The 72089-nt window shown below is 45.2% G+C and overlaps 1 protein-coding gene across 3 annotated transcripts; it reads left to right on the top strand.

The window, feature by feature from the left end:
- Positions 1 to 20603: 20603 nt before the first annotated feature.
- NAP1L1 (nucleosome assembly protein 1 like 1) lies at positions 20604 to 46743 on the top strand. Of its 3 annotated transcripts, XM_066591665.1 has the most exons (16): positions 20604 to 20760; positions 27997 to 28032; positions 29791 to 29879; positions 30780 to 30882; positions 34185 to 34326; positions 34403 to 34483; positions 35246 to 35374; positions 35460 to 35531; positions 37109 to 37248; positions 38316 to 38461; positions 41460 to 41479; positions 42287 to 42409; positions 43422 to 43454; positions 43724 to 43774; positions 43981 to 44013; positions 46070 to 46743. In XM_066591665.1, exons 2-15 carry the CDS (start codon positions 28016 to 28018, stop codon positions 43984 to 43986), a joined length of 1152 nt encoding a protein of 383 aa, XP_066447762.1. In that variant the 5' UTR covers positions 20604 to 20760; positions 27997 to 28015; the 3' UTR covers positions 43987 to 44013; positions 46070 to 46743. The 3 variants fall into 3 exon arrangements, with proteins under 3 accessions (XP_066447762.1, XP_066447761.1, XP_066447760.1); XM_066591664.1 differs by lacking the exon at positions 43981 to 44013 and having other exon boundaries at positions 35249 to 35374; XM_066591663.1 differs by lacking the exon at positions 43981 to 44013.
- Positions 46744 to 72089: the final 25346 nt, after the last annotated feature.

Here is a 72089-nt window from a genome sequence, read left to right as displayed (position 1 = left end):
TATGGCTCCCCACCAAGACTGTGTCACCGCTCCCCAGTCACGGCTGAGTCGGCGGGAGCACTGCAAAAGGATGGTGAGGGAGTACGTAGCGGATCGCACGACCATCCTTGGTGACGCCTCTGCCCCCTACAACTACTGGGTGTCGAAGCTGGACACGTGGCCTGAACTAGCCCTGTATGCCCTTGAGGTGCTTGCTTGTCCTGCGGCTAGCGTGTTGTCGGAGAGGGTGTTTAGTGCGGCTGGGGGAATCATCACAGATAAGCGTAGCCGCTTGTCAACCGACAGTGCCGACAGGCTAACACTCATCAAGATGAACAAAGGCTGGATTTCCCCAGACTTCTGTTCTCCACCAGCGGACAGCAGCGATACGTAAGCAATACGTAGGCTGCACCCGCGGATGGAAGCTACGTTCTCTCTCACCATCCAAAACGGGGACATTTCTGCTTCATCAATCTGTGTCTAATATTCCTCCTCCTCCTCCTCCTGCTCCACCTCCTGAAACCTCACGTAATCACGCTGAACGGGCAATTTTTCTTAGGGCCACAAGGCTCACTCAAATAATTTTTCAGAACAATTTTTATAAGTTTCAATGCGCTTAAAAGCATTGGAACTTTAACTTGAACCAATTTTTCGTTACACTGGGCTGCCTCCAGGCCTAGTTACCACTTAAGCCACATTAACCAAAGCGATTAATGGGTTTCACCTGCCCTCTTGGCTGGCCATGGCCAATTTTTGGGATGTACATTAGTACTGTTGATACAGCAATTTGTGTGGGCCCTCGCCTACAGTGTAATCAAATTAATTTTTAGCCCACCTGCATTACAGCTGACGTTACCTCAGCTGTGTTGGGCAATGCAATGGGATATTTTTGTGTACCGCCGGTGGGTTCCAGGGAGCCACCCATGCTGTAGGTGCACACTGAGTTTTTAATACATCTGTACACTTCTAAAGAACCCGTCTGACCGGGGCATGCAGTGTGGGCCGAAGCCCACCTGTATTACGCACGACATTACTACCTCAGCTGTGTTGGGCAATGCAATGGGATATTTCTATGTACCGCCGGTGGCTTCCTGGCACCCACCCAGGCAGTGGGTCCACAGGGAGTTAAACCTACATGTGTCCACTTGTAAAGAATCCCAGTCTGACTGGGGCATGCAGTGTGGGCCGAAGCACACCTGTATTACGCACGACATTACTACCTCAGCTGTGTTGGGCAATGCAATGGGATATTTCTATGTACCGCCGGTGGCTTCCTGGCACCCACCCAGGCAGTGGGTCCACAGGGAGTTAAACCTACATGTGTCCACTTGTAAAGAATCCCAGTCTGACTGGGGCATGCAGTGTGGGCCGAAGCCCACCTGTATTACGCACGACATTACTACCTCAGCTGTGTTGGGCAATGCAATGGGATATTTTTGTGTACCGCCGGTGGGTTCCAGGGAGCCACCCATGCTGTGGGTCGACAGGGACTTCACAATAGGGAGTTGTACCTGCCTGTGTCTATGAATTAAAAAGCCCGGTCTGACTGGGGCATGCAGACACCTTGACAGAATGAATAGTGTGTGGCACATAGGTTCCCCATTGCTATGCCCACGTGTGCAGCTCCAGATGGCGGTGGCACAGGATTCTATTTCTCATTGCTTCTGTACAGCATTGTGGGCTATCGCTCCGCCACTTTTAAAGAGGGTCGCTGCCTAGCCGTGCCAACCTCTGCAGTGTATGCCTGCGGTCCCTCGTCATGGCAGACGCAATTCTAAATAGACATGAGCGTGGTGTGGCATGAGGGCAGCTGAAGGCTGCGCAGGGACACTTTGGTGTGCGCTGTGGGGGGGAGGGGGTGCGGTTGGGCAGCATGTAACTCAGGAGAAGTGGCAGTGGAGTGTCATGCAGGCAGTGATTGTGCTTTGTTGGAGGTAGTGTGGTGCTTAGCAAAGGTATGCCATGCTAATGAGCGCTTTTCAGAAGTAAAAGTTGTTGGGAGGGGGGGGGGGCCCACTCTTGCCGCTATTGTGGCTTAATAGTGGGACCTGTGAACTTAGGATGCAGCCCAACATGTAGCCCCTCGCCTGCCCTATCCGTCACTGTGTCATTCCCATCACTTTCCTGAATTGCCCAGATTTTCACACATGAAAACCTTAGCGAGCATCGGCAAAATACAAAAATGTTCTGGTCGCCCATTGACTTCAATGGGGTTCGTTGTTCGAAACGAACCCTCGAGCATCACGGGAAGTTCGTTACGAATAACGAACACCCGAACATTTTGGTGTTCGCTCATCTCTAATAAGCATCTTTAAAGCGTCACTGTCATCTTACACATGTTTTACCTTTTAGGGAGTCCGTTTTCAAGACAGGTTCCCTTTAATTGGGTTATCTCAAGAAGCAAACTCTGCACATACAGATATAATAGAGGGTCTCCTCTTGGGACCTCCCTCTATGAACCAGAATTAGGAGCCACTCTATTTAAGCCATACCTCTTGGTGGACTCGAACCATCCTTGTATCACATGGATGGACATTCATCACTTCCCTGCAGGTAAATATAATCAAAAGCAACCAGAAGAATAATAAACTTAGAAATAGCCAATTTAAATAAATTTGCCAAAATCACAGTATATTCAGGCTCTGTGACTTTCTAATCAATCCAACTTCATAGAAGTATAAGGTCAGTTTAATAGCATAACTATACAGGCGTCAAACATTCATTAAAATTCAAAACATGCAACTCACGGACAGAATATTATATCTTTTGCGTAATCCGGGATCTGAATAAAGTTAAGTGTAGCGGTTTCAGGCATTAGGATGGAGCCTCAGGTGTAGTAGCCGCAGGTCTGGAGAGTAGTCAGGGAAAAGCCATTAGTCAGCAATGGGAGGTGCTTGCTCTGTAGGACTGTCAGTGCCCCGAGATCTGTTACCATGGCACACAGAGGCATAATACAGAACTCCAAGTCTTCTATAAAAATCTATTAGGCCTCTGTAATACTGACAGGCAATAATGCTTTGGAATACTATGTATTCCAAAGATTATGATAAACTATCACTGTTTCATGTCACCTAGGGATAACAAGAAAAAGGTCAATGAAGTTGAATAAAGCTTAAAAAAAAATCTAAACCAAAGAAAATAAAAAAACATTATTTCATCCTTTTTTCAATAAAAAATATATTAATTTTAAAAACTGTTTATCCTAAACAAAAACATCGAGACCTAGAAGGAGCTGTCGTTTTGTTGCAAAATACGGCATGCAGCTACATTTCAAGCAGATGTGCCAATGACTACAGTTGTGGTGTGATTAGATGAACAGTCTTGCAACCTGAGGTCCTAAAAATGTTTCCACCCTTGGCCAATAAAAAGGCTCCCAGAGGCCACTTATGTGTAGTGGACCTCTTTTTTTTGCTTGTGTAGAGCTTTTGACCACTAGACATGCATCTACAATGCAATCAAAGAGATTTTGCCTGGTTAACAGAGAGGGCGCATTATGAGAAGATGGATGGTCATATCGACGAATTTCCTGCCATGTGCACCGTTCTGACCAGACTGTTGGGACCAGTAGATGTGTGAGAGCATGCACACAAGGCCCTCGACAGAGCACCAGCAGAGAGGATCATCTGATCAGCATCAGCAACTCCAACTGTTCACCATACAGAAACAGGTGGCACCATCCTTACAGACTCCTGTGTCTGTCAAAACTATTTCCAGTCATTTGCCTGAAGGACATTTACTCGCATGGCGCCCATTATGTGTAGTGCATTTGATACCCACTAACCGTCGCCTCCTTTTGCAGTAGTGTTGTGAATGACAAAACTGGACTGCTATTGAGTGGAACAGGGTTGTGTTCTGTGGCAAATCCATGTTTAATTTGGGCACTAACAATGGCTGTGTTCTGAAGACCTAGAAGGGGGGGGGGGGGGGGGGGAAACGCCTCAATCCTGACTTTGCTGTGGAGCATCACACTGTCCCCACTGCTGGTGTGATGGTCTGAGGGAACCATCGCTTATGACAGTCAGTCACCCCTAGTAGTGATATGAGGGACAATGACAGCTCAGTGATATGTTCAGGACATCCTGCAGACACATATGTTGCCTCTCATGGCAGGGCTTCCAAGAGGAATTTTCCAGCAGTATAACGCTCTCCAATAGAATATGAATGGGACCATCTGGGATGCCAACTTTGACAGTCTATGAGTTTGCACAATCTAGAGGCTCAGTTGCAGCAAATGTGCCTCCATGTCCGCCAGTTTCACATCTCAAATCCAAGCTAGAGGCGGCCCGACAGGGTACTAGAGCCTCCCTTCAAGTGTTCAATTTTTTACAATAAATGATTGCCCTGAGGACCTGTGATGATGTCACCATCATGTGATCAGGGGCGAAGCAGGTAAGTAACTAACAAACCCACTCACTCATGCACGAACAGATAGGTCGTTGTTGGTAGTTTGATTACAGTCTATTTAAGGTACCTTCCCCACTGGAGGGTGCTTGAGTTAATAGTGTCCCAATTGGGCAGGCATGAGCAATTATTCAAAGACACCACGCAGCAATGTGCATTACAGGACTAAAGGCTCCTTCAGACGGACTCATGTGTAATGGCATACACTTTAGTGCAACTCATTTGCGCTGTGAACAAAGTAGATTTGCATGTGCATCAGTGAATAATACTGTACTTTTTGCACACACAGGGCCTGTTCCCATGCGAGCATGGCACCCCCGCCTTGATTTAAAAGGCTAGTCAGCCTAATGAGGTCCAGATATGTTTTTTTTTACTGACTTCTGCAGCGTATTCTGCATTGCGCTTGTATTGAATGCAGATTTGGGCACCTCCCATAGACTTCTATAGGGCCCTTGGTGCGCAAATGCCCTATTTTCTTACATGCACGCAAAAAAGGAAAATGAGAACTAACCCATTGAAATCAATGGATTCTATTTTCTGCATGTTGTGGGCGTATATTTTGCGCACACAAATATGTCCGTCTGAAGGGGCTCTGAGTGTACTAGTTCCTGCAGCAGATAACTACTCATTTCAAAATTGAGGATCCAGCAGCTTCTCTCCAAACTGCTGCTGAAGGCATAGTCAAAGCTGTCACTCTAACTACGTGTAATGTCTGCTTCAAACATGCTATAACGGTAAACCAAAAATAATCTTTCTGGCACTGTTCACATCACAGTACCAGGAAAACAAGATTTAAGTGGTAATGAAAAACAAAGTAGAACTTTCCCTATAGGGCTCTAGCAGGCGACAGTCCCTACCTGATAGTGAATGACCCGTCCTGATAAGGACGCACACTGACCAGTGTTCCTGGGGCACTCACTAACCCTGCAAACTATAACTAAAGATAAGCACTGCACAAATAAACAAACTCTACCACAAAACAAACCATCGTACTTATCTTGCAGAGTTGCTGGATCCAGCAGCAAGAATTCTCGCCGCGGGACCCGAGCGCCTGCAGAGAGCAGCGCATACTTACCCACGCCCTGCAGCTCTGGATCTTTCATGTGCCGGCTGCCGGGCAGCCAGCGCATGCGCAGACCGGAGCCGGGTGAGCGAGTGACGTTTCTGTGTAGGACATGCCGCGGCTTGTTTGCCGCACAAGATTTCGGGTGGCCAAACCGCAGCCGTCTGCATAGGATTGCGTTTGTTAACGCAATCCTATGCAGGCTTCCAGCGGCAGAAATCCCACGGGAAATCCCGCCGCGGAATTTCCGCCTGTCTGCAAGCGGCCTTAGAGGAGGCAAATGAAAAGAAATCCAAAACAACCAGCAAAGTCAAACTCAAACTGACACAACACCCCACCTTAGAATACACGTCAAACACCAGACCCATAAGCTGAATCCGGCCCGCCACTTCATTTTATATGGCTTGCTGGCCATGCAGCAACATAACAGGCATTCTACTATCCCATCCTGCAGACCTGATCCAGTCGCAAGAGTGTAGTCTGTGACCACTGACCTTTTCCCCCTGGTGTCTGTGCATGCCGTCCTGTGCGCAATGCACACACCGAGGTGAGAGGTCAGCAGTCACAGATTCAGTACTGCAGGCTGGCTGAGTGCAATGTCTGTAGGGATGCTGCCTGGCCAGAGGCCAATAGAGGGGTCACGTATTACTACAGGGCCCATTATTGGGGACACTATGGGGGGCACTATGGCTATTATGGCCACTATTGGGAACACTATTAATGGGGCCACTGTTGGAGCACGATTATAACTGTAGCCACTATTGGGAGCACTATTACTACTGAGGTCACTATTGGGGACCCTATTACTACTAGGGCCACCATGGGGACTTTATTACTACTGGTGTCACTATTACTTTTGGAGCCACTATGGGGGGGGGCAGTATTACTACTGGGGCTGCTATGGGGGACCTTATTACTACTGATTACTAAGATAATCCTATTTAGTATCAACCTTTCAAAGACCTCTTCAGCCTCCAACCTCAGTGTTACCTGTGGAGCCTAAGGGTCCTTTTAGACAAGCTAATTCTAGTTTGAACAAGCGAGTGACGTCACCGTTGCTCTCATGCAGCCTGTTTGGATAGGGAAAGTGATCGCTGACTTGTTGAAATTAGAATCGTTCAGCCTTTCACATTCGCTGTGAAAGAGAATGTGAAGGATTGAATGATTATTGTTTAAACCGAATGATAAGCGAACCAGCCAGCGATGGTTTTTATGCCTGCATAAAATGAATGATGAGCGAAAAGCAAACAATTCTCCTCATTGTTCAGTCGTTGGCTTGCATTTAGACAGAACCATTATCGGTTACTTACGCTCGTTTGAACAATTTTTTTTAACGATAATCATTCGATGTAAAATCACCCTAAAAAGGTTGAGAGGACAAAAATATTTCCTGAAGATCAATAGTGGAGACATTTGGAGAACTCGTGATTATATTGTGGTGCCCAGGGGCACTGTATTTGCAAATGCCTTGTCAAACAGGAAAAATGTCAGTTTCTAGGGCCAGTTAGGGAGGAAGTTCTAGGCAATAAGGATCCATTTCTGAGGTTTCTTTTAACAGTTACCATGTTCTGCAGTAATGTTCACTTCTCAGATTGAGCCGACCTAGAATCTGGGTCTGCAGGGAATTTTATACGTCAAGACCTTGTATCTTGGTAAAATATCCTTATGGCTCAGCTAAAGTAGCCACTGACGATCACCTCTGTTAATTATCATCTCACAATACCCTGGCATTTTGTCAAATGTGCCTTTGGGATTCTTAGCAGTAAGTGGCGAGTTTTCCTGGGCACTATTCAGATGGAATCTGATGACGTGTGTTCAGTAATTAAAGTTGCTGTGGTGCTGCATAATTTTTTCCGGTCCAACATTGCGGTTTGGACTGCAGGAGATGATCAAATTGCAACTTCTTCCCAGGTTGTTGCAGTTGATGAGACTCCACAGGATAGGTCTGCATCAGCTGTACTCCGAGTCAAAGACATCTTCACAGACTACTTCCTGTCCCCTAAGGGAGAGTTCCCAATGCAGATGAACTCTGTACGAGGAGACAGATGATCTGGACTGTCCAAACCACGTCATTTTTCTTTTTAAACTGGCTTTCTGATTTTTTTTTTTTAGTTAGGGACGCGCTAGAGAATGAGGACCCTTGACATGGGTTGCGAGCTTATATATTCTGGCCAGAATATCCTGAGTTATTTATACTTAAAAAAAAATATTTCTTTTTTGCATAGTTTGATCAAAGTATTAACCAATACCTCATTATCTATTTGCTTTTCCATATAAATGTGTTAAATAAAATGTCTTGTTTTTTTCCTTGCGGTGCATTATATGGTTCTGTGTAATGGTGCTTTATGCCCCGTTTACACTCAACGACAGAGAATGATTAGCATTCAGATGATTAGCATTCAGTGGAAACACATTGGTTTGCCTGCTCTTTGCACGATGCCGGTGATACGGGACACGCTGTGATGAGGCTGCAGGATGTCCTGAACATATCACAGAGCTGTCATTGTGCCTCATTCCTCTACCAGGAGTTGTATGCGATGCTCCCCATTCTCCAGACCATTACACCAGCAGTGAGGGCAGTGTGCCTCCAGACACAAACAAAAAAAAATTTGTTTATGCATTATATTCAAAAAGCATGAGGTACTTACTAACTTCCTTTTTTCAATGGATAGAGGCAGTCGGTCACCCTGCCGGGTACATTTCTGGTATATTTGGTCTTTAGTGAATCTGTCCTTGTAGTTAGTTGCATTGCTGTCCTAAGTGACAAGCTTTCTTACCTGAGGGTAATTAATTTCACAATATTGACTGGAGACATCTTGCTTTTTTCTCAGTGCAAAACTGTGTGAAGGAGTTGTTGACAACTTTCTGTTTTTTCCCCCCTCTCCGTGGCAAAGCAACCTGCACCAAACAAACGCAGTGTTATGCGTGTAATTGCGTATTTACTGCGTTTTTAACTAACCCAATTCATTTCTATGAGTGATTTAGTGTGTGAAATACGCACTGAAATGCAGAAAATAGAACCTGCTGCGTACACTTTTATGCACGTGGTGCAAAAACGCTAGTGTGAGAGGCCCTATTGAAATGCATGGAACTTTAGTGCTGTGTATAATGCGCACACATAATATGCAGTAAAACGCTTGTATTTGTGTGGCTTCAGAAATTGGACTCTAGAAGCAGATGCAGCCTTTCAGCAGCTTAAGTGAGCACCATATCTCCATCAAACACATGCTGCAAAACCATTTTTATAAAGGTCGATGCATCCTCTGTCTGGGTTGCAGAGATTCGCTTTCAGAAGAGTTCCCAGGCAGAGGCGTGACCTGAAGCTCCTGGGCCCCAATGCAAAATCTGTAAGAGGGCTCCCAAATATAATGCTTTACTCATAGTACTGGGCTCCCTATATGGAGAAGGGTGGCCTTATGGGCCCCCTAAGGCTCCTGGGCCCGGGTGCAACCGCCTCACCTGCATCCCCTATAGTTACGCCACTGGTCCCAGGGATAAGTACCTGACGTTTTTTTTTTCCAGAGTCTTTTTTCCTGCTAAGAAAATTGGGAACAGAGAACTTCTGGCAATATAGTTGTCATTTAAAGAGTGGAGGAATATGCTTGAAGGAGCTGTTTATCCTGCCACAATTTACTCTCATCACCAGAACGTAACTTATCCAAAGGGCTTAACTATATGGGTGTTTTAGTCCTGCTATGCGCCCGTGAAAATCACAGTTTCAATTGTTTTGTTTTCACTAGCGGGATTCACGTGCGTTAATACTATTTGCAAGAAAAGATAGGACTTGCCCTATCTTTCTCGCATGTAGTTAATACTATGTGTGAGAAAGATAGGGCAGGGCCTATTCTCCCATTTTTTTTCCTTCAAACTCGAGCGGAATAGTGGAGATTTTGAATAGTGAAGAAAAAAAAACCTGGTTCATGTGCTAATACGCTCCATAGCAGTGAACATATTAACCTGATATACCAGCGGTCCACCATCAGGGCGGCTGGCTTTTTCATTATTTATTTTCTATTTTATTTATTTAGATACTGAGATAGCCTCTTAGCTAAGGATTATCAGCTTCCTGCTGCTACTATTTAGCTAGTTAGGTTGAGGTAGTCACCATAATTGTCAGCTCTTTTCAAACAAAACTTCTTAGAGTACTAAGGATCTGTGCGGTATGGGACGTTGGTTGGCTCTATCAATGCAAAGCTGACAAACAGGTGCAAGTCGTATTGGGGTGAAATATTGGACCATTGCTGTAGCCTGATATCTTGTCTTATTACCATTTTGGGGGAAGGCTGCAAATCTTGGTTAGACTCCAGGCTATCATTAGGAACTTGTTGATGGTATTAATATTGAGAGTACTTGCTCCTAGAAAGATTTTTCATATTTCTGTGGGATATATGTGTTACGGAACTCTGACCCCCGAGCGCCAGGTGGGGTGCCCTGAACTTACCACACCCCACTGTCCCTGCCTACTTGCCTCGACCTGGCTAACCCCAGGCGGACAACTGGACGGCGGTCCCTACCCTGGCTAGGGACCTGGCGACTGCACTAGATGTACCTAACTAACGGGGGACAGAGTACCGACAAGAAAAGGCAGATGGAGTGACCAAACAGAAAATACTGAGCACCAGGCAAGCTGGAAAAGGAAGCTGATGAGCAAACTAGGGAACTGACTGAGACGAACTGCAGACAGGACTGACTAGGAGCTGACAGAACCAATAACTGGCAGTGAGCTCAGGTCACTGCCAGCCTTATGACTACAAGACTCCACCCAGGGGCGGAGAGAGGGAGGAGCCAACTCCCCCACTACTGCACAACAGAGGGGGAGGAGTGCGGCCGACACCCTACGGGCGGACATGCCCACGCCACCGCACACCGGCCGCCCCACGTCGACGGGGGAGCCCTGACGTCAGAGCTCCAGGACACCAGAGCCGAAGCCAGAGCGGCGCGCGCTGACCGCGGGACCCCGCGCCGCCCTGCATGGTAACATTACCCCCCCTCTGACGGGGGACCTCCGGGCACCCGGAAACCCGACCAGGCTTATCCGGAAAACGACGGTGAAAATGCCGTACCAACACGGGAGCGTGAACTTCCCGTGCAGCCACCCAGGAATGGTCTTCAGGACCAAAACCCTTCCAAGCCACCAGATATTGCAAGGTCCCCCATCGCCGACGAGAATCCAGGATTTCCTGAACCTCATACTTGACCTCGCCCCGCACCAGGGTGGGAGGCGAGGACCAGAGGTAGGCCTCACCGAAGGGACAAAGGGTTTCAACAAGAACTTGTGGAAAACCCTATGCACTTTCCACGTGGCTGGCAACTTAAGTTCGTAAGCGAGCGGGTTAATTACACGCGTGATGGTAAAAGGACCTACAAAGCGTGGCGCAAGCTTTAAGGACGGGACCTTCAATCTTAGGTTCCTGGATGACAGATACACCTTCTGACCCACCCTGTAAGGTTCAGAAACTGAGAGACTTCTCCCACTGCGCAACTGCATGCGAGACCCCACTACCTCCAGAATCTTTTGTACTTCCTTCCATACCCCCTGCAGCACATCAGTGGCGACATCAGCTGCAGGACAGGCAGACGGGGTAGGAAGCGAAGTAAGGAAACGGGGATGCTGGCCATAAACGCACAAAACGGAGAAACCCCAGTGGAAGAACTGGTACGGTTGTTCAGCACAAACTCAGCCAACGTCAGAAATTCAACCCACCGATGAGCCTTCTCGCTTGCGAACAGCCTTAAATATTGCACCAAATCCTGGTTCTTCCGCTCAGTTTGACCATTAGTCTGCGGGTGGAATGCTGAAGAGAATGAAAGCGAAGTCCCAAGGTTTCTGAAGAAGGCCCGCCAAAACTGCGCCACGAACTGAACCCCGCGATCGGAAACAATGTTCTCAGGAACTCCATGGAGGCGAACAATTTCTTTAACGAAGACCTGGGCAAATTCCATCGCCGAAGGAAGTTTCTCTAACACCACAAAATGGGCCATCTTAGAGAAACGGTCCACCACCACCAGAACGGTGGTGAACCCTTGTGACTCTGGCAAGTCAGTAACAAAATCTACCGAAAGGTGCGACCAGGGGCGCGACGGCACAGGCAACGGTCTCAGAGGACCCTCCGGACGCCGCCGGCGATTCTTGCCGCAAGCGCAAATAGAGCACCCCCTTACGAAGTCACGTATCTGACGAGACATGCCAGGCCACCAGTAGAGCCTGGAGCAGAGATCCAGAGTCCCTTGCACTCCCGGATGACCCGCGAAAACTGACGAGTGGGACTCTTCAATAACCGTGAGACGTAATGATTCTGGCACAAACCATCTGCACTCTGGAACCTCTGGTGAAGCGTCCTGCTGAGCACTTTGAAGGCGGGGAATGAGACCAGAGTCCACAGCCGCAACCACAACCCCAGGTTCCAGGATATTTTCGGGGGGCAGCGACTCACATTCTGGCGACCCAAAACTCTGCGAGAGAGCATCAGCCTTGACATTCTTAGCCCCTGGGAGATACGTCACTACGAGGTTAAATCTAGAAAAAAACAATGCCCACTTGGCCTGACGTGCAGTGAGTCGCTTAGCGTTGGCGAGGTATACTAGGTTCTTATGATCAATGTACACCGTGACGGGATGTCTAGCGCCCTCACATGGTGACGCCACTCTTCTAAGGACCATTTGATTGCCAATAGCTCTCGATTGCCTATATCGTAATTACGCTCTGCCGAACTGAACTTTCGTGAGAAGAATGCACATGGACTGTAGCCAGCCCTCCCGCTAACCACCTGGAACAACACAGAGCCCGCCCCCACCTCAGATGCATCAACCTCCACGAAGAAGGGGCGTAGCGGGTTAGGTTGGACGAGCAGCGGGGCGGTCGAGAACGCCCTTTTATGACGATTGAACGCCTCCAGGGCCTCAGGTGACCATCTTACCAAGTCAGCCCCCTTCCTGGTAAGGTCGGTCAACGGTTGAGCGATGACCGAGTAGTTTCTAATGAACTTGCGATAGAAATTCTCAAAACCTAAGAACCGTTGGAGTGCTTTCAGATTACCTGGTCAGACCCACTGGGAGATAGCTGCCACCTTATCCGACTCCATTTGCACGGAAGTCGGAGAAATTACATACCCCAGAAAGGACACTTGTTGAGTGCCAAACAGACATTTTTCCAATTTGACAAACAACTGGTACTCATGTAACCGGGTTAGTACCAACCTAAGGTGCTGCACTTGAGAGTCCCAGTCAGGAGAATATACCAGGATGTCGTCGAGGTAGATGACTAAAAACACCCCCAGGACGTTGTGAAAGACCGCATTCATAAACCCCTGGAAGACAGCAGGGGCATTACAAAGGCCAAAGGGCATCACAAGACATTCAAAGTGTCCCAATGGGGTATTGAAAGCCGTCTTCCACTCATCCCCCTCGCAGATACGGATCAAATTATAAGCCCCTCTTAAAACTAGTTTAGAAAACCAGTGGGCTCCCACCACCTGATTCAGGAGGTCAGGAATCAGAGGCAGAGAGCACTGGTTCTTGACTGTGATCTGATTTAGGGCCCGATAATCTACACAAGGCCTCAATGTCCCATCCTTCTTCTCGACAAAGAAGAGACCCGCCCCAGCAGGGAAACGGGATGGCCTAATATGATGTTTGGCCAGGGACTCCGTAATATAGACCTTGAGAGCTTCGTGCTCCTGCCTAGATAAGTTAAAAATGGCTCCCTTAGGGATGGGCTTATCTGGAATAAGGTCTATCCCACAATCCCACTCTCTGTGAGGAGGCAGGGTCTCTGACAGGCTTTTAGAAAACACCGGAAGTCAGACAAGTATTCTGGAATGAGCGCGGTATCTACTGAGCAGAGAGGAAGGGGAGCAAGATGGCTATGGCAGGATGGTCCCCAGTGAGTCAGTTCCCAGGTGGTCCAATTGAATTGGGGGTTGTGCAACGCCAACCACGGCATCCCTAGTACCATGTCTACCGACATTCTCTCCATCACCAGGAATGATAGTTCTTCCGAGTGGAGAATCCCCACCGTGAACTGTAACACTGGGGTCCTCCATCGTACCAGACCCGTAGCGAGAGGGGTAGCATCAATACAAGTAAAACGAATTGCCATCTTCAGCGCCACCAATTCAGCCATCAGGGGTCTAACGAAACACAGGCTTATCAGGTTAGCGGCTGCTCCGGAATCCATAAACGCCTGCCCTGGTCGGGAAACATTCCGGAATCTAACCTGACAAGGTACCAGAAGCTTAGGAAGTACCTGAAGTCCTAGACGATCCTCCCTACAATCCCCTAGGACTCGGAGTTTTCCGCCGGTTTAGACTGCGAGCGCTGAAGCCTCAGGGGGTAGGTTATCACCCGATGTCCAGCTTTCCTGCAGTAGAGGCAGAGATGATGCAACAATCGAATCCGGCGTCGCTCTTTGGGGTCCAGCGGGTCCACCTCCATTGGCTCGGGAACAGAGACTGGTAAGGAAGAAGTGGGAACAGGACAAACGACCTCCCTGACTCTACGGGTCTGTCTATCTTGCTTCCTAGACCTGAGCCTCCTATCTGCCTTCACCGCTAGCTCCATAGCCTCCTTTAAGGACCCGGGAATGGGATGGGAAATCAACAGGTCTTTTACCGCGTCCGAGAGGCCCTGCAGGAAATCGTCTTTCAGAGCGCTATCGTTCCATGCGGTATCACCTGCATAGCGTCTGAAGTTGGAGTAATAATCTTCCACACAAAGCGGCCCCTGCTGCAACGCCAACAGCCGAGAAACCGCCAACCCCGCTTGGTCCGGTTCATCAAAGATACCCCCGAGTTCCTGAAAAAAGGAGTCCACAGACTGCAGGCAGGGGGAACCCTTGGGAATGGAAAAAGCGCCGCAGCAGGGACATTATAAGCCTGACCCTCTGGGCCTCCAACCCGGAAGAATGGGGGCGCATCCGAAAAAACAAGCGGCAAGCTTGTTGGAAAACAAAAAATTTGTTCCTCTCCCCAGAAAACACCTCGGGAAGAGGGCACTTGGGGTCTGGACTGGTTGAGGCGTCCGGATGCTGCGACAACCCCCGCTGCTCCTAGGCTGTCATACGAGCGGATAAATCCTGGACCACCGACACCAGGGCTTGCAGCTGGTTCGCGAGGGAGCAGATCGCCTCCATAGAAAACAGTTTTAAGTGCCAGTTATTATGTTACGGCACACTGACCCCCGAGCGCCAGGTGGGGTGCCCTGAACTTACCATACCCCACTGTCCCTGCCTACTTGCCTCGACCTGGCTAACCCCAGGCGGACAACTGGACGGCGGTCCCTACCCTGGCTAGGGACCTGGCGACTGCACTAGGTGTACCTAACTAACGGGGGACAGAGTACCAACAAGAAAAGGCAGATGGAGTGACCAAACAGAAAATACTGAGCACTAGGCAAGCTGGAAAAGGAAGCTGACGAGCAAACTAGGGAACTGACTGAGACGAACTGCAGACAGGACTGACTAGGAGCTGACAGAACCAATAACTGGCAGTGAGCTCAGGTCACTGCCCGCCTTATGACTACAAGACTCCGCCCAGGGGCGGAGAGAGGGAGGAGCCAACTCCCCCACTACTGCACAAGAGAGGTGGAGGAGTGCAGCCGACACCCTATGGGCGGACACGCCCACGCCGCTGCACACCACCGGCCGCCCCACGTCGCCGGGGGAGCCCTGACGTCAGAGCTCCAGGACGCCGAAGCCGGAGCGGGCGCACTGACCGCGGGACCCCGCGCCGCCCTGCACGGTAACAATATGTGTTCTAAACTGATGAGATTTGGGCAGTTCATTTTGCCTCTCCATCTGACATACTGACTAAACCCTCTACATCAGATTAAGTCAAATCACCTTTGAGGTTTATTGGGGCCCATGATGATCTGTGGCCTTCAGAGGAAAGTGTAGGACCATTCTATACACTCCATCTTTATCATTTACAAGCTATGGTTAAGAGTAATTCTGCCATATCGTCCTCAATTGATTAATCTTACCCCACAAAATATATAACACTTTATAATAGAGGTATATTAAATATCTAGAAAGTGTTGCCTTTTTTAGTACTAAGAATCAATTTAAACATAGAAATCTAGATGGATATTTCCCACTAACCAACAGATGAGTGGTTATCTCACCATTATATGAATGTATTAAATCTATTTTGTGTTTTTTGTGTTCAGGTGTCTGTCTTGTTACCCTATACATACCGTACATTTTGTTATTTGTACAGTGCCAACTTATTCCGCAGCACTTTCAAGTAATTTCTTTACATAGTTTTTAATATCCTTTTTTAATATACTTGATTATTGGTTTTAATTAGTCTAGTCTGTGAAGGGTATATGATTTGTAAACTACTTCTGTCCCAGTGAAAAAAGCCAACAAGAACATAAGTGCAGACAACCTATCACATTCATTTGATAACACTGATCTCTGCATAGAACCTTGCCACATAATTGATTCTGCTCAAATCAACACTGTGGCCACAGTATTTCTGCCAGGTATTCTTCCTGGGAAGACCTTTGTCCTATCTGCTACGCGCCATAGAATCCTGTCTTGTGGTCATGACTGCAGATTGGCCAGATTGACTCTAGCTCTGGTTGTTGTTTCGCCTTGCAGCGTCTTCAGGGGAAACATGTCGGGGTGGCTATCGATTAGATTTTAATAGGGTTTTGGTGGTGCTGATTTACTCATCTCTACATAGGCTTTTGGAAGTTGGCCATCCAGGCCCATGTGTTAGTGTGCATATGCACGATTACACACATGATACTAACTGATGACTGCTGGTCACATCTCATTTGCTACCACCATTTGCCCCTTTATTTGAAATATTATTCGATGTTGTCTCTGTATTTAGATTATATTTTAGGGGATATTACCTATGGATATTTTTTGCCTTTGGCAATTAGAATTGTATTAGTATGACCCGGACTATTCCTAGGGCAATTTCATAATATATTCATGACTCCAGATTCGAAATCCATAGGTGAATGTCATCTCTCATCACTTTTGGTGTTTTTTCTTGCCCAAATACGTATGGGATTTTGTGGCAGTCTGTCAGACCTGTGCTAGAGACAAGACCTCTCATTAGTGACCAGCTGGACTTTTGCTGTACTATCAGTTTTGAAGTCCCCATGGCAACATATATATATGGACTTCATCACTGAGCCCCCCAGTTCTTCTAATTGCATCATGAGCTGGGTAGCAATTTTCAAAAATGGTGCAGTTTCTTCCTTTTCCTGTTTTTTCTCTTAGCTGTTTGTCTGGCTCATTTTTTCGTGGAACATATCCTTCGACTATCATGCCCTCCCTTTGCACATTGTCTCTAAGTATGGTGTATAGTTCCCCTTTCGTTTTTGGAGGGTGCTTTGTGGAATTCTGGGAGTTAAATTGTATTTCTCTTCTGCTTACCTTCCCCAATCCAATGGGCGGGTAGAAATAGTGAACCAGTCACTTGAGATCTACTTACATTATTTTGTGTCCACTCAACAGGCTGACTGGGCTTCAATTCTGCCCTGGGTAGAGTTCTGTTCTAACAACCTTGCCAGTGAATCTATAGGATTCTCTCCATTCTTCTGGACATTATGTAGGGGTTCCTTTTTATATGGCAACAGCTTCAAAGGTACCAGCACCAACACTACACACCAGGAGCTTCTAAAGATCTGGCAGAAGGTCATGAAGGTTTGAAAACTTCTAATACTTGTTCCTAGCTTCTCTCCTGGAGACCGTGTTGGGTTGTTCTCTAAGAATTTGAAGATGCCCTGTTTCAAGTCTACACCCAGATATCTGGATTTGTTTCACGTTTTGAAGCAGTTGAATTTGGTGGCTTACAAACTACATCTGCTTTCCTCATGGTGAACGTCCCAATTCCTTCATGTCTCACTACTGAAATCACAAAGTCCTAGCCTTTTGTCTTGACTCCTGCAGATGCAGTTCCAGAGAAGGCATTAAAAATAAAAGCAATTCTGGATGCCATGAGGAAAAAAAGAAAACTGCTTTTGGCCGGCTGCACCTGAACGGGTCAGATTCTGGTTGCGGGATCCCTCAGCGGAATCCGACCCTGTGCCCGGCCGGTGTCCACATGTACTTGCTTCTAACTTTTTACTGTACTGCAGATGGTCTGCACGGCTGGCCGTCAGCCCTGCGCAGTACAGTTTGTTTTTTTAAATCCCTGCTTTTCCCGTGCCGTCGCTAAGCAGTGACACGGGTACCCACAACCTTTCCGCAATGTCATTGAGGAAGGGGCAGACGGCTTCTATTGAGTTCAATGGAAACTATCCGTATGAAGCCTGCACAAAAACAGAGCATGCTGCGATTCTTTCTCTGCGAGTGGAAAATTGCAACTGATTTCTACTCAAGTGTAGGAAAAAGCGCTTTTCTATAGCATGCTATGGGCGGTATTTGCTGTGGAGTCATATACCCACTCCGGGTTCCGCAATGCAAATCCGGACATGTGCAGCCGGCCTTATCTTATAGACTGAAACAGTGATGGCCCAGAAGAAAGATCTTGAGAGCCTGCTGAGTATATTGATGCTCTGATTCTTCGGAAGCAATTTCATTTGCAGCCTAGCTCAAAGAAGAGAGGAGATACTGCTATGGCCGCTGACCATGGCTGATGGCGTCTCTTACCTCCTCCTGCCTTTGGTCATGGCCAGCACCGTGTCCCTTGTGTTACTTGCAGCCAATGTCACATCCTTCCCGCTATCACCATTGCTTGAAAGATTCACACGCACATGGCCTACCTCTTATACACCCAGCATGCACACCCAGCTTTCTAGGACAATCTGGATAGCTTCCAGTCCATTTAAGGCCCCCTTCCCCCACTGGAGGGTGTTGGAGCAAAGGTGCAAAAAGTGTTTCTGTCGGATCTCCTGATTTTTACCACTGCCTGTCCTCGGCTTTCCTGGTTTCTCCTCTATGTAATTAACTTAGCTTACAGACTACAATTCTTCTGCCTACCATGACCCTTGGCCTGTTTCTCGACTACGCAAGAAATCTGCCTCTTCTGATCTCAGCTCTGTTTCTCGACTACATATCTGTTTTCACCCTCTGATACCACATTAATCAAGAGTTTCGTCAGTCCTGACCTTGGTTCTGCTCTTCCACTATGTCTATAATGTCACGTTATGGTATTCCTGACCAAGTTGTGTCAGCTGACTATTTCTGCGGTAGTGGTCTCGGGTTCAGTAGAACCTTCCACCGTGGAATTCCGCACCATGAATTCACCCATCCTCACCCGCGGCATGCTCTATTTGCCACAGGTGTACACGTGGACGGCTTCCATTGCAGTCAATGGAAGCCGTCTGTTCACGCTATCTTCCGCTGTAACACAGTGGAAGATAGCGTGAAAACGCTTCCCCGCCCACCGCGTCATATGATGCGGCCGGCGCGTCATGTGACACGGCCGGCAGCGTCATGTGACGCGGTGGGCGTGTCACACGACGCGGCGGAGGTGGGCAGGGAAGCGTCATGCGGGAGCGAGGACGCCAGATCCGCAGGTAAGTATTGGGTCTCCTGGGGGGCGCCGTGACGGGCTCCGCCGCGGAATTTCGCGGCGGAGCCTGTCATGGCCGTGTGCAGCCGGCCTTCAAGGGTGATAATTGGGGATCTTCACGTGCAACCCTCAAATCTGACCGTAAGTCAATTCAGTTTAGAGGCACAGCACATCCATGTCCGCTGCTGGAACAATACGTATCTGACCAGGAGAGAAGCAGGAAGTGGAAGAGTAACACGCCGCTACCACTGATTTCAATGGCAGTGAAGCCGCGGCTCCCACTTCCTGCACTGATGACAATGTCCAGCCTTCCGCACTGGGCACTGGACAAATTTTGCGTGCGCAATTCGCAGAGAATAGAACACATTGATTTCAATGGTTTTGCTCACATTTCTGTATTTTGTACACACTTTTTGGTTGCACAAAAAAAATGAACATGTTCTATTTTTCTGCATATTTGCACACCAGAAGTCATAGGGTGAGCACAAATGTGCCCAATACGCAAGGAGATGAAACACTGTGGAATTCCGCTTGAAAAAGAATACATAAGAACTAATTTTAATCGGTGCGTTTGTTTCCCTTGCGGGGGCAAAAAGTACAGTAAAGTCCACCCGCAGGGCATGTTCATCTGCGTGCGGCAAACAAAGACGCACTTATGGAAATGGCTGATTAGTTTCAGATGTGTTTATTTTCGCAGCGGAATTGCGCAGGGCTTCACACTCTCCCTGCGTATTGCACGCACATTCGCGCACCCTTATTGACTTCTATCAGGAACTTTGATTCGCAAATACGCAAAAAAAAATGCGTGCTCTTTTTTTGTGTGTGTGACTGAAATGCATGTGCTAATTACAGAAATGTGAAGGAGCCTATTGCAATGAATGGCTTCTATTCTCTATGCACATACAAATGTGCGTGCAAATACGCCCATGTGAAGCCGGCCTTAGGCCACTCTTACACGTGTGATTTTACTTTCAGCCACGTTCCTGCCTCCGACACAGTGGGATTTAGCGCACCCTACCATTATGATGGGTAATGAGGTGCGCTTAACACGGCAAAATAGAGCAGACAACCCTCGGAAATTGTGACATCAGGAAAGGCCGCGTTTGAGCGCATGTCTGCAAGGCCCCCTTGAAGAGAATGGGAGCGTTATACCGCGGCATGCGAAGCGCTGCAGTAATCACGTGTGAGAGTGGCCTTAGGGTGCATTCATACAGGAGCATGCATACTTCGGTACGTGAGTACATAGTGTATTAGCAGTCCATAATACGCTGTTGTACGTGAAGTGCCGCACTGTACCGCGTATTACACACGCCTACAATGTAATTCACATCCACTGGTGGAAGCCTGGCCTACAGCGGGTGATATTCCCCTGATGTGGTGAAGGGACACGTCTAGGACTGTAGGACAATATGTGTGACAGTGGCAGGCTGCTGTGAGGAGCCCCCGTACATTATAGCGGAGGTGACCCAGAAGACTGCTGGACCCTCCTCATCACAGGGTTACAGTGAGCCGCCATATTGGCAGCGCACTGATGGAGCGTCTACATCGCCCACGTTCATGAGGGGCTCACTAAGCTCCGGCACACAAGGGGTGCCGCCTCAGTGACAGCAGCACACGCCGGACACGCCCGCCAGAAAGGAGCGCGAACCGAGGCGGCCGGCGCACGTTACCATGGAGACAGAGGGGGGGAGTACGTGCTGACGCCTCCCGTTGTATATGAGCGCGGGCGGCGGGATCTCTGCTCCTCTTATTATTTTGCCGCCATCCTAGAGGGGCGCTCCCTCCTCCTTCTCCTGTCTGTACACTGCGCGGCGGCAGCGGACTTTTCGCTCTGTCACCCCGGTAAGAGACAGCGTTTGTAGCGGGGCTCCTGAGGGAGAGCGGCGCTAGCAGACGGCACACTCTGGGGTTTGGGGCTCGGTTGCCGCGTGGACAGACACTGGGTGCGCCGTCCTGTGTCACTGCGCTGCGTAGTCTGCGAGTTCCCGGATGCATGGGCGATGTCATGGCAGCGAAGGCAGGCCGCCGGTGCCGCTAGGCCGGTACAGCCCGTGTGAGGCCGCGCCCGATGCCGGGACCTGTGGGCTATAATGGCCGGCTAGTAACAGGGCGTCCACGGTGCCGCTGGACGGCGTCCCAGAGCGGCCTGCCTGGGATGATGTCGCACACCCCACCGCAGCGGCTCCACGTGTAGCTGGCGGCGGCGGTTGCCCTATGCGGCAGCGTGCGGTCCTCTTCCTGCCGGAACCAGCAGTGGAGCTCCACCACGTGGTGCCAGCGGCCTGCTGGTGCCGGAGGCCGCCGATGCCAGTGCTGCCTCCCCGACAGCTCCTTGTATTGTCCTCTGTCTGGCCTACATGTGGGCCGGCAGTGGCGGCACATGGAGCTGCAGCGGCACTCCCAGAGGACGGGCAGCACGGAATACTACAGAGATGCCTAGAAGGTTACATGGTTAGTTTTGGTCAGTGGGCATCTACTGGGGAGCTCGCACCCTTGCCAGTCACTGTGGACCTCCTATGGCATGGGAGAGGAGCATGGCTGCATCCTTCTTAGCCATCACCAGTAGCATCGTGTAGGAAAGGCTCACTAGTCTACAAGGGTATAGGGAATACATTGGGGGCTCACATTAAAATTAGTGGGGTTTCCAGGGAAATGCTACTGGCAATGTAGCTTTAAGATGGCTCATCAGGAAGTATTCTGGCACCCGCACTCAGTGGCCAAAAACTGGCTACGAAGTGGAAGTCTATCACTTTGATCCCTGTATAGTGGCCAATGCTGGTAGCCACACGGCTCCCGTTAAAATCAATGAGCGCAGTGAAGGCCACTGCAGAGGTTGGAGAGATCTGTTTCCACTTGGCATGATTTTTGCCCAGCTGATCGGTAAGGGTCCTGGTTAGTGAACTGACTTATCCTGAGGATAGGTCACCTATTAAAAATTGCCTGGGACACTTTTAATGCCTGCTGACTAGACACTTTATTAGTACTGTTCAGCAATTAAAGGGGTGTTCTGGTAGTAAACTATAGATGAGCTATGCTCAAGATGGATCATCAATAGTTAGACTGAAGTTATAGCAGCACTTGCTGTCACTTCAGTCCCTACCAGGCACAGCGCTGTATCTTGTATAGTGGCTGTACTTGGTATTGCAGCTGAATTCCACTTACTCAAATGGGACTGAGCTACTCCCAGGCCATGTGACCAATGAACCAGACATCATGGACCTGAGAAGGTCCCCCCCAATCAGCTCATTGGTTGGAAAGCATCGGAGCTCCACCAGTCAACTGTTGAGGACCTATCCTTAAGAGAAGTAATCAAGTTTAGTCCTGAGAAATCCCATTAATGTAACCTTTTGTGTAACTTACTAATCTCTATTTTTGGTCGTCTTTGTTTTTGAAGCCACGCCAGCCTCCTGTACCAATCGAAGTGCTTCCTTCCATAAGTGTGCCGCCTATGAAGAGGTATATGGCTTGGGGATCGTTCTGTTAGGAACCTCCGTTGAACAGGATGTAATGGCATTCTGCGCTACTTTGTCCTGTAACATGCCGGAAATATGGCCAAAACCGAACAAACCAAGTGGAAAATCGCAATGGATGTCTGCTCATGGACAGCGGGCTGCGTTTTCCATAAACATCCTATGGAAAGCATTTCATGCGTGATTCGCGTGCAGATTATCTCCGTGGGCAGGTGGCCATAAGCAGTTCTGATAGTAACCAATTTGTTTAATGGAAACCCGTGAACAGAATTTAGGCCCTCAAAGTATAACCAAGCTGTTGCCCAAAATGACAGGCTCACAATGATTTTTTTGGCTGGTTTGGTGTAATGGCGGATAGTAGCTTTGAATGCTGTATTCAAACACGCATAAGTCTTGCAGAAGACTGGATTCTGCATGCGGTAGGCCCACAGCAGATTTTGGCTGGTGGTAACCCAGCGTACCTGCATAATCTGTGGTGTGGATGACCGCGGTGGCTCGCCATTGGTTATGCGCAGCACAATTTATTTTTTTTTTCCTAATGTTTGCGATGATTTGGGTACCTGCCACCCATATGTAATAGTTGCGTATGGGCTGTGGGTTGGACAGTCTACATTGACTTCAATGGATACCGTCCGCAGCCATATTGAGCATGCTGTGACTTTCTCAGCGTGTGGAATATGCAATTTATATCGGTGTGAGTGAAAATGCACGTGCCTTTGGCTGCATTTTTTTTCTGTTGATCCTCCGTGTCGATGCTGACCATGGAATCTGCCTGTGTGAGCTGGGCCCGCACTCCTGGACAGCTGTCACAAGAATGCACGGCAGTGACGTGAGGGTGCCAGCCACTGCTTCATCTGAGCTTGTGCTGAATGTGGTTTGTAATGATGTACCTGGCCTGTGGGACGTCAATCCAGGCAGGGGTGCACTAGAGGGGCATGATTGATATTTGGCTGTTTCCCAGTTGCAATAAAGCTGCTATTACTTGAACACTGTTAATGCTCATGTAATAGCGCTAATTGCAAGGCTGCCTGTGTGCTTGCAGTTTCAGCCTGGCAATTGTTGGGAAAACGCGAGAGCTAGCAGTACTAGTGCTTGAGTAATTGCAGCCATATTTATACAAGGGCTCGTTCACATCAGCGCCATTTTCTTTCTGCATTTGGGGAATGGAAACGTCAAGCCAAACGAAACTCGTTGACTAGAATGGGGTGTGTTTGGTGGTTTGCTGGATTTGACTGCACGAGATAACGCTGCATGCTGTACTACTTCATCCTGTTTAGTGGAAATCTGCGATGGTGGTTCCAAATGAAACCTCAGAAGTGGATGGTCATGAGCCCTGAGGTGTTTGCAGTGAGGATATCCAAATCTCTCAACACTGCTTAAAGGGAACTGGTCACATCCCCACCACACCGTAAACTAAAGGCCCATTTAGACGGGACGAATGTTGGGCAAACTATGCCCGACGCTCATCCCCGCAATACTTTCATGCTGCCGCACAGGAGCGAGTATTGCTGGCTCACAGCAGGGCGGCTGCAAGAAATTTCTCTCCCCCTCTACTCTCCATTGACATAGCGGCTGTTCAGTACTGAACTGCTGCTATCTATACTGAATGATCAGCGATCTGCTCATTGTCCATTTATGCAGTAGAGTGAGGTGTGAAATCCCCTGCAGCCGCCCCCACCTCCCTGCTGGCCGCTCTGTGAGCAAGCCAGCGATACTAGCTCCTGTGCAGCAGCATGTGAGTATATGCAGGGATGAGTGTCGGGCATCGTTTGCCCAACATTTGTTCTGTCTAAATGGGCCTTCAGCTATGGTGCTTTTGGGGAATGTGACGGGGGTTGGGTAATGGTCTTTATTTTTTTTTTTTGTTTAAATGCCTGCTTCCTCGATCAGCGGTATCCCGCTAGCACTACAAATCTGCCTCAGTAGGGCTATCCCATAATCTATAGCCAGGCGTGTGCACTGAGGAGTCGGATTTGCGTTGCTGCTCACTGACTTCAGAGGGGGACACTGCTGGATCTAGGGAGCTGGCAAATATAAAAAATAGATTGTAAGCTCACCTTATTCCATCGGGCTTTAAATCCACTGGTTCTTTGGAAGTGCACAGGTATCACCAGCGAGCTGCAAGTCCAGCAGCTGGAAACTGTCTCCATAACAAACAAGTAGGCTGGGTTTCTCAGTGCAAAAGATTTTTCTTCCTTTATTTTCTTATCACATAGTGGGACACACAGATAAAACTGCTAGATGCGTTTTGGCCGATAAATGGCCTCTCACAGCTTTAACAGCACGGCCTTTTACGCATGTAATAAGTTGTAAAGAGCGAATATGCGTGTAATGTGTATTTGTTGTGTAGGTTAAATTCCCATAGCCTATATTGGTGTGTAATATGCATCAAAATACTACATGCTGTAGCCTCATGTGGCCCATTGCAAATCAGTGCCTCTAAGTACTGCATGTTATGCACATGAACAATTTCCCCCATTAATACATGGGCCACATAGACCGTGCGAGTGAGCCCTTCCTGTCTTACAAAGTATTACTCACCACAGGTCAGTATGAATTGTAGACGTCCTACATGCAGATATGGTCTCCAATGTTTCCACAGTGTATATTGTACCCTGTGGCTGCACCCTTACATTTGGTAATATGTACTGCCAAATTGTGATCAGTCGGAGTTCAGGCCTGAATTGTTTCCCTAATTCCCAACTAAAGTCATTCAGACTTTGTTCTTAAAAGTTGGCATTGTTGTACTTCTATTATGCCAATACGTTAAGCAGATGCTGACTAATTGTCAGAAGCCGCTTCCCCTGTGTCACAGCTGGACTGCTGACTCTTGCATGATGCTACATGGTGCTCAATGAAATTCTGTTGGCACCTAGTCACTAACAGGTCCCAGTTGAGCAATGTCACTTTTTGGACCCCAAATGAGTGACATAATGGAAACAGTTTTTCGACGCTTCCCAGCATGGACCACAGACGTTCCTGTTCATTAATCCTACAGTGAGGGCTCATACACTTTAACATGAGGTAGCCACAATTACCCGTATACATATGCTGCAGTCTGACTACATTACTCAACTGTTAGGCCTCATGTCCACGGGATAATTCTGATTTAAGATCCACAGTGTGTTTCCCGCACGTGGATCCGCGCCCCATAGGGATGCATTTGACACCCGCAGGTAGTTAAATACCTGTGGATGTCATTTTCCCCTCAGGCGTGGATCCGCGTGCGGGGGAAAAAACGGCGACATGCTCCATTTTCGTGCAGGTCTCCCACAGGGTTCTATTGAAGCCTATGGAAGCCGTCTGGATCCGCAGAACTACAGTACCAGAATTAAAACTCACCTGTCCTGGACGCTGCGGGTCTCCCCTCCGCCGCGGGCGGCACTTTCTTCGGCCCGGCAGATGTGCCCGGCGTATGCACGCTGCCAGCGTGCCGAGCACATCTGCCGGGCCGAAGAAAGAAGATCCGGCCGCGACAGAGGGGAGACCCGCAGCGTCTAGGACAGGTGAGTTAATTATTTTCTGGCCTCATGTCCCCAGGAAAGGAGGGACCGGCTGCGTCTTCTGCATGGGGAATCCGCGGCGGGCCTGTTTTTTTTTTTCCTGTGGACATGAGGGGTTATGCGACACGGAGGCCACAGCATTATTCTCCAAGTGGACCTGCCGGTCCCACCGCAAAGGCGTAACTGATAAGGTATATGGTTATGTGCAAACTGTTGGGAAGTACTGGAAATATGCAGCTGTCACAATACAAGGATTATGGATGGGATTTTAAAAAACCCATCCACATGTGGAGAATATCTGCAGTGTAAACTGACCTGCGTATTTGAAACTCACATGTCAATTGATGCTGCAAGTCTTCAATCTTTCAGATGAAGGGGTAAAATCCACACCACTTGTAGACTTGCTATGAATTTTCTGCTGCTGCAAAAAAGTCACTGTTTGAAAATGCTTGTAAGTGCGTGGCTTAAGGCCGGCTGCACACGGACGTGACGGGCTCCGCCGCAGAATATTCCGTTGCGAAGCCCGTCACGGCGCCCCCCAGAGACCCCATACTTACCAGCGGAACCGATGTTCTGGGTCCCGCATGACGCTTTGGCGTGACGTGCCGCAGCGTCATGTGACACGCCGGCCACGTCACAAGACATGCCCCAAGTGTCACATGACGCGACGGCGGAGGCGCGCTTTCACGCTATCTTCCTCTGTGCTACAGTGGAAGATAGCGTGAACGGACTGCTTCCATTGACTGCAATGGAAGCCGGCCGCGCGTACACCCGCGGCAAATAGAGCATGCCGCGGGTGAGGATGGGAGATTTCGCGGTGCGGAATTCCGCACCTTGAGCATTGAGCTATTAGGTTCAATAGAACCTAATAGCTGCGGGCAACGCGGCGAAAATCCGTTCCTGGGAAGGAGGCCTTAAGAAGAAAATAAAAACTCAAACAAAATGTTTGGGTTTTTTTTTTGACTGACTGACCTACAATTTCTTTAAATGCAGTTTTTCAACTTAGTAGCTTTATCGTGCAACCATGCGGCGCATACTCAGGAGTCAGTCAAGTGAAGCATGTAAAATCACTCTTGCATATGCAGATATGAATTGCGCATTCTGCAAGAGGAAAAATCGCAAAATGCTCTATTTTACTGTGGGTTCCACATGGTTGTCAATGGAGGTCGTCCAACGCGCAGCCCATACACAATTAACCTTGTGTATGGGCCGCAGATACCCACGACATCGCTAAGTGATAGCTTGGGAAATGCATACATCCAAAAGAGAAACTGTACTGCGCATGACCAACAACAAGCTACTGCAGTCATGCGCGATACAGAAAATTCAGGTACGCGGGGTCAGCGGCTGGTTCCATAGCCACAATCTGCTGCGAGCCTCCTGCGTGTGGAATCTGGTCCGCCTGTGTGTAGCCGGCCTTAAACTGTACATTGGTTGTGTGGAATAATGTGTGGTCTTCAGCCCCATTTACACGGGACAACTATCGGGCAAACTATGCCACACTCATCCCCACATGTACGCCCATGCTGCTGCACAGGAGTGAGTATTGTTGGCTTGCAGCGGGGTGGCTGGAGGAGATTTCACTCCCTGCCCTTCTCCATTCACTTTAACAGCAGCTGTTCAGGACTGGCTGCTGTTTACACCATCGTTCGGGATTTTATGCTGCGTGAACGATGGATGATGAGCTGAACGATGATTGGTCAGTGTAAAACACAGTGTTCAGTACTCAACAGCCGCTGTTGAGGTGAATGGAGTGGTGGTGGGGGGGGGGGGGGTGCAGGGAAAGCTCCAGTCTCCCCACAGCCAACGATACTCTCCCCTGTGCAGCAGCATGGGAGCGACTACATGCTGGGATGAGTGTTTGGTTTTGGTTAGTGACTTTAAGGTTATCTGGTTTTTAAAAATACTGACCCCCTAATTCCCTGGTGGTCCTTCAGTCTTTGGCTGTGAGAAGTGCTGGCTGCTTGTAAATCAGTCAGTGGCTCTCGTGGTCGCGGTGCTAATTGCATCATGGCTTCGTTACTGAGTAGTGATGCAAGGGTTTAATGTTCGAAATATGGTAACTCTGTAATCTTGTAATAAAGCAGCTCTTGTTTTTATTTTAGGTGTTAACACTTGAGAAAAATGGCCAACATAGACAAGTGAGTATTTTCTTTACTGTGGCAGCTTGGTTTTTGGGTATGCTTGCATCTGAATCCACACATGGTCATGAAGTCCACTTTTTCACACTTGTGTTTTTTTTTTGGGTTTTTTTTTAATACAGCATTTTAGCAGGTGTTAGAAACGCCGCTAAGCGTTGTACTGAGCCTCCATTGATTTCAATGGAGCGTCTCAGATGAGTATTTTAGCACGGCATTTCTAATGCTGCCCTAAACAAATGCTGTCAGTTCTATTTTGGTGCATTGTGCTGCATCACCCATTACAATGATGGGGTGCGTTAAACTGTTGACCGCACTCTAAAATACCGTTTAAAAGCTCAGTGCTTTTACAAACTCCTGTGTGAGAGCAGCCTATAGGTTTCTTATGTTCTATGGCTAAGCAAGTGACAGCCTCTGTCCTTGCACCATTAAGGCTGGTTTCACATTTATACACGCAGTAGTTCCCATACTGTAGTCAGATCCATGTTGGTAAACCTCATGCAGGATAACTTGTAACCCATTAAGGACCAAGCAATAGTAAATATGCAGTGCAGGAGCTGGTCAGGTTCTTGGCTGTCAGACACAGCTGAGGACTCAAAAGAGAACGCTGAAGCCGTGTTTAATAAGCACTATGTAGAGAATGCAGGAAACCACAGTGCAGTTTCCTGCCTAGGACCCAGCGATCACGTGAACGCCGACAACCCCCAGCATGTCAGAGCAGTAGGGTCTTGGCATGCTCTGACAGACTATTGTCACTACAGGGGGATATTTTCCCTGTAACTGGGGCTCCTATGGATGCTTCAGTTACAGTGTAAAATGAAAGTGTGAATGTCCCCTGGAGGTAGTCTGACATCACAGGGGACTTAAAAGGTACAAAAATGTAAAATAAAATATGGATTAAAGAAAAACTGCTGATGCAACTTAAACCGTTGCCATATCTACCCTGTAATCTCAAAAGTATACAACCTGTATGCCAAAATGTCTAAAACCAGACTGCAAACCCATTTTTGTATTTTACTATAATGTAAATATAATTTATAAAAATTACCTATAAACTTGCTGGGTGTTTTGTGTTCTTCCCACTTTTTGTACACATTGCCCTATATAAGATAGGGCTATTTAATACTTTTTTTTTTTTTTTTGCGAGAAAAAAGAAAAATGCAGGCCTGCAAAAAATAAAGCCGGAGAACTCTAGTGTTTGGTCCTTTAGGACAATCACTCTGGCCTTTAATGAGTTAAAAAGAACCTGTTAGCTTGTACATGCTGTCCAGGCGTCATATTAAAAATGGAGGAGCTGAACAGACTGCTATACTGAATCTTAACTACAACACTACTCAATTTATAGTTTATTCATTGACTTCTACCCATTCTGATCTTGGCACCAAGTGGGTGGTCCTATCAGTTATTGACAGCTGTCAGTGTATGACTCTATGGCTGGTCACTGATGGGATTTCCCACTAGACCTTAAGACCAGAATGAGCAGAGATGATGAATAAAATAAGTTCTACTTTTCCCATAAAGCTATATACTACTCCTGCTTTATAATGTGGTGCCTCATTTTGGACACCAGGTTCCCTTTGAATCTTAGTGGGAACATGCCTTAATGCTGGCCTCGCCAGACACCTTGTGCTACAGAAAATTTATTTGCCACTCTTCCTCTGCCATGATTAATTACATTAATACTGAAATTCAGAGGTAGTGAGAAGTTGGTAATACACTTGTCAGCTGTAATCCTCATGGGTTGTTCATTTGGCTTTTCAGCAAAGACCAGCCGGAGTTCGATCAGCAAGAAATGGAAGATGTGGAAGAAGTTGAAGAAGAAGAAACAGGAGAGGATGCTAACAGCAAAGGTATCCATTAAACTTGACTAACTCATACTGTCACTTATGTGACTGGAGAGTACACATGCACTACCTGCTCATCCCAGGGGTTAGCACACATGACCAATAACTTACAAATCCTATTGATGGGTCTTAAGACATTGTGGTGGAAAATGCTTTTAAAGCATATCTTCAGGCGTCTTATCAAAACTGCATGTGTGCTAGAAGAGGAAGATGGAAGAATACCTCTACAGCGCCATCTATTGGATGGCAGCATTCCTTCAATTCAAAGTGACCTTATAATAAGTCCTCAATGATTGGGAATATTAAACCAAGCCAGAAACCATGCATAGACTGTTTTGGGGTGCTTGCCCCTCATCAGTGTGCAGTAGGTCTGGCTTAAGCTGTGAGAGGCCTATGACATGGGTCAGAAGCAGTGTTGTGTCTCCTTTAAGGAGGGCAACCAAAAAGTGTGTGGAGAACACCGATGGGATGGTGTAGTCTCTCTGCAAGGAGAGCACCCGGAAGGGATGTGGGGACACCTAAAAGATGAGTAAGGAGACTTCTAAGGCAATGCTCCTCTGGGAAATTGGTGCTCTCCTTAAAACTATCTAAATAGCTTGTATTGTAAATGCTGCAGATTTTTCACAGCTAATTCTGCAGCATTTCCAGCTCGCGTGTTTAAAAAGTTCCGCTTGACCTTCACATATGTTTGCTGCATAATTCGTCCTGTGTGATTAGTCAAGAATCTTGGTGGCTGTTTCTACTTCTGAAGGATGGTGGGCAGAAGGGTGTTTGCAAACTTTCCCTTAAAGCTAACTGCCTACTATAGGCAGCAGTATCTTAAATCATTTATTTTTCCCCAATCTTGCCAGTTGTTGGACATGGCTGTTTTGTTATAATTAACAATTTTTTTGCTTTGTATTTCAGCCAGGCAATTGACTGCACAAATGATGCAGAATCCTCAGATTCTAGCTGCTCTACAAGAAAGATTAGATGACCTAGTAGGTACTCCTACAGGATACATTGAAAGGTAAGCTGACATTATAAAAAAAAAAAAAACTTTCCCCTTTAGGTTTAATGACTGGAATTTGTGTTATTTGCTGCAGAAATGCCTACATGGGCTATTTGTTGGTCTAATGTCTACTGAGCTTGACAGTGAAAATTTGGTCTTTTTGGTAACGGTCTCAAACTAGATGACCAGTAGTGTCTTACTACAACAACCTTAGAGCATTGTTTGAGCTATAAAAAGGGTTTACAAGGAATGACACTGGTAATGAAATGGCATGTGCTGAAAAGGCCTAAATATGACACTCGCAAATCCAACTGAGAATACTTACTCTGTCAAATGAGCTTTAAGGGTTGTATGCGCTTGTCCTTTTGCTCGTTAAGTATTGCAGTACGCACCAGCTAATAGCTTAACATGTTGAATAGATAGGTGTGTTCTCTTTAAAGGGAGTCATGTTTGAACAAGCTGTCTGCTCTGCAAGTAGCATGTTATATAGGAGAAGCTGAGCAGATTGATAGACTGAATCTTAAAGGGGTTCTGAAACGAAAAATGTTTTTATGCTTGGAACAGCCATTGGAGACAGGGAACCCACGATTAATGGCTGTTAAAGCATAAAAACTAATACTTACCTTGTGTTCCGTTGTTGTTGTGCTGCTGTGGGGGTCCTCTCCCAGCAGGCAGTCTTCCTCCAACGAGCGGGATTGCGTGCAGGTGCAGAAGAGAGGTGCCCTCTGACAGGAGTCCGGACGGGCCGCCTCTCCACTGCGCATTCGCGGCACTCGGAGTTCAGCCAGGACAGACAGGCCGCCCATAGCAAGCACTGCTTGTGACGTGCTTGCTGTGGGTGGCCTGTCTGTTCACTTCGGAAGTGGCAGATGGAGCAGAGCAGGAAGTGGTCATTTTGACTGCTCCAGCTCTGCTTCAAGAAGCCACAGAAGAGGATGCTGGATGGAGGGGACATGCCTGGTGATCAGTCCTGGCAAGGGAAATAAAACATTTTTTTTGTCAGAACCCCTTTAATGCTACAGAAGTATATTACTTATGATTTATTTAACACCTATGCACTACACCCCTCACTCTTCTCCTCCCCACTTTCAAAATTTCTTTTTTACGGGGAGCTCTGCTTTTTATTACCATTTTGTGGTCTGACTTTTATTCATTGTTTTTTTTCTAATGGTTTTCACAATGCAGAATAAATATGAAATTTAATAAAATTTGATGTGGCGATACCAAACCTTAATATTTACCAACAAATTGGCATTAAAGTCTTTCATGCTTTAATTTTTCAATAATGGGCTTAATAGGACGACATCCATGGCAGGCTTTCAGAAGGCTGCTCAGGCTGCCAGCGATCTGGTCACTGGAGTGCAGTTCGGTTGACCAAGGGAGCACCCTTGCTCTGGTACACTTAAATGCCATAGTCAGCACTAACATTGTTTAACTTTTATATGTAGCAATCAACACAGGTTGTTGACTTGACTTTCTAATGTCAGGGGTTCCACCACTGACTGGTTCCATTCTGGCCTTCTTTCACTTGCATTGTGATAATCAGACTGTTTTACAAGGTTTCTGTTATATTTGGAAATTGGAATAGCTTACTAGGCTAAGGCCACTCCCACAAATGTGCTTTTTACTGTTGCGTTTTGAATGCCAAGGTACTCGTGGTATAACGCTCCGATTGTCTTCAATGGGGCCTTGCAGGCATACTCAGCGATCAAACTGTAGCGTTGGAAAACTGTAGCCTCTCACCACGTTTAGTGCACCTCCTCACCCATCACAATGACTGGGTGCGCTAAACACTGCTGTTGGATGCAGGAACCTGCGTCCGAAAGCGAGAATAAAATCACAACATTTGGCTGGCCACGTGTGAGTGGCCTAGCTTGTTCTGTGCTCTAAGCATAATGGAAACCTTGTAAAACGGAAGACAAGGTGGTGTCTGTATCACAATGCAATTTAAATGGTTCTGCTGCAGTGCTGTTTTCTCCACCTGTGCTGATGACCTCTGATGTCCTGGGCACGCTCCCTTAATGATTAATGGCCAGAATCGGAGTTCTTTCTGATCCCAACTGTTGTGGCGGAGTCTCTGACACTCAGCATATGGATCTGCTTTGATTCCTAAGCTTACATCATGACACCCAGCTTGGCACTGCATATGTGGTGCTTCTCTAAGGGGTTAAAGAGGTTGGTCAGATTGTTAGGAATTTCTTGGAATTAAAAGCTTATTTATGTCAGCTCATTCTGCAATCTCAGATCACAAAATGGCACTTCCAGTTTTTGGTTGCGTTTCTGTGGGTTTTTAAACTTTTTTACAGGAAAAGTGACATGGCATTTCTCATTTTTTTTCCTTTAATATGAACTTTATTTTACATGTGTTTATGGCTTCATATCAGGAGGCTTGCAGTCTAGGGGTGTTTTTTTTTTTTATTTGCCTGGCTCCTCCTTTCCTTCACTGTCAGGTACTATTCTGTGTATGCACTGAAAACAGATGAGGTTGCTGAATGCACTGAATGGTAGCTTCATGGGCTTTGACGGTAAAGGAACAGTGAGTTGAGTAGGTATTAAAATACCCATGAACTTTGTGCCCCTTATCCTGTGAGCATCCTAAACTAACTTTATGGTCTCATAGGACATGACTGATTCCCCCCAAAAGATATAATCTGATTACTGGTTTGCTACAATAATGTTGTGGAGTGTAGTGTTTGTTTTCCTTTTTTTGTCAGCTGTTCCACTAGACCCTGCCAGAGCCAAGATCTATTAGGATGGCTTGCATTGTGTGGTTTGAATTAATAGCCCATGCCCAGCCAGTAAGTTGTTATAAAAAAGTAAAGCACACTCCTGTCTCTGCCGTTTGGAAGCTGGGTGACTGCTACGGCGAATTGGAGGCTGCAACAGCGCCCTCTGAACTCCTGGCATCCAGAGCACCCTGATTCCAGGAGTTAAGGTTCACCTGACTTCCAGGAACATGTGTTTTCCTACCTATGCCAAACCAGTAAGGCATTAATTTGAAGCTAAACAACCTCTCTAATCAGGCCCGTATTGCCATGGCAACCTACAGATGCATCGCAGGGTGAGTGGCAGTGGAAGCCTCCTCCTAATCAAACTGCAGCAGATAAGGGGTTAAACAGCCAGGATCACAGGTGCTCCACTAAACTAGGCTGTTAACTGATAGGCTAAGCCATAGAATATATCAGCCAAATGTTTTTACAGCTGTCACAAAGTGGTTACGAAAAGTGCTCATATACATGCCGTGCCAAATCACACAAACCTTTGTATTTGCAGACGAGGATCCTAACGTTAAACTTTTTTTTTTTTTTTTTTTTTTTTAGTTTGCCTAAAATAGTTAAAAGAAGAGTGAATGCACTTAAAAACCTTCAAGTGAAATGTGCACAAATTGAAGCTAAATTCTATGAAGAGGTCCATGCGCTGGAGCGGAAATATGCTGATCTATATCAGCCACTCTTTGACAAGGTAACGAGGGTTTTTTTTTTGTTTTTTTTAAATAAACTTGAACGTAAATTTTAACCTGCGCTTTGTCTTTCAATAGAGAAGCGAAATCATAAATGCTATTTATGAACCTACAGAAGAGGAGTGTGAATGGAAAGTAGATGAAGAGGAAGAAATTTCAGTGAGTAAATCAATTGCCAGGATACACAAATTGTCTAAACAAAAGTACTGTAACTTTACCTAGGGGAAAGACATGCCAGTGACTTATAACTGGTGTTACTTGTATAGTAGTCCACCTAGTAGTGCACACTGGTATATGTACCAATTGTGGTCTAACCAGAGGCCTGAGACTTTCTGGTAGAGATTTGGTTCCCTTCACTTGAAAGGAACTGACTAGCACTAAGCCATAATCTTGGGCAGAGCAACTAAAATATAAGATTTTCTTGATGAACAAAGGCTATGTTGGCACTCAACAGAGCAATGTATTGTAACTCTGCATTTGGATGCAACGATTATTGTTCAAACAACCGGAAGTGGCTCGTTCGGTTTAAACGTTAATCGTTCAGACCCTGTATACGCTTGTATCGGGACTGAATGGTTCTTGTTTTAATGAGCCAAGAATCGTTTTGCCTGTTTTAAACAGGCTGCACGAGAGCGAACAAGCTAGTGGTGACGTCTCTCGTTCAATTGGGAATAGTCATCTAAAAGGACCCTTAGATTGGTTTTTGGCCTATCCTAAGGATAGGCAGTCAATACAAAAATCCCAGAGACCCCTTCTAACTTGCACTAGTGTATAGATGGCTTGTAATGAACATGTTCCAGTTTTTACTAGAGAAAAAACAAACATGCATCCAAGCATGCCACAAAATGGTACAGATTACAGATGAAACAGACAAAAGGAGAAATGGCATTTGGTTGTTTTACCATATAAACTTTGCTCTAGGAGGACATGAAAGAGAAAGCGAAGGTAGAAGATGAGAAGAAAGATGAAGAAAAGGAAGACCCTAAAGGAATCCCAGAGTTTTGGTTAACTGTATTTAAAAATGTTGATCTCCTTAGTGACATGGTTCAGGTATGGTTATCAAATATAAATACAATTTGGCTGTTAAGGTGACATTTTATGGAGGTTACATTTTCCCCGTGTCTTTATATTACAGGAGCATGATGAGCCAATCTTGAAACACTTAAAAGACATAAAAGTAAAATTTTCAGATGCTGGTCAACCAATGGTAAACTTTTTTAAGTGTTCAAATTATCCCTCCTTGAGCTGGTATTATGTCAACTTTTACTAATAAGGCTTTGTTCCATATCAGGGTGGAGTTCTGTTTTCTCAGCCTATTAAAGTAAAGGTCCATCCAAACTGGTTCACTAGGTCTAAAGTCTCATTTACACACAGATGATTGCTTAAAATTCATCAGAAACTAAGTTTTGAGCGGTCATTTTGCATTCGCCACTAATGGGCTAATCAGTGGCTATCACTCAAAAGCCATCGTCGGGACAAATTTTGAGCGATAATCATTGTGTGAATGGGGCTTTAGTGTAACAGTTAACATTAGAAAATGTAAAAACAACCTTCTCCTTAATCTCCCCCTTTATGCTGATATATTTGTTTGAAATGCATAAAAACAAGAGTAAGATCTTGCATGACCCAGGTGTTCAGACATGTTAAATACTTGATGTAATTATACTGGGGGATGTGGGGCACATGGTGGCTTCACACAGCGCATGACTGTTGCCAGCAGTCTGTAACAGAAAACCCATGGCAAATATGCAGTAGTTGAATCTGCACTGCAAATGGTGTGAGTTTACTTGTGGATCTCCCATGAAGTGTTGACCCTTATTTTAAGGTTTGAAATCCACAGCATAAACAGCCTGCAGATTTAGAATCAGATTTAGTATCCAGCCGTTCGCATTAGCCCTTAGAAAGCGATTTCCCCATGGCTTGTACAGTAAATGCTGTGGAAATTCCACAGAACTTGCACACTGAAGCAGCTATAAGATTGCTCTTAAGCATTAGTGCCTGCCACTAGCACATGCAATAACTTTCAGACTGTATTTGCAAATGCCGCACATCAATTAGTGCTATTACATATTGGGGGGGGGGGGGGGGGGTTAACGGCACTCTTGAAAGAACACCCAGCCTTATTTATAACATTTAAAGAGCTAGAATTTGACTAAATTTATTTGGCTCCTAAGTTTTTCAGCCTGCGGGTAATAGATACTAGGAGAGGTGTTCCCTCCCTCCTAAAGCACTGGGCTGGCTGTAAGAAATCACACTGGAACCAGACGGTCCTTCCTGTTCACCTTGCACAGTAGAACAAAGATCAATTCAACCCTACACCTTGGTTAAGCTTTCTCCCCTCAGTCGATCAGCAGAAGTAAATGGAGTAGTGGCACGCATGAGTGCCATCACTCCATTAGGAGGATTCGGGGGGGGGGGGGGGGGGGGGGAGGCAGGGGGTGGTATCTTGTGATCCTTGGCCATCCCATTGGTCAGACCATCAATGATACAGTAATAAAGGGGGTTAGTCCCCAAAAGGAATTTAACTTCTGCGTTCTCTGCAGCATTTCTACCTGACTGTTTCAAGAACTTGCAGAAAATGGTGCAGACTGACAGTGGATGCCAATGTTTGGTTTAGTATTATATAGAATTTAAGGAACATCACTTTGTATAGTAATGGTTAGAGTAGATTCTAGAGCTAGAAAATACAGTGAATCTTAAGACTTGCCAATTATGATTAACAAATATACTGTAATTGACTGCTTGGTCTGACTTTTTTTTTCTTTTTTATTAAACCTTTTGCAGAGTTTCACTTTAGAATTCCATTTTGAGCCAAATGAGTTCTTTACAAACGAAGTTTTGACAAAGACATACAAAATGAGATCAGAGCCTGATGAGTCTGATCCATTTTCTTTTGACGGACCAGAAATCATGGGCTGTACAGGGTAAGTGACTTTGGTTTCTCCCCCTTTCCTTTCAAGTTTTACAATCTAAGAGTGGGCTCCATTTTCTATAGTAGTTAGATTAACCTCAGCACAGAACTATAGTGTAGTAATACTTTGATTACAATAAAGAGAATCTCTGCAGAGTCATCTGATTGGTCAAGTCCCCGATCACCTACTGATGACTTATCCTGAGGATAGGTCATCAATAATAATTTCCCTGCCTTTAAATCTTGGGTCTAGTCAAAAAAGTGCAGTTTTTTTTTTGTTTTCATGGTTTTCATTCTGGCAAACTATTGAAACACAAATCTTAATCTAGAAGTTTTATTGTGATCAGTAAGCACTTTATTAAAGGAAGTCTTGCAAAAATATGCCCATTAAAGCACTGCTAACAGTAGGATGGTGCTATGCAGACAAGCAAGACCAACCTCCTTTTAGCTCTGAAAGTGTAGGTGGGCAAGGGACATCCTCCACTATATATGAATTGGCTGCTATCAATCCGATAGGTGGTCTTGTAGCTCATACTGTAAGTTGCCCAATGCTTGTTTTTTTGCAGCCTCTCCCTTGCCTTATGATTGTTTACAGCTTCAACCAGTAGGCACCATGGAGGAACAAGCAGCACAGCATGAAATTGTGACTGCCCATCTGACAGATTGCAGCTAATTTGCATACAACTTGTAGCATCTGTAAATGCCACTATCCATGGCTGCTTGCACTTTCAGGGCGAAGTGAGGTTAAGACTGATTCCATAAAGCAATAATAGCAGGCACTATGCAAACATGTTTTCGTAAGACTTTCATTTAACTGTTGGCATCAAACTTTTTTGTAATTCAGTAGAATTGTGTTCAGTATGCAAGATTCACCAATTTGCTTAAGTTGTAAGGGAGGCATAAATGGCCCAGGAAAGGAATTGAAAAAGATCTTGTCGATAGTTAAAACTCATATTGCCCACATCTTGCAGTAGAAAAATTTCTCATTTAATCTTTACACTGGGGTGTTGTGGAAGTAATTGATATATCCTATTGAATGAATTTTACTGAATTTTGCTTCAAAATGCATTTTTAACATAGGTGCCAGATTGACTGGAAAAAGGGTAAAAATGTAACTTTAAAAACTATTAAGAAGAAACAAAAACACAAGGGCCGTGGAACTGTAAGGACTGTCACAAAAACTGTTCCCAATGACTCATTCTTCAACTTCTTCAGTCCCCCTGAAGGTAAGTTGGCTGCAAGTTGTACAGTTAATAGTACATCCACACAGGTGTCTGCAGTGGTTTCTTACAGATTTCATGCTCATTTGGGAAGGGTGAAAAGCCACAGCATTAATTGGGGCATGCAAATCACTTTTTTCCAATGTGGATGAGTCTTGTTTAAATCTCCTCCAACTTGCTACTGTAAATGCTATACACTTTCTGCATTGGATCAGGTAACTAGTTGCAAGACATGGTGGTCTTTCATCCACATCACAATTTATAGGCAAAGACCAATAAAATCAGATGTTTTATTAATACTGAAATTCATCTGACTTCAATCTAAACTAATAAATTCTATTTGCACAGCTCATGTCTTTCATTGAGGAAACTCCCACTCATCTCAATTAAAATGCCTTTTGCAAATTAGATGTGGAAGTGTTGAATGCATGAAGCTAGAAAAGCTACAAAATTACTAGAGGCCTATGGACTTGTTCACATGTGCACTAAAGTAGTTCTCTTGCTCGATTATGGTGGGGGAAGAGGGTTATAAATCCTGCCTCCAGGAAGCGCTGGCTGATTGGTTCTTGAGCGCTGCAGCTTAGCCAACCAATGCAGTGCTCGATGAACCAACCATAGCCATTCAATGCACTGTTTGCACCTGGTGAAACCTCAAGATGTGATTGTGAAGCGCCAGTTGGTTTTCATGCCAGCTTAGACCTCTGTCTCTGGTAGGGTCCAGTAGAAGAGCTGTCAAAAGCATACACTGCACCGTATACTAGTGATTAAATGATTGCAGTCTCATGTCTTCTTGAGGGTCAAAGTGTCAGTCTTATTTTTCTGTAAAAATAAAAATCATTTAACTTGTCCCTCAAACAACCAGTACAGCTATGTTGCTAAACCCTATATTGGCTCTTAGAATGGTTGCAAAACAAATATGTTGTCACTGAGGCATTAGCAGGCTGTGCTCTTGCTTCCTTTTTTTCTTCCCCCTAGGTCCTTCTGTTCGTGTATTGATGGATCTAGGTTAAATGACTGAATTGCTGTAACTGGATTTCATCTGGACTAAAAGTAACAGTGCTGTCAGCTACTAGATCTTGTATTCAATCATAACGCATTAGTTTCCAAGTAAAAAATTCTGCATGGCATACTATGTGGGATTAACGGTCTTGCATGACTGTACTGACCCAATTTTAAACTGAATAGTTGCAGACTTTGCACTTCCACCTTTCATACTGTATTCAAATAAAACGTGCTTCATGGTTTGGCTTGAGGGACCAGAATCCATCTTTTGATATGTCAGCAATAAGGGCTACAAGTAGTGCTGTAAAATAGGAGACCTTGCTGGTTATTTCTTGCATATGCACCAATTGGACAGTTTGCATCTGTCATGTGTGCACCCTGTTTAATACAGCTTTAAAGCCAAAGTCTGCAGGAACAAGTAAAAAGGAATTTTAGTTTCACTTTCTTTTCCTTTAAATTATTTTTACTTTTTAAGAACTTTCAAGTAACATCTTGTGAGCAAAACTGCATACACAACACCTGAAGTGCAACACTCTAAGGCCTCCCTCACACAGGCGTTCAGCAAAGCGCTGCAATATTAGTTTCACTTTCTGCTGCAGCTCCCTGCGGCTGACAGCTGGGTTTAGCATACCTCATTGAGGTGCGCTTAACGCTGAAAAATAAAACTGACTCCGATTGAAAATCGCAACCAATGACTACAATGGAAGCTATCCCTGCAGGATCTGCAGAAAAATAGAGCATTCTGCGGGTTCCCCCCCCCCCCCCCCCCCCCCCCCCCCACGTGTGGTACCTACGGATGCCCTATGATAGACTATGGCCATATTGAACTGCAGATCATTCATGTGGGTGACCCATGCGGATTCTGTAATTCAACTATGCCCGTGGATATGAGGCCTTACTGTTGATGGCCTAGCCTTCGGCTAGGCAATCATCGAGGGTTGCAACTAGACCACCCTTTTAAGGGGGTGGTGTTACACTGGCTAAAAAACTGCAAGTGCATTTTTAAATACTAAGTCTGAAGTGGATCCAGGAGGAAGGAATAGAAGTCTGTCCTTTAGAGCCAGTTCACATGGGAGTAAGCGTGTTTCGGTCGTGAATATGCCACATGTCTGACTGGAAGTCGCTTGTGTCCATGTTTTTTGCCCACTCTGGTGTGTGTGCGCGTGGAAATGCACAGCATTTTTGTGCACACAAATACGGTATGCAGAAAATCGCTTTTGCAGCAAATAAATCTGTTATCTACATATTTATGCATGCCCATTGATTTCAATGGGCTCTTGCTGTGCGCAAATGCACCCTGGGATGGGTCATGCCATGTTGAAAAATACACACATCTGAATGAGCCTATTAAAATCCAATGGGTTCTACTCATTCCATGTTTTATGCATAATCTGCACATATATGCTCATGTGAACGAGCCCTTAAAAGATTTTTACTTTTTAAATCCATTACTGGCTTTGGCTCAAAACTGCATCAAACAGTTTAAAAAGATGATGAAAAATTTGCTGTGTGAAGCTGCCCTAAAGAGATAGCGTTTCTGACCCCCGTCCCAAGCCTTTTACTAGCGAAGCCAGACTCCCAGCAAATACCCTGAAACCGCTGTCTGTACATAGTCTGGCTTTGCTTTTAATTCCCAGTCATTGTTACAAGTCTTGTATAAAGAGTTTAACTTTGGCTTGAAGGAATGCTGCCTTCCAATATGTGGCACTGTGCAGGTATTGGTCCATCTCCCTTATTTGCACATTTCCCAGGGGAGCATAAATGGCCTTTTGAGTCTCCTCACTAACTCAGTCTAGGTGCTCTTCCTAAGGAGAAAAGGGCATTGTACAAAACTAGAAAATACTGCTGTCCCCATTCACCTGCAGAGCTGCAATACCAAAACATAAGTTGTAGAGGGGATGGTGTTTCCTTTGGAAGAAGACGGCAATGTATTTCCTTAAGGAAAGTGGAATGATGGATATATTTTTCTAATACAATTTTTATTTTTTTTTTTCTTCCTTAGTACCAGAAAATGGAGAATTGGTAAGTCGTGCTGTTAACAGTAATTCTGTTTTCAATAAACTCTTAGGCTTCTACCCCCATTGCAGATAAGCTGTGGGTTTTCATTGGGGATCTGTTGCAGAGTACAGTATAAAGATGTGCTGACCTAGATGCATATTTAACAATCCAATGCACATGCAACTAATCTGTGCAAACCTGATAGAATGCTGTAAGCTATTCAAACATGCAGCATGTCCTATCTGGTGCAGATTTTTTCCTTGACCAGATCTGCTGCACAGGATCTGCAAGAACTAGTGAGATTAGAAAGGTTTATGAATAAAATATTTAACAATTCTTAACTGTTAAAGGAAATGTGTCATGAGAAAATGACACCATTAATCAAGGTTTTGTTAAATGTGCAATTCTGTCATGGTCCAATATTTAAAAAAAAGTATGTGTATGTGTAGCCTTTTTTTCATTGACATTAAGTAACAAATGAACTTTCCTTCAAGAAAGATCTTTTATGGCTGAAAGATATTTGTTAAAATGACAAATTTCATATTTGGCAGACCATATAACAATGGATTTACTAATGTTTAGTACAATGCAGCTATTTTAGAGGTCTAGCCATGGAGTTGGTTTATGTAAACATTAGGGTAGATTAATGGAAACACTATAAATGGTAAAACTAGTTGCTGTGGGCAACAATCACAGCAAGTGTTTCATTTTTCACGAGCAGAATATGAAATAAAAGCTGTGACTGGTTGCTGTGGGCAACGCATAGGCTTATGAAAGTGCCTAAAAGTAACCAAATGGCTTAATTTGTTTCCTTTTTTGCAATTTCTGTAGGATGATGATGCAGAAGCAATTCTTACTGCAGATTTTGAGATTGGACACTTCTTGCGTGAGCGTATAATACCTCGATCTGTTCTTTACTTCACTGGTGAAGCTATTGAAGATGATGACGATGATGTAAGTTCTTTTGTTTTGTGTAACCTCTCCTTAAAACTAGGTTTCCAAACAAAAAATCCTTAGGCTGGGTTCACACAGGGCTGATTTGCGGCGGGTTCTCCGATGCGGTTTTGCTGCAGAACTGCTTCTGCGGCAAAACCGCTTCAAAGGTTAATTTTGGCTTGCGGATATTCGTGCGGAAAAATCCACAAGCTGTTTTTTCCGCAGCGCTTTTTTTACTTTTTGCCGCGGTTTTTGCTACGTCCATAGAGGTCTATGGACAAAGCGCTGCGGAAAAGACCGTAGAATGAACATGCTGCATCTTTTAAAACCATGCCGCAGTTGCATTTCCGCACTGCGGCTGTGCAAAAAAAATCCGTCCTGTGAGAACAGTTTTTGGGAAAATCTCATTTGTGCTGCATTGCACTACAAACGCAGCGGTTTTGCCGCAGTACGGATATGCAACAGCAAACCGCGGCAAATCAGCCCTGTGTGAACCCAGCCTTAGTCAGCATTGCTCTTGTAGGATCTTTGAAAAAGTAATATGGGACCTGTGCCTAGGAATTCTAGTGCTCAACAAACAGCATGTTGAAATAATACTAATGAAATATGCAGCCCTCGGTGATGTGAAAACTGGCTTTTAAACCATAAACAAAAGAGCTTCATGAGTGTGAAGTGCAGAGTTCAACGGCAGCCATTCTGTATGACCCTAAACTTCCTCCATGAAACCACTTAGCTTTGCCCTTAATTTATTTTATGGATTATAGGTAAATTGTTATCTGGGGTGCTGCATTTAAAAAAATTTTTTTTTTTTTATGGCATTTAAAATTTTGTGAAACAATGTGGGTTTTATGCCTGCATAAGATTATCTTAGGGATGCGTTCACACACTGCTGACTCGTGGATTTAGTTTCAGATTTTGTTGCTAAACTCCACAAAAGAATTGCATTGAATGGGTGAAATATGTTGAAGTGTGAACACACCATAATTGACATCTTTGAAATCTTAAATCTAAACCTAAATTTGTCTTTCAGTATGATGAAGAAGGTGAAGAAGCAGATGATGAGGTAAGTGAGAATTTAATTTCTAAAACATGAGTGACATACTGCATTGCTGTTGCATAACCCCCCTCCCTCCTATTTGGCATTCCAGATTTGTGAACAGTGTTAGTTTAGCTAATGTTAAACTTGAAGTCTTGACCTGAAGTATTAAACTAAGTTTGAGGTTTATAGTTCAGTGTCTTAAGACTTTTTTCAAAGTGCAGTTTGTATCTTTTAGGCTCCCCCCTCCTCTTGATATAAAGTTCGGTCTTTCATTGCAACTAATTTTCTTGCAGGAAGGAGAAGAGGAGGCGGATGAAGAAAATGATCCAGATTATGAACCGAAGGTGAGGGTGCTGCATGTTTTTGTTTAATGTCAATGTAAAGTTTCTGAAACTTCTGCATCTTGGTATTTGGAATGTGCGTGGTATACTGACTGGCTAAACAGACATAAGCCTTATATAGATTTCTAAAATATCTTGCTGACATCCAGGAGCCTACGTTAAAAGAAGAAAATCCCCTTGTGTCTACCCTTGACATTTTTCTTCACTAGGTTTAAATGATGCCAGTAGAATGCTTACCCCGGGTATGTAACTCATTGACATGGAGTATTTTAATACACTAATGGTCTGTTTTTGATTCACTTGGGCACACACTAATCTGTTAAACTGCACATCTGTAGATTAGATATTCACATTACACAAAGTGAGAACCGAAATTTAAAAACATATGCTCTACAGTGTGTAGTTTTACTATCTGCATGGCTTTTTGTAACAAGTAAACCATGTGTGTGTTAAAGCTAAGAATTCTAAAGCATTGCTTCAGTTGCCCCCCCCCCCCCTTTTTTTTGGCCTAAACGAACGAGCATAGTTGCTAAATGTAATGGATTGCAGCCAGGGAAAGGCGCAGCAGCATATATACTCCTGCCAAACGTGCATGCACTGCTGTGCCTCAACTGGTAGACTTCTCACAAGTCAGGCCTGCTTCAGTTTTTAGAAGCATTTTTCCAGAGAACAGCTGATTTAAATAAAGATTTTGCAGAAGTGCATTTAGTAATACACAATTGATCAGCCCTATTTTAACTTGGAAACATGTGAAATCTAACTGGAAACTACTTCCTGCCATAAGAGAATCCATCACAAAACAGACTTCAGCATATAACTGCCTCTTGATTCTGAGATCCTGGTCCTTGAACAGCTTTCTGTAGATCCTGGGAAAGAATGTATGAAGTATTTGGAGATGTGAAGTACCAATTTTCCTCGCTTCTCTGCAATCTAGATCACATTTCTACACTACAGCAAAAAGTGGTCCCACTGTTACTTTCAGATCATGCAAAATAAACTTCAGTTAAAATTAACTAGAGATTATATAATTGCCATGGTTCACCATGCTGTTCTGATTCCTTCTGTGAATATCCACGTGTGCTAGTACTGCGTTTCCCTGAAAGTAAGACCTCCTCTGAAAAGACCTAGTTAAGGTTTTGTTGAAGTGCTAAATATAAGGCCTCCCCCAAAAGTAAAACCTAGCTCTGTCCCTGCTGTGCAAGTCTGCTGTGATGAGCTCCCTCTGGTGGTTGGAAGCTGCAATACCATCCTTGCTGTACAAGTGGTCCAGGAACTGCTGTGGGTGATCGTTACGGTCTTCAAACAGTGAGTGGGAGGCAGGTACTTTACAGCCCTTATTTTTTGTGGCCCTGTGAGTCAGGCAAGGCGATAAGTACTCATTTAAGGACAGTGCTATTGCTAGGCAGGAGATTTTGGGCCAATGATTCTGAAAGAAATAGTCACAGGAAACTCACCAGGAAATTCAGGGTTTGGATTGCTATGATCCAGAAGATGATGACATGACTGTTATTGAACAAATCTTGCTTTGCGTTCATAAATATTGGTATTGGTAAATTTACCATAGATTGTGTATGGCAATAATGGTAGTAACAAGAAATGCTTGATAGTTTTCAGTTTGTCGGGTTATGCTGGTTTGTGATGACAACTACTGTACAGTATATAATTTTTTTGTTCAACAATAAATGTGAGTTCTTCATGGAAAAAAGCCACCCCCTGAAAATAAGACCTAGCACATCTTTGAGAGCAAAAATTTACATAAGTAACTGTCTTATTTTGGGGGGAAATAGGGTAATCACACATGCTTTGCCAAACCCCTTAGATCCCTCCCTGTACGTGGGAAGTGGAAGGAGTCATCTTGTGCTTAGATCCAATACAAACCTGCACTAGAGACATATCGGTGTTAAGATGTTCTGACAGGGAATCAAACACTAAGTTTTACAGACCTGTTATGTTGATCACAAACGCAACTAAATCTTTGGGCAACTCCTTTTAGAACACTGCTTAATGCTCCTTTATATAGTTAAATCTCTTCAAGTTGACTTCTTTTTTTTTTTTTTAAGCTTAAACTTACGACTTCATTTGCTTTTTGATTTCATAAACGTGACATTTGCTCTTCAGTATAACATGCAGTTTCATGCAGTGCTAAAACTGCCTATAAACAAAATGTATGGTATGCGGTGCAGTTTGTCATGGCATACTTTGTTCAGAGGTGCACATGTGGTCTATTCTATGTTGGATACAAACTGGCTTTTACTCTGACATGGTTTAAGATTAGTTGTTTTTTTTTCCCCTTTACAGAAAGATCAAAACCCAGCTGAGTGCAAGCAACAATGAAGTGGCATATACGTGGCCTTGAGGATTACCTGCACTGTAATAAGTTAAACTCTTAGTTACTTACAGCCTTATGTTTTGTATCTTGGTAGAATAAAGTAAACAATTTTTGTTAAAAAAATATATAAAATTTAAACCTCTAAAAATCTGTTTAAATGGTAAGATCTTTGGACTTAGTATTAAGTGTACTTTCCTGCCAAGTATGTAATAGGATGCAGAAATCCCTCTAAAGCATGTTCTTCACTGCTTCATAGTCTTGGTTCTTGTGAAGTCTTTGCCATGTAGATCTCAGCAGTTGATTCATCACAGCTGTTGTCAGACCAGTCTGTTTAGATAAAACTCCTAAGGAACCAAAGTATTTTCTCAGCCCAGTAGTTCAAACAGGTGTAAGTAGCTTGCAATAGCTGTGCCTTCATGAATTTGTTCTAGAATTACAGTTATTACCTTTTGGAAATGGTACATTGAATAACTTATCCTTCCAATGAATTCGCAATCCAACCATGTCCATTGATCATATCTGCTTGTTATGCTATGGATTTTTGTATTTTATGTGACTGTGATCTACAAAGCAATCTGATGGTCAGCATAACAAGGTTATTGTTTACCACTGGGGTGTGAATAAAACCTAGTATTTTCAGAAAGTGGTGGTTTAATTTTATATTGTGTATTTTGCATACAAGAGAAGCTGCAACAGGTCTCCATACAGAGTACTGTTGCTTAGGCAAACTGCATAGAGGTCTGTCCCCAGATATATTGTGCCCTAAGACTTTGCCATAAAGCTGGGGTAAACGCCAAAGGTAATTGAATAAAACTTCAGGCTTTGTATTCTCTAACCATGGAGACTCATGGCCCTGTCTTAAAGCAATAAGCTAATTTGTGCAAATTACTGATGAACCCAATTAGTACAGCTGTAAAGACACTTGCAAAGTTACAAGTATTGGAGCAGATTAATGAAACCATTTTCAAAAAAAACTTGCCAATAGCAACTATCAGAGTTCAGATTTCGTTTTATTAGAATGTAATACAAAATAAAAGCTGTCCTGTGATTGGTTGCTAAGGGTAAGTGTCTTAAAAAAAAAAAAATCATCCCATTGTGCGCTCACTGCCATTCCTAAATTGCAATTTTTTTTAACAGGCCACTTGGGCAAAAACACTGTTCATGTGCACCCCTCACCTGATTGCCTGTCACACTCTGGAAGTCTATGTATATTGCAGTCACTTCCATGCAGTGCCGCCTCCTGTCTGATGCTTATCAGGCACCATCTTGATGTTGCTTTCACTACTCTGTGCTCTCAATCCCATGATGCATTAGTTGCAGGTTGTACAATCTCTGCCTGCTGTGGGGGTGGGAGAGGAGGAAAAGTCTAACTACCGTCTATCTTCTTAATCTACAGACCATAAGTATACATTCAAGAGGAACAACTACAATAAGTTACTGTTTAAACAGCTCTAGTCAGTGTCTGCATCCCCCTCTAAGCAGTTTCTGTGGTACTCCATGTAATGTCACAGGCGTTTTGCTGACCTAGAAACTGACTAGTATGAGAACACAAACCTAAGTAAATCTGAGCTGGTCAGAATTGAGATCACATGACCATCTGAGGGGAAAAGAGTCCAGGAGTTTGTTAGAAAAAAATAACTATACTTTACTTCGATTAACTCCCAGCACTCCTCAGGATTTTTAAACCAATTAAAGATGACTAACAAGTCAATAGGATGCATGCCAAACATGCAGGGGTAAGAGCTCCAGAAACCCCAAAAAGATATACTCCAATGTCTCAATAAAGGAATGGCAGCATCCTGGGCGTAATGCAAAGCAGTAATTCCTCCAAAATCTTGCTACGTTTCGACTCCATTGGGGTCTTTGTCAAGCTTGACAAAGACCCCAATGGGGTCAAAACATAGCAAGATTTTGGAGGAATAAATTACTGCTTTGCATTGCGCCCAGGATGCTGCCATTCCTTTATTGAGACATTAGAAAAAAATAACTAACCAATCAGTCAAATCGCTAAAATGCAATCTTTGCAGCTAAACGTGCAGCCACTGTGCACTTTTTGTGCACTGCTGGCTGATTGACGATTTTTTTTAGGTTAGCCTGAATTTAACATTCAGCCTCATCAGGACCGCACGCTGAGTTCTCAGCAGGTAATGCCGATAGCATTGTTACCTGTCGGAGAACAAAGGAGCTGAATGGAGATAAGAGCCCTCGGGCTGTTAAGAGCAAGTGTGCAAATGAAGCCTTGAACTGAATGCAGTTAAGTAGCGGAGTAGCTACTTGATAGCTTATGCTAAATGATCGCTCAACGGTGTCACTCAAACTGTCATTTGAGCGATCATTGCTCCATGTAAATGGGCCTTTAACATTAGCTGTCTTGTATATACTGGGGGCTAGCTACTAAATTAATGAAGAGAACTTTCACCTGAGTGGCCCATTAAAATCCCACCTTGTTGCTCTCTTCTCCCCCCCCCCCCCCACCCCACCCACCCACACGCACACACACCTGGGAGCACAAGTTTGGAAACAATGTAGTTTAGGAATAATGGCTAAATTTATCAATCATGGCAGACCCTTTGTTTAATCAAGGACTGGTATTTACTCTTGGTCTAAAGATGTAGTCTAATGCTCTAACAAAGTGGTTTCTATGTAGGAGCAGCCAACATTTGGCTATTAAAGGGAATGTATCACATATATTTAACTAATTAAAACCAGATTATGAAACTCATTCAATTTTCTTTCTAATTGTTTTATCTTCTGACTGTAAATGTGTTATGCTGTTTGTACATGGCTATGGGGTGACGGCTTGCCTGAGCTTCTGTTAATGGATGAACTCTTTCCCATTGACCTCCATGGAAGAATTCTATCCATGCTCTGACCTGTGCAGGGAGGGGAGTAATAAAAAAATAAATAAATAAAAAGCATGACTATCAATGTTTTAGCTTTCCTTGAAAAGCTAAATGTGCTGAGGAGATGGATGCTGAGAAGTTCTCCACAGAACAGGAAGTGTCAGCCTATTAAACTTGGTGACCAGTTTCTCAAACTCCAATCATCATGATCCCCCAACAAGTCACAATTTGAGGATATATGATAGAAAACATCCATCTCAAGGTTTTCGGGCACTGACAGAATTTCCATAGTATTACACAGATGTAACTGAGCACTTGACCTGTTGAGGGTCATGCGAAGTGAGTCGGTGAAATGCTGATTTATGCAATAGGTCATCTTCTGATTCTGATAACTCATTCCCTTCAAAATTCAAGCAGGAAACTAGAATCTTTGGTCAAAACAGGTCATGCATACATTGCACAGTCCTCCATCTCCCTACCAGATTAAGTCAGGCATAGCCTCCTCCAGCAGATAAGGTTGGAGATCACTTGGATATCTTCCGTAGAGTATAGGCACAAACAAGGGCAAAGGTCTTGCAGTATCGGCAGGACCATAGATGTCATAACCATGTGACCAGGAATGTATTACTACACTTGTATGTGGGGATTTAGTGTTAGTAAAATCTGTTAACATGCTAGTATCAGGTACAGAGCTGTATGCAGCATACACAAATGTGTATGCGGTGTATGTTAATCTGCTTGTCTTTGTTTGAATGGGCACTTGGTTTAATGGCTGACTGACCAGTAACCCCCCCCCTTTTTTTTCTATTTCCTGTTTTGTGTGGTTGAAACCTGGGGTGCGTCTTGGTTTGAACAATACAATAGATGTATGTTGCTAAGTGTGTACTGGAGATGACCTTGTAGAACAGTGAAGGGAACCCTACTCGGCTGTGCAGCTAGTGGAAGATTTCCTTAGTAACAGCTTCTAGCTGAATAGGGGTTTTCTAATAAAAACAATGTACAGAATAGGCTGACTAGAAGCATTTTGCAATAGATTTAATTACCTGAGGGCAGATCTATGAAAGCTCATGTGCTTAGATTTTGGTCAGTGTGCCAGATTTGATGGCTGTGACTTAATTCCTGGTCATGTCATTTTCCTTAATTTAAATTTGTGGACATGATTTATGTGGTTCAATAGTTTAGACTTTTTTATAATGGGACTTCACAAAAGTTACACAGCTACTACAGTGCTGCGGAGGTGCATTTCCAGAAACAGCCTTTACACCACAGAAGATATTTGCTCTGAATTTAACAGTGCACATTCTCAACTCTTCTCATATTAGATCAGTACTTCAACTAAAAGTTTAAGTATATGATAAATCTGCTTATGTGAACCTACAGCAGAACAGCAAAAGACTTAAAGGGAGGCTCATAAAGCGATTTGAAGAACTAGGGTTACATCCCAAGGGGGGGGGGGGGGTAGTATTCCTGATAAACGGGTGAAGCCTGCTAGCTTCCTTAAGGAATTTCTTGACCCACCTATGTTCTGTCAGGGAAAGTAAAAAAAGAGCACCCAAGGCCGCAACCTGCATTTTAGGAGCATTTGGGCTTAAACCCTTATCTAATCCTGTCTGTAAGAAGTTAAGGATTTTGGGGATCTCTGGCTGAGGAATGTTCTTGATAATCTGACCCATTCGCGCTCCAGGAGAAAAATAGGAGACATTTGGTGTTTCCCTGGAGGCAAATAAGTCTATTTTTTGGGTTCCCCCTTCCAAAGTGAGCATTTTGAACACTTGAGGATGCAGTACCCATTCTCTGGGATCCACTTCCCTCCTGATGAGGTAGTTTGCAGTGACTTTTTCTGATCCCTTTACGTGCAAAGCTAATAATGACCCGTCAGTAGTTCCGCCCAGAGTAGGATCTCTGCTGCCACCTGCTGAAGATAGGAAAAAACTTCTTTACGCTCAGGTTCCAGGCTGGATTTGTATGTTAATATGATTGATGTTCTCTGATGCATGCATGATACCTGTTGAGACGGAATCCCCTGCTGACCCTAATTGGCTGCACAATGGGCCATTAATTCTCCACTATTGTGAATGGATGGACTGGTCCAGTAGGGCATACACTCCTAGAGCTTCCTCCACGGGTCCTTCCTACACAGGTACAATGCGTAAAGTTTTGGTCCGACTTTGGAACCTGTCTGACAACTGCTTCAGCTCATGGTTTATGCAGCATAAAAGATCAGCGATGAGCTCATCGTTCAGTTTAAACAGCAGCCGTTCAGTAGCAAACGGCCGCTGTGTTATCTCAATGGAAAGGGGCGGGGGAGCGAGAGGAGAAAAATCTCCTGCAATGCACCACCGGCCAAAAAAATCTGCATTGGATTCTGCCAAGTGAGCATACCCCTAGGGTGAGACTACATGAGGCAGATGAGGCACACAACCAAACCACACCAACATGCGGTACCAAATGGTCACACAATTTACTGGCAATTTTTTTTTAAATATAGAGCACACCAGCAAGACAATACAACACATGGTGTCCAACAACCTGGGCTGTGCCTGGACTAAAAAGAAAAAACAGGCCGTGCCCTAGGGTGATATCATCAGAAGTGACATGGGAATATTCACACATAGGAGCAGTAACCTGATGTCATTGTACGTAGTCCTGCTCAACACTGGTGTTCTCATTTGATGGTGAATTCCGCGTGGTAACCAGCTGCTGCACTAATTCAGAGCTCCATTGGCTTTCCATCACCTAGTGCTCGGTCAAGATGTAGAAGGCACAAAATGCTTTGTTAGGACAAGCACTTTTGGAGACCTTTATGAAATGTGCAGGCATGAATGTATCCCCAGAAGTATAGTCATAACATTACATAATTTGATGGAAATTTAAAAGAGCAAAAATTTCCACTGCAATAACCTCATGTAATTGACCTGATGAAGGCACTTGTCCAGCACCAAAATGCGTTGCCTTATAAATTAGCTTTTGGAGATCCTTTAGTCATTCCTGGTCATTTCATAAAAGTCTCCATTAGTGCCCATTTAAGCAGAGCATTTAGTGTCTTCTGCTGTACATCTAGGTGGTACCTTACATCCTTCCCAAACACTTTACTCTGTAGCAAAGGAGCAGAAAATGTAGAAGAGTTGCTCAAAGTCTACAGTAGGTAGGAAGTGCACTGGAGGGTTGTACATAATAAGTCATACATCTAAAATAAAAACAAATTGTCAAATCATAATCTTGACTATATAAGGCTAGGTTCACAACTGCACTGGTATATGATGGAACACTAACAATGTCCGATGGACCCCGTGTACTACAATGAAGTCCACTGACCTTCCATCAAGGTGTTTGTAATTTTACAAGGAAAAAAAATAGCATGCTGCATTATTTGCGCTGGCTTTTCTTTTTTTTTTTAAAGGGAGAGATGGCTAAAAAAAATCTATCTGCAATTAGATTAGGTAAACCAATTTTGTAGATAATGAATAGCTAGCCAGCCAGGCAGACCGTAAGATTAAACACAAATGATAAATTATTAGAATTTTGGAAGAATAGTGCAGCTGAAGGTTTTTATTTAGAGTTGATTTATTTAGGCATATATTAATTATAATCAAGATTGTCTGATCTAAAATAACCTATTAGGGTATTCTGAGCTGACAAAAGGAGGTTCATCCCTTATCCCTCATTCTTGGAGTCCGCATGAACCGGGTGATGCTTAGAAGTTTCAGTGGGCAAAATTTAATGCATATCAGGAAAAATGAGCATTTTACCTTGCAGTTTCTTTACTGTCATTGTACTACATAAAGATAAATTGCTCAGATGAATCATACTGTACATAATTCTTTTCAATTGGCACAGCTATTGCTGTATCTTTTAACACCTTCCCTCCACATGACATAAGGGTACTTCCCGCAACTGGACGTACCCTTACGTCGTGGCTAGCGCAAGATCATAAGAGACCTTGCGCTATCCGGCAGTGGGAGACGGCTGTCACTGATAGCCGGCCTTCCACTGAAAAACTGGGCTGTATCAGAGATGTCCCCCGCTTTTAACACCTTCCCTGCAGCGATCTATGTAAATTGCAGAATCGGAAGGGTTCACAGAGGGAGCTCGCTCCCTCTGTGACATCATTGGGCTCTCACGATGTAATCGCTGAGAGCCCGTCTGGTTGCCATGTCAAACCTTACTAATTTTAGGGTGAGAGAAATGAATATGACAAATACATTTTTTTTATTAGCTCTAGTTTCTGTGATATACAATAACTGAAAGTATGTTATTTTAACGGATTGGGAAAAAATGATACATTGTAATTACATATGGTAACAACATTAAAAGTGCATCTGAATTTTTTTTTAATGACAGTTACATTCTAAGAGTTCTAAATTGATGGAGGAACTCCTGGCAGGTGGTTCTGTGTGAAGAGAATCATGTGGTGAATTAATGAGATCATTTTCTTTTGGCTTGCCTCTTGTAAGTGAGTTCCGGAGCATCCCTACACACAGACCAGCAGTAATCTGCAAGCATTGCTTCATTCCAACGGCCCTGATATCTTAGTTCCATTACAGAACTATCCTGATTGAATCTTTCTCTGTGTTCATCACTGACCGCTCCACAACTAGGAGGAAAAAAGTCTAGGTGGGAGTGGAGAATATGGACATGTTGCATCCGAGTTGATTTTTCCAGAAGTACTGTCACCAACTGAGTGTAGTTCTCATCTATTTTTTTGTTGCCTAAGAATCCATGAATAACTCCCCTTAAAGCTTGCCAAGCCTCCTTTTCTTTTCCCTCCAAAACTTGGCCAAACACATGATCCTTTGCTAGTGGCCCAACAAAAATACCTTCCTTAACCTTTGCATCACTCAATCTAGGAAATTTGTCTCTTAAGTACTTAAATGCCTGTCCTTCCTGGTTCATACCTTTGACCAAATTTTTCATTAAACCCAGCTTTATATGAAGGAGTGGAAGAAGAACATCTTTTGGGTCCACGAGAGGCTTGGCAATGACATTTTTCTCGGTAGAGTCAAGATTTCTTGCAGGCCAGTCCTCTTGAATGTAATGTGATTTTCTATCCCTACTGTCCCCTCATACATAAAAAGCAACAGCATTTAGTGTACCCCAGTTGCATTCCTAAGAGTACAGCGATGACTTAGATCGCCACAGTTTTTCCCCTTGTGTTCAGGATATTTGATTGAGTTGAGGAGGGCTGTCATGTTTGCATAAGTCTCCTTCATGTGAACTGCATGACCAACAGGAATAGAAGGAAGACGGTTACCGTTGTGAAGTAATACAGCTTTCAATCTAAGCTTGGAGGAAATGTATGAATAGCCTCCATTTAGTTGGATCATGGTTCAAATTCAAACATTTCATGAAGCCATTAACGTCACAGCAAACAACCAGATGGTTTTTTTTCTCAAAAAAGGAAGCAGATCCCTCTGACGTTCTCTGTACTGTGAGACCCCGACATCACGTTGGGGAAGATTCCATTGCTGTAGTCTTGACCCTAGAAGCTCCGCCTTCTCCTTTGAGAAGTCAAGGTCTCGAATGAGATCACTCAATTCCGCTTGACTCAGTCTGTGCGGTGTATCATCTTTTACCTCAAAGTCAGGGTCATGGGATGTCGAAGGCTTGTTGGGTTCTTCTTTTTCCACACTTTCTTCATTTTCTACTTCAAGCTCATAATATTGGGGTGGAGTAGGAATTGGTAAACTATCTGAATGTGGAATAGGTCGAATAGCAGATGGAAGATTCAGGTATTGAACTGTTCCTGTTTTCTTAATTGACAATCCTGTCTTTATAGGTGGGGTCAAGCAGAAATAGCAGTCATCTCAGCAAAAGCCATAGATTGTTTTTTTATTTTTCAGCCATTCTCGTAGTTTAGCTGAACAAGAGTTGCAACATTTATGTGGAGTCCATGACCTATCCTGGTCCCCTACCTTCATAGCAAAATAATGATGATAGGCAGTCTTCACAAGAGGCGTCAGATTGCGTTTCTGTGATGAAAATCTTATTTCACAACAACTGTATAAAAATTATTCACTAAATTTACACATTTTTGAGGCATTTTGATATAGCAAATTTTACACTTCGAAAGCACTCCAAAACCAGAAATTCTGAAAATAAGAAAAACTGAAACTATGACACTCAGTCATAGCAACATTTATTATGTTTATAACCTACAAACCTATGGAGAACGTTGTGCTATGTCAGTTGAGAGGTGTGACAACTCCCCCCAACAAAAAAATTCCCACAAAATAAAAATGTAAACTCTAAAAATTGACATATCACTGTATCTCCAAAGCAAGAGCTAATCGGTCATTTTTATGGTGATTTTTGAATTCAGCAGATGGAAGGATACGCTAATTTTGAGCCCAAAATAAAATCACTGGGCATTATAATCGGATTGCAAGAGACACATAATTTCAGATAAAATAGACCTTGTTTTTATACTTCTCTCTAGAGGAGTTTCACTCCTTATTCATAAATCATTACGTTGGAATCCCATTAGTGTCCGTAATCCATGATCCCTTGGAGTACATGACTCCGCTTTGAGACAGCTGATTAATGGTGTGGGCTGAATCAATCTATGGCGCTTTCGCTGCCCAAACATTTGTGAATATACTTGTCATTATCATGGGCAGAGATCCTTATCACGTATAGACTATATATTTAATTCTCCTACACTCGCCATTCATGTATTGTTTGTCACTCATTTTCCTAGAGCACATGTCATGTGGCCTGCGGCATGCTAATGCCGCTCACCACTGTAGCGATTACCAGCTGGGGTGCCACAGCTCCCAGCTGTTAATCATGCCTGAGCGCTGAATCCGGCGCACACTCTGATGTCAGTGTGCAGCCGGGATCCTCCTCCCCTGAGTCCTCTGCTCTTCAGTTCCGTAGGAGAAGACTCAGGGAGGAAGCGTGCCGGGCGCACACACACTGAGGTCAGTGTGCATCCGGGCTCAGCACAAGCGGAGGGGAAGCGGCGCTGACAGCAAGAAGGAGGTAAGTATATGGGTTGGAGGGGGAACTATGATTACTGAAAGGGGCTTGTTATTACTGAAGGGGGCTTGTTATTATTGAGTGGGGGTGTTATTACTGAGGGGGGCTTGTTATTACTAAGGGGGGGTTGTTATTACAGAGGGGGGTTAATATTTCTGAAGGGGGGTAATGTTGCTATGGGGGTTAATATTAATACTGAGGGGGGTTAATATTGCTGAGGGGGATAATATTACTGTGGGGTTATTACTAATGAGGGGTTTAATATTACTGTGGGGGGTCGCTATTACTACTGGGGCCACTGTGGGGATTGTTATTACTAGTGGGGCGACTGTGGGGGTCGCTATTACTACTGGGGCCACTGTGGGGTTGCTATTACTCCTGGGGCCACTCTGTGGGTCGCTGTTACTACTGGGGCCACAGTGTGGGTCGCTATTACTAATTAATTAGCCCACTGTGGGGGTCAATATTTTTACTGGGGCCACTATGAGGGTCACTATTTTTACTGGGGCCACTATGAGAGCCACTATTTTTACTGGGGCCACTATCAGAGTCACTATTATTGCTGCGACCACTATTAGGGTCCTTATTAGGGCTCGTTCACACGGGCGTAATTGCATTTCGGTCGCACAAATACGCTCCTGCCTGCATATTTGGGCACGCAAATAAGAACGCAGATGGACCCACTGAGATGGTGCGCAAATATGCAGTGAATACACAGGTTTCCGGCGCATTCACCACGTATTTGCACGGCCCATTCACTTCAATGGCTTATCGGGGTGTGTAGTATGTAACAAAATAGGTCATGCTGTGTGAAAATAAACATCATGTGAATAAACATATTGAAATCAATGGCTTCTATTCACTGCATATTATGTACGCAAATACGCTTGTGTGAACAGACCCTTACTATACTGTCTTACAATTACAATCTGCCCTTTGAAGGTCACCATAAGCCTGATGTGGCCCTCGGTGAAAATGAAGTTGACACCCCTGTCCTAGAGGTATATCCGACAATACCCCATTACTTCTAACTCTACAAGGTAGTATTCCCTCCCTAGAAACTTCACCCCTTGTGGCTTAAATTAATAGGTCATAATGTCCGTATACCTGATCAAATTTCTCTATCTCTTCAAATTCATGATGATAATACCCAATCCGCTTTAAAATGGCTATTTTAAGGCCTATTTTAAGGCCCATTTAGACAGGACACCTACTAGCTCCAAGGCACCTGCACAGGAGCTAGTATCGCTGGCCCAAAGCGGGGCATCAGGAGGAGATTTCTCTCCTCAGGCTCCTCCGCCCCTCTCCATTGCCTTAACATAGCGACCGTTCAGTACTGAATGGCTGCCATTTACACTGAGCAATCAGCTCATCGTCCATGGTTTATGTAGCATAAACCATGGACGGTGAGCTGATCGCTTATCGCGCAGTGTAAATAGCAGCCATGCAGCACTGAATGGCCGCTATGTTAAGGCAATGGAGTGGGGCGGGGGAGCGCGAGGAGAGAAATCTTCTGCCGCCCCGCTGTGAGCGTGAATACTTTACAAGGTTGCTTTAGATCTACCAATTCATTCATTTAAAAAATCCACCTCTCAAGCAGACCTTCAATTGGAATCTCAAGTAATTCAAACAGAAAAACTGTATACATCTCATTCTACTGTTACTAATAAAATAGATTGGCTAGGCTCTTTCCGACTTTATAAACACGAATTACATGTTAAAACTAAATCCAAATTATTCTTCACAAAGCAACGTTATTTCAAAATTGGCAACCAATGTAATTAAACAAAACAATCCAATTCTGTTCTTAAAATCAAAGACCGACCCCCCCCCCCCCCCCATGGTTCAGGACTCAAAGAAGCACAGGCTATAGCAACCTGCTTTACATACTATTATACTAATTCAAATAGCTCCTCTAGTCACTGATTGCCAATCTTACTTATTTAGAAGATCTTACATTCCCAATTCTTTCTACTAAACAGGTGGCTCTTTTAGATGGCCCTCATGAAATTGGAGGAGGTACAGCAAGCCATTTCTGACATGGCACCAAATAAATCCCCTGGGCCAGATGGACTTCCCACAGAAGTCTTTCAGCAATATATGGAGCAACTCTCCCCAGAAATTACAAGAAGCATTACAAGAGGCCCTTTTGGAGGGATCTCTCCCTTCTTCTTTAATGCTGTTATTATAGTGTTGCTGAAGCCCGGCAATGACCCCATCAGTTGCGACTCCTACCGAGCAATTTTTTTTGCTAAATGTTGACTATAAAAGTCTAACTAAAGTACTAGCCACTAGATTAAACCAAGTCATTCTTTCTATTATCCACCCAGATCAAACCAGCTTCATGCCTGGCAAATCTACAACAATAAATATCCGCCGAGTCCAGACAATTATTCAACTCGGCAGATTGCACAATATGCCCTGGGCCTTAGCCTCATTAGACACAATGAAAGCCTTTGATTCATTAGAGTGGAACTTCCTAGAAGCTCATCTTATACATTTTGGGCTTGGTTCGGCATTCCATTAAACAACTTTTCCCTTTCACGAGGAGCTCGTCGGGGCTGCCCCTTATCTCCCGCCTTATTATAGAAGCTCTGGCAATACAATTACGTTGTACTCCTGTTATCACTGGTATCTACTGGGGAAGTCGAGAAAGCATAGTGGGACTTAATGCCAATTAATATGGTTCTTTTTCTTCAAAACTCCTAAAGGCTTTTCCCCAAGCTATAAACTTGTAAATTCTTTCTCCCAATTTTCTGGATTGTATATTAATTGGCTAAAGTCTGCCATCATGTACATAACCCGCACTCCGATCATTGATCCTTTAGCTTCCGAGTGCGGCCTAGCGATAATTTTTTAAATTTAAGTACCTTGGAATAACTATGATACTGAGGAATATGAGACCGTGTTTTTTGCAAGAGGAACTACCTATTGCAGACTATTATTTAGTGGCATTGGTAACTGGTAACAACCTTCTGTGTCATTTAGAATGTCCAGAGTACACCAAGTCCGTTAACACACCACCATTACGCAAATTAGATCTATTTGTTTTGTGTAATGCCAAAACAATTCAAAATTTTGTAGATTCAATGGCAGATCTCCCTCTGTGGAATAATCCAACATTGCCTTCTTTGCAATCAGTATCAGACTATCAATATTGGATCAGATTGGGAATCTCTGAATTCAAAAAATATCTATAAAGATAACATACTCATTTCATTTACTAAGTTGCATGAAAACGTAGTAAAAACACCAGGGCTTCAGCTGTTTAGATACTTACAACTATGACATGCCCTAAATGCCCAATTCCCCTTTCCCGCTTCAACTCAAAATACCCCATATTAGGTATATTTAAATCCCAGTGGCCCAAAAGTCTAATATGAATACTCTCTACACATCTGCTCTGAGCCAAAATTAGTCATAATCCACTGATTGTCCAGAGTAATTAGCAATGTTTAATCTCCTCATTAATGGCTGGTCAAATATAATAGAATCCCATCTAGCTGTATCCCTGGCCATTAATAATGAATTAATACAACTCTATATTATTTATAAGGCCTATCTCACTCCTACTCGTCTTCATAAAATGGGTAGGATCCCAATACTAACCTGACAGGGATGCCATAGGTTGAATGCAGACCTCCTGCATCTGATGTAGGACTGCCCTTATATTGTGGACTTCTAGTCTAATATCATTACTTTTTTATCCCCTTTTTTACTTTCTCCTCTGACTACAACTAGATCCTAAAATCCTGAATTATTTGTTTTACTGGATGAGGAGCATTGTCCATGATATATGCGAATATTCCTTAGAGAGGCTCTTTTCTTGGCCTGGAAAACAATTGCCAAGAACTGTATGGCGGTGGAATCTTATCAAAATAGACAAAGTTAGTTGATGCAATATTCCCTTACGAAAAAGTTATATATCAACGTAAGGATTGCCTTGGTAAATTCTACAAAATTTGGGGTCCTTGGCCAGATTCAAATTCAACGCTGCGTACTGATTGATCGTTCTTATCCCTGTTCCTTGACTCACCCCCATAAATCCCCCCTCCCTTGCAGACCAAAGAAACGCATAGGCCTATAGGTTTGTTTACTGTTTTTTTATTGAAAGGTTAGCAATGTGCTCTCAAGTTTACACTTAATATATATGCAGAAATTCAATATTTAATATTTTTAGTACAGTCAAAATTGTTAAACAGCGAACAGATATGTACTTATTATTGGTGATATTTCTATTTTATGCTCTTGCAATTTGTTCAATAAAACAAAGTAAAAAAAATAGCGCAGTCAGCCGTGCTGCTTGTTCCATTTGGAAAACGGAAATGAAATGAATGGAATTAAAATCTTTACGTTTTTTAAGGCTTCTTTAACATGAGTGTTTTATAGTGGCCATTTTGCCGCGATAAAACGCCAGCCGAAAATCGTGACTGTCTGAAGCATTAGATTCCAATACATTTGGTCAGATGGGTGATTTTCCGGTGCGTAAAATCGGCTGTCCGGAAAAGATAGCGCATACTGTGCGCATTTCCGGACACTTTTACGCAACACCGGAAAAGATAGGCCGTTCCCATAGACTCCTATGAGAGCTGCAGAAAAGGGCAGGGGAAGGGAGTTCAGCAGCAGCTCACGTTGCTAAAGTCCTTCCCCTTGCCGGCATCTCCCATAGGCTGGGGAGGGAATTTAGCATGGCAAGCGCTGCTAAAGTCTCCTCCTTCTCCTTGCCAGCAGCTCCCATAGACTTCTATGGTAGCTTCTATTGACACTTCAGCCGGCAACGGGAGGGATAGAGACTTTTATCAGCGCTAAGGTCTCTTCCACCCTGGTCCACAGAATTCTGGGCTGTGGTGTATATACACCGCAGGTTGGCCATGTGAACGGGCAAGAAAACTGGAGATTGAGCTGCGACTTGGTCGCGGCCTTCTCCCATTCATGCGACTTTTGCCCGTGATGCGCGCAGCTGAAAATCGCAGCACCTGTGTGAAAGAGGCCTAAAGCCCCTTGAAATCAATCTATATATATAAAATTGAATGTATGCGTGTCTGTATGTATGCGTGTCTGTCTGTCTGTCTGTCTGTTTGTCCTCTATGCGCTACTACACCATTCATCCGATCGCCATGAAACTTTGGGAAGTTGTTGAGTACACTCCTGGGAAGATTATAGGCATAGTACAACTATCCTATGATAAATGGCGCGTGCGAGTGTCGTCGACAGTTACACCCCCCCCATGTAGATCGTTCGATTTGCATCATTGCCACTAATTCACTTCCCGATAGCGTAGAAACATGAAATTTGGCACGAGCATTGATTATGTCATAAATAGGAAAAGGTAATGGTCCCAACTCGATTATTCAATTCTAAGTGTAAAAGAATTAGCGTCCAAATTTTACGTGCGGAATGTAATTTTCTCACTTTCCGGTGTCATAGAAACAGGAAATTTGGCACGAGCATTGATTATGTCATAAATAGGAAAAGCTAATGAGTCCCAACTCGATTATTCAATTCTAAGCGCAAAAGAATTAGCGTCCAAATTTTACGTACGGAATCTAATTTTCTCACTTCCCGATGTCATAAAAACTTGAAATTTGGCACGAGCATTGATTATGTCATAAATAGGAAAAGTAAAAGGGTCCCAACTTCATTATGCAATTCTAAGCGCCAAAGAATTAGCGTCCCAAAAATTGTACATACGGAATCTAATTTTCTCACTTCCCAATGACATAGAAACTTGAAATTTGGCACAAGCATTGATTATTTCATAAATAGGAAAAGCTAATGGGTCCCAACTCAATTATTAAATTCTAATCGCAAAAGAATTAGCGTCCAAATTTTAAGTACGGAATCTAATTCTCTTACTTCCCAATGTCATAGAAACTTGAAATTTGGCACGAGCATTGATTATGTCATAAATAGGAAAAGCTATTGGGTCCCAACTCCATTTTTAAATTCTAAGCGCAAAATAATTAGCGTCGAAATTTTACGTACGGAATCTAATTCTCTCCCTTCCTGATGTAATTTGGCACGAGCATTGATAATATCATAAATAGGAAAAGTTAATGAGTCCCAACCCAATTATTCAATTCTAAGCGCCAAAGAATTAGCATCCAAATTTTACGTACGGAATCTAATTCTCTTACTTCCCAATGTCATAGAAACTTGAAATTTAGCACGAGCATTGATTATGTCATAAATAGGAAAAACTAATGGGTCCCAAGTCGATTATTAAATTCTAACCGCAAAAGAATTAGCGTCCAAATTTTATGTACGGAATCTAATTCTCTCACTTCCTGATGTCCTCTATATATATAAAAATGAATGTATGTCTGTCTGTCTGTCCTTTATGCATTACTACACCATTCATCCAATCGCCATGAAACTTTGGGAAGTTGTTGAGTACACTCCTGGGAAGATTACTGGCATAGTACAACTATCCTACAATAGGTGGCGCGCATGCGAGCATCATCGACAGTTATGCCCCCCAGACAAAGATCGTTTGATTTCCATTTCAAGCACGAAAGCAAAAGGCATTGCGAGCAACGGGATGCGTGTTCAACTACAAAATGATGCATCCGCCGAACGTTTCGCAAGACAATTGCTGGATATTGAGAATGCTGAGGTAAAATGAAAGCTGTGCTGTGATTGGTTGCTATATATTATACCGCTGAGGTAAAATGAATGCTGCGCTGTGATTGCTTGCTATTTTTTAAATTGCTGAGGCAGAATAAAAGTTGCGCTGTGATTGGTTGTTATTTCTCTTTCTGCTGAGGTAACATGAAAGCTGTGCTGTGATTGGGTGTTATATATTATAATGCTGAGGTAACATGTAAGCTGCGCTGCAATTGGTTGTTATCTAGATATATAAAAACGAATGTATGTATGTCTGTCTTCGCAGCAACGCGCGACGGGTAAGCTAGTTGAGAATAAAACAGAAACATTTGAATTCCGTTTTTATTGTCATTTCTCTGCTCCTCAAACAGGACAGAAAAATGGAAATGCTTAACTGAAGCTGACAGCAAATGTGCACCAATGCACTCATAAAGTATGGAGGAATTCTTTTTCACAATGTTGTGAGACCCATATGGCAACTGCAAGGGGTTAAGGGTTCACTGACTAATAATAGCCTGTGTCTCCCTGCTCAGTCATCCGGCTGGAGCTAGCTCAAAGAAATAGCTAGAGCAACTTCCTGCATTTAAAAGGCAAAAGCTTTGAAGTGAGATGTTGGTACGCCACAGAACAGCACGAAAGGCCATGAAATAATGTACTACTGGAAATAAAATGCAAGCTGGCAGAAGTAGGCCCAGTTTAGGTATTCGGCATTGTAAAAGTACACTAAAGCTTGAAATGTAATGTTTATTTTCATGATTAACGCAAGACAAATGCTATTTAATTATACATTGCAGACGTAAATGGTATATTCTTAATTGTTATAGCATAGGCAGTTGTTAGTCAAGCAGGTCCATGATCATTGAGTCTTTATTCCACTTACTCATTTTTCTTATTGGGGTCTGAGTAGAGATGAGCGAACGTACTCGTCCGAGCTTGATACTCGTTCGAGTATTAGCGTGTTCGAGATGCTCGTTACTAGAGCCGAGCACCACGCGATGTTCAAGTTACTTTCACTTTCATCTCTGAGACGTTAGCGCGCTTTTCTGGCCAATAGAAAGACAGGGAAGGCATTACAACTTCCCCCTGCGACGTTCAAGCCCTATACCACCCCACTGCAGTGAGTGGCTGGCGAGATCAGGTGTCACCCGAGTATATAAATCGGCCCCTCCCGCGGCTCGCCACAGATGCATTCTGACAGAGATCAGGGAAAGTGCTGCTGATGCCGGAGCTGCTATAGGGAGAGTGTTGGGATTGATTTTAGGCTTCAAGAACCCCAACGGTCCTTCTTAGGGCCACATCTGACCGTGTGCAGTACTGTTGAGGCTGCTTTTTGCAGTGTTGCACATTTTTTTTTTTTTTTGTATATCGGCCGTGCAGAGCATTGCGTCCAGAAAAAAATCTATTTGGGCTGCCTGTGACCATCCTGACTGTACTGCCTCTCTGCTGGCGGTAGTTGTCCTAATTCATACGCAGCCAGCTAAGTGTTACAGCAGGCTTGCGCAAAATTCTTTCCTGGCTCTGCGTTGCCTCTTACATCACCGCTGTCATCCTGTCCAGAGTGAAACAGTCTGCAGTAATTTTACATAGTACACGGCCAGTAGTGGTGGTGAGGCAGGGACAGTGAAAGACATATCCAGTCTATATAGGCAGTGGGCTTTTCCCAAAAAAATTGGGAAAAAAAATCTATTTGGGCTGCCTGTGACCGTCCTGACTGTACTGCGTCTCTGCTGGGGGTAGTTGTCCTAATTCATACGCAGCCAGCTAAGTGTTACAGCAGGCTTGCACAAAATTCTTTCCTGGCTCTGCGTTGCCTCTTACATCACCGCTGTCATCCTGTCCAGAGTGAAACAGTCTGCAGTACTTTTACATAGTCCACGGCCAGTAGTGGTGGTGAGGCAGGGACAGTGAAAGACATATCCAGTCTATAAAGGCAGTGGGTTTTCCGAAAAAATTTGGGAAAAAAAATCTATTTGGGCTGCCTGTGACCGTCCTGACTGTACTGCGTCTCTGCTGGGGGTAGTTGTCCTAATTCATACGCAGCCAGCTAAGTGTTACAGCAGGCTTGCGCAAAATTCTTTCCTGCCTCTGCTGTGCATTCCATAAGCGAAGTCAGCCTCCAACCACAGGCCAATAAGCGGTACATTTAATTACAGCGTTCTGTTTCTGCACTACTGGTAATACAGCATGCTGAGGAGTAGGGGTAGGCCTAGAGGACGTGGACGTGGGCGAGACCGCAGAGGCCCAAGTCAGGGTGTGGGCACAGGCCGAGCTCCTGATCCAGGTGTATCGCAGCCGACAGCTGCGAGATTAGGAGAGAGGCACGTTTCTGGCGTCCCCACATTCATCTCACAATTAATGGGTCCACGCGGTAGACCTTTATTAGAAAATGAGCAGTGTGAGCAGGTGCGGTCGTGGATGGCAGAAAGTGCATCCAGCAATCTATCGACCACCCAGAATTCTGCGCCGTCCACTGCTGCAACTCTGAATCCTCTGGCTGCTGCTCCTCCTTCCTCCCAGCCTCCTCACTCCATTACAATGACACATTCTGAGAAGCAGGCAGACTCCCAGGAACTGTTCTCGGTCCCCTGCCCAGAATGGGCAGCAATGGTTCTGAATCCTCTCCCACTGGAGGAGTTTGTCGGGACCGATGCCCAACCTTTGGAAAGTTCCCGGGGTCCGGGAGATGAGGCTGGGGACTTCCGGCAACTGTCTCAAGAGCTTTCAGTGGGTGAGGAGGACGATGACGACAAGACACAGTTGTCTATCACTCAGGTAGTAGTAATTGGAGTAAGTCCGAGGGAGGAGCGCACAGAGGATTCAGTGGAAGAGCAGCAGGACGATGAGGTTACTGACCCCACCTGGTTTGCTACGCCTACTGAGGACAGGTCTTCAGAGGGGGAGGCAAGAGCAGCAGCAGGGCAGGTTGGAAGAGGCAGTGCGGTGTCCAGGGGTAGAGGCAGGGCCAGACCGAATAATCCACCAACTGTTTCCCAAAGCGCCCCCTCGCGCCATGCCATCCTGCAGAGGCCGAGGTGCTCAAAGGTCTGGCAGTTTTTCACTGAGAGTGCAGACGACCGACGAACAGTGGTGGGCAGCCTTTGTCGCGCCAAGATCAGCCGGGGAGCCACCACCACCAGCCTCACCACCACCAGCATGCGCAGACATATGATGGCTAAGCACCCCACAAGGTGGGACGAAGGCCGTTCACCGCCTCCGGTTTGCACCGCTGCCTCTCCCCCTATGCCCCAACCTGCCACTGAGATCCAACCCCCCTCTCAGGACACAGGCACTACCGTCTCCTGGCCTGCACCCACATCCTCACCTCCGCTGTCTTCAGCCCTATCCACCAATGTCTCTCAGCGCACCGTCCAGCCGTCGCTAGCGCAAGTGTTGGAGCACAAGCGCAAGTACGCCGCCACGCACCCGCACGCTCAAGCGTTAAACGTGCAGATAGCCAAATTGATCAGCCTGGAGATGCTGCCGTATAGGCTTGTGGAAACGGAGGCTTTCAAAGGTATGATGGTGGCGGCGGCCCCACGCTACTCCGTTCCCAGTCGCCACTACTTTTCCCGATGTGCCGTCCCAGCCCTGCACGACCACGTCTCCCGCAACATTGTACGCGCCCTCACCAACGCGGTTACTGCCAAGGTACACTTAAGCTCACTTTTAGGACCCAAAAATATAAATTCATAAAAATTAACTGACCACCACCAGGACTGTCATGCTGCCGCTTGTTCTATTTATTTTATGATTTCATTCTGCTTTATCTGATCCTGATAGGGGGGGAAACCTTACAACCCTTCACTAGGCTGAGAATTTGCCTGACTGCAGAAAAACCCTATTTAGTGGGAGCTATACTATTGATAGCTTTTGAGTATATCAAAACTCACCTACTAAAAGGATCTAATAGACAGCGATGTATTACCTGGGGAACTTTTTTTAGTGCGCAGACTATCTGGGTATTGACCAAGACATCACTCTAAGTGATAACTGGGCACTGTTCCTCTAGGAAATATTATTAGGCTATTAAGTACCGCATATCAGCTTAAGAGGTATTATTGCAGCGATCACTCCTCATAGTGGGGTGCTAATTCAATACAGTACCTTACCTATACTTACTCATTGCCTCTAATGGATTATAGTCCTAATCTATAAACAATTTTCTATACTCAGTTGATGACTGATAACTAGAGATGAGCGAACGTGTTCGTAACGAACACTTACGCACCCGGACACCGGCTTTGCCGAGGACTTCAGTGTCCGCGCGTAGAGCTTCGGCGGGCGCCGGGGGGCGGGGAGAGGCGCGGCGGCGCAGGCGGCAGCAGCAGGGAACAGGGGGGAGCCCTCTCTCTCTCCCTCTCCCCCCCACTCCCCGCCGCACCCCCCCGCGCTGCCACGGCGACCCCCGAACTTTTTTCGCCCGAGCACGGAATTGCTCGCAAAGTTCGGTGTTCGGGCGAAAAGGGGCGGAGCCGAACACGTTCGCTCATCTCTACTGATAACCCTTTCTCCAGGGAATCATCCCAGGAGATACTTGAGCCCCTGAGGAGCCCACGCAGTGGGCGAAACGCGTAGGGCAATTACAAGGTCTATTTTGTACATAAAAACATCTGGGCAATTACAAGGTCTATTCTGTACATAAAAACATCTCATGTCTATTATACATTGGACTATATGAGTTGCATGTAGATTCCGGCTGATTACGACATCATGTTCAGGTTCGGAAAAAATGCATAGGTTTTTTGGAACATTAAAACCAAGAAACCCCCCCCAAAAAAGAGCTATCTTTTGGACGTAAAAGACATAATAAAGAAAACGTCCAAGATCGATACTGATCTTGAAGTGTTACTGTATGATACAATTTCACATTCCCTACCGGATAGTGGATTTTTTTTTTTGTTGTTGTTGTTGTTTGTGTGTCCATAAGGTTTTTAAGCAATATTTATTAAAAGTTAATTTTTATGAATTTATATTTTTGGGTCCTAAAAGTGAGCTTAATTAAGTAATTGGGACCTTACTGCCTCTGTGAAGTGGTTTTCCAAGGTACACTTAACAACGGACACGGGGACAAGCACAGGCGGGCAGGGCCACTATATCTCCCTGACGGCACATTGGGGGAATTTAGTGGAGGCTGGGACAGAGTCAGAGCCTGGGACCGCTCACGTCCTATCCACCCCCATAATTGCGGGCTCCAGCTCGGTGGTGGTATCTGCGGCGGTGTATGCTTCCTCCACTAAACCACCCTCCTCCTCCTCCTACGCAACCTCTGTCTCGCAATCAAGATGTGTCAGCAGCAGCACGTCGCCAGCAGTCGGTGTCGCGCGGCACGGCAGCACAGCGCTGGGCAAGCGTCAGCAGGCCGTGCTGAAACTACTCAGCTTAGGAGAGAAGAGGCACACGGCCCACGAACTGCTGCAGGGTCTAACAGAGCAGACCGAGCGCTGGCTTGCACCGCTGAGCCTCCAACCGGGCATGGTCATGTGTGACAACGGCCGTAACCTGGTGGCGGCTCTGCAGCTCGGCAGCCTCACGCACGTGCCATGCCTGGCCCACGTCATTTAATTTGGTGGTTCAGCGCTTTCTGAAAAGCTACCCATGCTTGTCAGACCTGCTCGGAAAGGTGCGCCGGCTGTGCGCACATTTCCGCAAGTCCCACAGGGACGCTGCCACCCTGCGCACCCTGCGCACCCTGCAACATTGGTTTCATCTGCCAGTGCACCGACTGCTGTGCGACGTGCCCACATGGTGGAACTCTACGCTCCACATGTTGGCCAGGCTCTATGAGCAGCGTAGAGCTATAGTGGAATACCAACTCCAACATGGGCGGCGCAGTAGGAGTCAGCCTCCACAATTCTTTACAGAAGAGTGGGCCTGGTTGGCAGACATCTGCCAGGTCCTTGGAAACTTTGAGGAGTCAACCCAGATGGTGAGCGGCGATGCTGCAATCATTAGCGTCACCATTCCTCTGCTATGCCTCTTGAGAAGTTCCCTGCAAAGCATAAAGGCAGACGCTTTGCGCTCGGAAACGGAGGTGGGGGAAGACAGCATGTCGCTGGATAGTCAGAGCACCCTCATATCTATATCTCAGCGCGTTTTGGAGGAGGAGGAGGAGGGGGAGGAGCATGAGGAGGAGGGGGAAGAGACAGCTTGGCCCACTGCTGAGGGTTTCCATGCTGCTTGCCTGTCATCCTTTCAGCGTGTATGGCCTGAGGAGGAGGAGGAGGAGGATCCTGAAAGTGATCTTCCTAGTGAGGACAGCCATGTGTTGCGTACAGGTACCCTGGCACACTTGGCTGACTTCATGTTAGGATACCTTTCTCGTGACCCTCGCGTTACACGCATTCTGGCCACTACAGATTACTGGGTGTACACACTGCTCGACCCACGGTATAAGGAGAACCTTTCCACTCTCATACCCGAAGAGGAAAGGGGTTCGAGAGTGATGCTATACCACAGGACCCTGGCGGACAAACGGAAGGGTAAAATTCCCATCTGACAGCACTAGTGGCCGAAGGCGCAGTTCCGAGGGCCAGGTAGCAGGGGAGGCGCGGAGATCAGGCAGCATGTACAGCACAGGCAGGGGAACACTCTCTAAGGCCTTTGACAGCTTTCTGGCTCCCCAGCAAGACAGTGTCACCGCTCCCCAGTCAAGGCTGAGTCGGCGGGAGCACTGTAAAAGGATGGTGAGGGAGTACGTAGCCGATCGCACGACCGTCCTCCGTGACGCCTCTGCCCCCTACAACTACTGGGTGTCAAAGCTGGACACGTGGCCTGAACTCGCGCTGTATGCCCTGGAGGTGCTTGCTTGTTCTGCGGCTAGCGTCTTGTCAGAGAGGGTGTTTAGTGCGGCTGGGGGAATCATCACAGATAAGCGTACCCGCCTGTCAACCGACAGTGCCGACAGGCTTACAATCATAAAGATGAACAAAGCCTGGATACCTAAACAATACGTAGGCTGCACCCGCGGATGGAAGCATTGTTCTCTTTCACCAAAAACGTGGACCTTTTAGCTTCATCAATCTGTGTATAATATTCATCCTCCTCCTCCTGCTCCTCCTTTTGAAACCTGACGTAATCACGCCGAATGGGCAATTTTTCTTAGGCCCACAAGGCTCTGTCATATAATTTTTGTAAACCATTTTTATACGTTTCAATGCTCATTAAAGCGTTGAAACTTGCACCTGAACCAATTTTTATTTTAACTGGGCTGCCTCCAGGCCTAGTTACAAATTAAGCCACATTAACCAAAGCGATTAATGGGTTTCACCTGCCCTCTTGGTTGGGCATGGGCAATTTTTCTGACGTACATTAGTACTGTTGGTACACCAATTTTTTGGGGCCCTCGCCTACAGTGTAATCCAATTAATTTTTTGCCCACCTGTATTAAAGCTGACGTTACATCAGCTGTGCTGGGCACTGCAATGGGATATATTTATGTACCGCCGGTGGCTTCCAGGCACCCACTCATGCTGTCGGTCCACATGGAGTTGTAACTGCATGTGTCGACTTCAAAAGAACCCCAGTCTGACTGGGGCATGCAGTGTGGGCTGAAGCCCACCTGCATTAAACATGACATTACCTCAGCTGTGCTGGGCACTGCAATGGGATATATTTATGTACCGTCGGTGGGTTCCAGGGAGCCACCCATGCTGTCGGTCCACACAGAGTTGTAACTGCATGTGTCCACTTCTAAAGAACCCCAGTCTGACTGGGGCATGCAGTGTGGGCCGAAGCCCATCTGCATCAAACATGACATTACCTCAGCTGTGATGGGCAATGCAATGGGATATATTTATGTACCGCCGGTGGGTTCCAGGGAGCCACCCATGCTGTCGGTCCACACGGAGTTGTAACTGCATGTGTCCACTTCTAAAGAGCCCCAGTCTGACTGGGGCATGCAGTGTGGGCCGAAGCCCACCTGCATTAAACATGACATTACCTCAGCTGTGCTGGGCACTGCAATGGGATATATTTATGTACCGTCGGTGGGTTCCAGGGAGCCACCCATGCTGTCGGTCCACAAGGAGTTGTAACTGCATGTGTCCACTTCTAAAGAACCCCAGTCTGACTGGGGCATGCAGTGTGGGCCGAAGCCCACCTGCATTAAACATGACATTACCTCAGCTGTGATGGGCAATGCAATGGGATATATTTATGTACCGCCGGTGGGTTCCAGGGAGCCACCCATGCTGTGGGTCCACACGGAGTTGTAACTGCATGTGTCCACTTCTAAAGAACCCCAGTATGACTGGGGCATGCAATGTGGGCCGAAGCCCAGCTGCATTAAACATGACATTACCTCAGCTGTGCTGGGCAATGCAGTGGTTTTTTTTATGTACCGCCTGTGGCTTCCTGGGACCCTCCCATGCTGTCGGTCCACACGGACTTCACAATAGGGAGTTGTACCTGCCTGTGTCTACTTATAAAGAACCCCAGTCTGACTGGGGCATCAGTGTGGGCCGAAGCCCACCTGCATTAAACATGACATTACCTCAGCTGTGATGGGCAATGCAATGGGATATATTTATGTACCGCCGGTGGCTTCCTGGCACCCACCCATGCTGTACCTGCCTGTGTCTATGAATTAAAAACCCCGGTCAGGTTGGGGCATGCAGTGTGGGCCGAAGCCCACCTGCATTTAATCTGACGTTAGCTCTGCTGTCCAGGGCACTGCAATGGGATACATTTATGTACAGCCGGTGGGTTCCAGGGAGCCACTCATGCTGTGGGTGCACACAGAATTCCCATTGCGGAGTTGTACCTGCCTGTGACTATTTATAAAAAACCGCGGTCTGACTGGGGCATGCAGACACCTTGACAGAATGAATAGTGTGTGGCACATAGGTTCCCCATTGCTATGCCCACGTGTGCAGCTCTGATGGCGGTGGCACAGGATTATATTTGTCATTGCTTCTGTACAGTATTGTGGGCTATCGCCCCGCCCCTTTTAAAGAGGGTCGCTGCCTAGCCGTGCCAACCCTCTGCAGTGTGTGCCTGCGGTTCCTCCTCATGGCAGACGCACTTATAAATAGACTTGAGGGTGGTGTGGCTATGAGGCCAGCGTGTGGCATGAGTGCGGCTGAAGGCTGCGCAGGGACACTTTGGTGTGCGCTTTGGACACTGGGTCGTGCGGGGGGGGGGGGGGGGGTTGGGCAGCATGTAACCCAGGAGAAGTGGCAGCGGAGTGTCATGCAGGCAGTGATTGTGCTTTGTTGGAGGTAGTGTGGTGCTTAGCTAAGGTATGCATTGCTAATGAGGACTTTTCAGAAGAACAAATTGTTGGGAGGGGGGGGGGGGCCCACTCTTGCCGCTATTGTGGCTTAATAGTGGGACCTGGGAACTTGAGATGCAGCCCAACATGTAGCCCCTCGCCTGCCCTATCCGTTGCTGTGTCGTTCCCATCACTTTCTTGAATTGCCCAGATTTTCACAAATGGAAACCTTAGCGAGCATCGGCGATATACAAAAATGCTCGGGTCGCCCAATGACTTCAATGGGGTTCGTAACTCGAAACAAACCCTCGAGCATTGCGAAAATTTCGTCCCGAGTAACGAGCACCCGTG

The sequence above is a fragment of the Eleutherodactylus coqui genome, chromosome 2 (genome assembly GCF_035609145.1).
Source record: "Eleutherodactylus coqui strain aEleCoq1 chromosome 2, aEleCoq1.hap1, whole genome shotgun sequence".
In the NCBI taxonomy this organism is placed as follows: domain Eukaryota; kingdom Metazoa; phylum Chordata; class Amphibia; order Anura; family Eleutherodactylidae; genus Eleutherodactylus; species Eleutherodactylus coqui.
The sequence above is the reverse complement of the archived record's forward strand: the minus strand, read 5'-3'. Positions and strand labels throughout refer to the sequence as shown.

Bases quoted from the DNA above. Each gene is read 5' to 3' on its own strand.
- NAP1L1 (XM_066591663.1), top strand. The intron at 41,480-42,286 runs GTAAGTCGTGCT...CAATTTCTGTAG, and splicing joins TACCAGAAAATGGAGAATTG to GATGATGATGCAGAAGCAAT. The intron at 42,410-43,421 runs GTAAGTTCTTTT...TTTGTCTTTCAG, and splicing joins TTGAAGATGATGACGATGAT to TATGATGAAGAAGGTGAAGA.